General features: G+C 32.2%; 7 protein-coding genes and 1 long non-coding RNA gene across 9 annotated transcripts in view; 2 read left to right on the top strand and 6 right to left on the bottom strand.

Annotated features, from left to right (window-relative positions):
* The window catches only part of LOC148198758 (uncharacterized), a 2,379-nt gene extending 1,072 nt beyond the window's left edge, over positions 1-1,307 (bottom strand). Inside the window, exon 1 of the long non-coding RNA XR_015786570.1 lies at positions 1,220-1,307. This is a non-coding gene — a long non-coding RNA (uncharacterized LOC148198758). The remainder of the gene's footprint in view (positions 1-1,219) is intronic.
* An 8,619-nt stretch (positions 1,308-9,926) lies between these two features.
* On the bottom strand, positions 9,927-12,607 carry IAA16 (indoleacetic acid-induced protein 16). The gene is made up of 4 exons (XM_047291516.2): positions 12,084-12,607; positions 10,575-10,970; positions 10,417-10,478; positions 9,927-10,322 (listed from the first exon to the last, which is right to left on the bottom strand). The coding sequence occupies exons 1-4, from the start codon at positions 12,413-12,415 to the stop codon at positions 10,285-10,287; spliced, it is 828 nt and encodes a 275-aa protein (XP_047147472.2). The 5' UTR covers positions 12,416-12,607; the 3' UTR covers positions 9,927-10,284.
* A 13,283-nt stretch (positions 12,608-25,890) lies between these two features.
* Positions 25,891-35,582, top strand: SWP (RNA polymerase II transcription mediator). The gene is made up of 8 exons (XM_047291412.2): positions 25,891-26,557; positions 26,679-27,746; positions 28,364-28,461; positions 28,542-28,716; positions 28,824-29,823; positions 29,934-30,952; positions 31,520-32,580; positions 34,292-35,582. The coding sequence occupies exons 1-8, from the start codon at positions 26,345-26,347 to the stop codon at positions 35,091-35,093; spliced, it is 5,436 nt and encodes a 1,811-aa protein (XP_047147368.1). The 5' UTR covers positions 25,891-26,344; the 3' UTR covers positions 35,094-35,582.
* A 1,072-nt stretch (positions 35,583-36,654) lies between these two features.
* Positions 36,655-37,896, bottom strand: LOC124819712 (Bacterial sec-independent translocation protein mttA/Hcf106). The gene is made up of 2 exons (XM_047291310.2): positions 37,529-37,896; positions 36,655-37,113 (listed from the first exon to the last, which is right to left on the bottom strand). The coding sequence occupies exons 1-2, from the start codon at positions 37,835-37,837 to the stop codon at positions 36,979-36,981; spliced, it is 444 nt and encodes a 147-aa protein (XP_047147266.1). The 5' UTR covers positions 37,838-37,896; the 3' UTR covers positions 36,655-36,978.
* Positions 37,897-39,756: 1,860 nt separating this feature from the next.
* On the bottom strand, positions 39,757-42,107 carry BZO2H3 (bZIP transcription factor family protein). The gene is made up of 6 exons (XM_047291135.2): positions 41,719-42,107; positions 41,104-41,191; positions 40,819-40,996; positions 40,581-40,656; positions 40,388-40,513; positions 39,757-40,305 (listed from the first exon to the last, which is right to left on the bottom strand). The coding sequence occupies exons 1-6, from the start codon at positions 42,010-42,012 to the stop codon at positions 39,967-39,969; spliced, it is 1,101 nt and encodes a 366-aa protein (XP_047147091.1). The 5' UTR covers positions 42,013-42,107; the 3' UTR covers positions 39,757-39,966.
* Positions 42,108-48,755: 6,648 nt separating this feature from the next.
* Positions 48,756-52,024, top strand: GME (GDP-D-mannose 3',5'-epimerase). 2 transcript variants are annotated; one of them, XM_047291024.2, is made up of 7 exons: positions 48,756-48,913; positions 49,308-49,718; positions 49,823-49,916; positions 50,016-50,145; positions 50,473-50,605; positions 51,172-51,379; positions 51,559-52,024. In XM_047291024.2, exons 2-7 carry the CDS (start codon positions 49,309-49,311, stop codon positions 51,712-51,714), a joined length of 1,131 nt encoding a protein of 376 aa, XP_047146980.2. In that variant the 5' UTR covers positions 48,756-48,913; position 49,308; the 3' UTR covers positions 51,715-52,024. The 2 variants fall into 2 exon arrangements, with proteins under 2 accessions (XP_047146980.2, XP_087972918.1); XM_088116792.1 differs by lacking the exon at positions 48,756-48,913 and adding an exon at positions 49,007-49,190.
* Positions 52,025-54,946: 2,922 nt separating this feature from the next.
* Positions 54,947-58,238, bottom strand: LOC124823282 (calcium-binding EF hand family protein). The gene is made up of 4 exons (XM_088115182.1): positions 57,884-58,238; positions 57,085-57,279; positions 55,703-55,884; positions 54,947-55,479 (listed from the first exon to the last, which is right to left on the bottom strand). The coding sequence occupies exons 1-4, from the start codon at positions 58,164-58,166 to the stop codon at positions 55,147-55,149; spliced, it is 993 nt and encodes a 330-aa protein (XP_087971308.1). The 5' UTR covers positions 58,167-58,238; the 3' UTR covers positions 54,947-55,146.
* A 3,874-nt stretch (positions 58,239-62,112) lies between these two features.
* On the bottom strand, positions 62,113-63,751 carry LOC124823283 (ammonium transporter 2 member 4-like). Its single transcript, XM_047295470.1, has 3 exons — positions 63,164-63,751; positions 62,752-63,037; positions 62,113-62,675 (listed from the first exon to the last, which is right to left on the bottom strand). The coding sequence occupies exons 1-3, from the start codon at positions 63,749-63,751 to the stop codon at positions 62,113-62,115; spliced, it is 1,437 nt and encodes a 478-aa protein (XP_047151426.1).
* Positions 63,752-71,125: the final 7,374 nt, after the last annotated feature.

Genomic DNA, 71,125 nt, shown 5'->3' with positions numbered 1-71,125 from the left:
AATTAACTTATTTTATTTTAATTTCATCCTATTAGAGATCTTTCTTTACCCCAATTGGTCACCGGAGAGGACCCAGATGTCTGAACGCATCAAACTCACCTTCGACGCCAACACATATGACTAGTCACAACTGACTGGACCAGGCCAGGGCTGCTCTATGATCAGGGATGTGCCAACTCAGGTTTTTAAGGTTCCTCTATCCTACCAACAAAGGGAGGCCTTCAATAATTAACAATTTATTTATTTAAATTATCTACCTTGTTCGCTTATGCTCTAAATCTAAAATGCCTAATTTTAATATTTTTACTTCCTCTTACAACAACCTCAAATAGTATCACTACATCTATTTAATACTCATATACAAGTTATTACAGAATCCTTACTCCAGACCTTCCAACAAGATCAATTTCAGCCAAGAAACTCATTCATGATAGAATTCATACAAGATAATTATAAACAATTACCCATAATAAGATATTACTATAAATGGTCATAGAAGAATACAATATTTGACAATCATAAGAATAATCTTAATATAAAAATTCATGGGAAACAAGAAGTTGAATCTGGCAGAGCCGGTTAGACAACTTCTAATCCATCCCAAAATACAATATAATTAAATAACAAGAACAATACATGTCTGGGGAAATAAGAAGTTGAATCTGGCAGAGCCGGTTAGACAACTTCTAATCCTTCCAAAAATGCAATAAAATAAATAAGTAAAGCAATAAATAGTTTGGGGAAACAAGAAGTTGAATCTGGCAGAGCCGGTTAGACAACTTCTAATCCTTCCAAAAGTGCAATAAAATAAATAACTGAAGCAATAGAAAGTTTGGGGAAACAAGAAATTGAATCTGGCAGAGCCGGTTAGACAATTTCTAATCCTTCCAAAATACAATAAAATTAAATAAGGAAAACAATAGAATGTTTGGGGAAACAAGAAATTGAATCTGGCAGAGCCGGTTAGACAATTTCTAATCCTTCCAAAATACAAAAAAATAAACAACTGATAACATACAAGTGGCATAACATAATCAACATTACATTTTACAACTATCACACTTGGATATCAACACAAAGTATACTCTCATTTAAAATTTAAGATCATACAGAAACAAAATACTCCATATTCAAGATATAAGATCAGAAAAAACAAAATATAGCATATCCAAGACTCAAGATAATACAAAAGGAAATACTCAAAGTTAGCTCCCCTTACCTCTATTACAGACTTAATCCCCTCGTCCTCTGAAAACTTCCAGAATATCCCCTTTGAAATTCTTCCCACTCTCTTCTCTCAAAAATTTTCTAAGTTCTTTGGTGTAAATTTTCAGCCTCCCCCCCTTGGCTATTTATAGGAAAAAAAATTTACTATTCATTTTTACTATTCATTTTAACTATTCATTTTTTTATTCATTTTACTATTACAAAAATAATTTTTTATTTGCAATTTGATAAATTCTGATCTCAAAGCTACGTGGAACACTTATCCTTTCCAAAAATATTTTTTTTTTTTTTTTACTATTCACTTTTTACTATTCACCTTTTACTATTCACAGTTTACTATTCACTTTTTTTTTTTTATCTAGTATTTAACTTACAAATATTTTTCAAGGATCTTACACTCAATATGCAAATAAAGACAGATACATTAGACTATACAAAATTGACTTGTTGTACTTAAACTTAACTCGTCCGGACTTAGAATGATTGCCGAGCTATGGCGGGTCGTGCACTCGTGGTGGCCTCTACTGCTTTGCAAAGCCATTGTCAATGGGTTTCACCCTACCACGCTCACGAGGTTAGTCTGTTATCAATCACCTTGGGCCATACTGGAAGCACCCAAGACCAGGACCTCCTGCTACTACTCACGACATGAGTCAATCCTCTCTACTTGAGAATGATTGACCATTGTAGTTTCAAGATAACTCCCAAGACTGAGCTACCATGCAAATCATTCTAAACACTAAGGGCACCACCATGAATCTTCTCCTTGAAGATCATGGAATTACGTCCAATAATAGAAGGCACCACCATGTAACCTCCCTTTGAGATCCATGGAATTACGTCCATAGAATAGGACACCACCATGTAACCTCCTTTGAGATCCATGGAATTACGTCTATCAACCATACTTTTTAAAACCACATACTTTCAATCACCAAACATATCTCATACATCCACATACTATTAGTTCAATAATATTACTACCATCATCATATGCATCTCAATCATTCCACACACTTAATTCAACTAAAACAAGAGCAAAAGAGAAAATTGGACTCAAGGATTCGTAGAGCGCATCCTACTCGCAAGGCGAGACAAAAAGGGTCTCGCACAGCGCACCCCTTAATTCGTTATGTGAATTAACTCGTAGCATGCATCAAACGTTCAACCTCTCGCATACCGCACCCAGGACGCTATGCGAGAGTCTAGACAGAGACCACACCCCCAAACCCTCTCGCTTTGCGCCCATCTCGCTCTTCGAATTAAAAGGGCAGTGATTCCATACCACCACCAATCGCATAGCGACAGGCGAATCCACAAACAGAGAGAAGCACCCTCTGGTCATTTGCATAGCGCACCAGCTCGCACAGCGAATGACTAAGACAGTGAGCACCCTCTACAGGGTCTCGCTATGCGAGACAGCTCGCATAGCGACTTTGCATCATCTGCAGAACGCAAATCTGCAGAATCACATACTCACACCAGCTCTTACCATTTCTAATAATCTTCCCCAACTTCTAAGACTTCTAATGGGTGATATAAACCTAATTAAACTTATCTAATTGACTTTACTCATTCCTATAGTGATTATTAAGTGATTAAGACTCAAATTCCTTCTTAAAACACTAATTTCCTCAACTTAGGGGCTCAATTCTAATTCTACCATTTTTAGCCTGTTCTAAACCAGTTTCATGATCCTAACAAGTCATAAATGACTTGCCTAAGATGTCCCAACAGCCCAATTGTGCCCAGAACCCCTACTTCCAAAAATCACTACCTCACTTCCTCTCAAGTGACCCAAAACCCTTACAGAATACCAATTTTTCCATCCATTCACTGTTACAACATATCTCTCAGCCCCAACACATCAACATAGACATTATAGAAATTAAATACATCCCACAACAGTGTACATACATTACAATCCAATTTCACAGTCATTCAATCCAACACAATGCAACTAAGTCTTTCCAAATCAAAAACACAATATCAACAGTACAGCAGTGCAAAACTCAGCATACAGTTCATGCAACCAATTAAAAAAACATATCCTAGCTCCCCTTACCTTAGAGTAAATTCACTGAACAGCTCACAAGAACCCTTCAACCGAACCTTGAGTTGTAAGAACTCAAAAAAACCCTACAGGACACCACATTGGTGACAAAAACAACTCTTAGAGCTAGAATGGAGTAGAAATGGAAGAAGGAAAAACAAAAAGGCACATGCAACTAACAAGAATATACGTCTTCGTTCAAGAACAGTAAAGAGGTTTCATGGAGGGACTTACCAGCTTAGAACCCAAAACTATTCGGATGGTTTTGAAGCCCTCTACGTCGCGAACGTTTGAGCATCACCTAAACAGAAATCTACTGGTTCAATGAAAAGAGATTGAAGAGAGAAGGAGGAGATGTTGTAAAGAGAAGGCAGAGGAAATCTGAAAGTGAGTTTTAGAGAGAGAGCAGTGTGCTTGAGCTAATGGACCAGAATGTTTGAAAAGCCCATTTAAAGCCTGGTCCTATTAACTTAAGGCACCCTTTTGCTCTTTTTTAACTCCATTTTTCAGGTTCTTACAAGTATTTATTTATTTTATTAAAAAGTCGTTTTCTACCTAAAGTAACTTATTTGTTGGATTTTTATTGATGTTTTTCTTTTAAAAATATAGGGAACTTGTTTTCTAAAATGAAAATAATTTCTTTCTTTCACCACAGGAATTAATATTTTATTTATAAATAAATTACTTACACAATGTTTTTATTTATCAACAACAAAAATATTTCAATTACAAAGGATATAACAAAATATAAAAATTACAAAGATAATAACAACATATCAAAATTTTCCTATACAATGATATCTAATAATAAAATTTAAACTAATCCTAACTCGTATGGATCTCAACCCAATTTCTGGCTCATTTTTCGCGTCAATAATTGTTATAACTTAGACACATAAAATATCACGGATCAACCCAAACAATACATATTTTCTCCCTTTTGTCCTTATACGTGAACTAATAGATTAATTTGTATGGTACGTGTTTTATCAGGCAAGAGATCAAGCATCAATAATGTCTAGGGTGTTGCTCCCTCCACCCCCACACATCTCTTCCTCCACCTCCCCTTTACTATTTTGCCCCTTCCTCCACCTTTCCTTTACTATTTTGCCCCTCAGTAAAATTTTATTTTTAAAATTGTTGTTTTTTAATTTTATTCATTTATAACATATTTCACTGTTAACCTACGTAGTTTCTTGTATGAGTAAAATATTTTTCTACAAAGCTTGGTGATCGTGAAAAGAATTATCAAACAATCTTCTTCTTGTTCTCGGTGCAGTACGTGGTGCAGTGCGTTTATGGTGTAGTGTCCTTGTCGTGGTTCCTCTCCAGGTACGTAGTCATAATCTTTCCAATAATCCTAAACCCTAAATCCTTCTCATACTTCCAATAATCCTTTTAATATCCAAGCCTATAATCCTTGCATGAGCCGCAAAACGTAGTAAAATAAAAACGAAACGTAAAAGGAACACTGCCTATGGACGGATGACATCCTTCAACGGATGTCAACATCCGTTGAAGGCAAAACGGATGCCGACATCCGTTTTGCCTTCAACGGATGTTGACATCCGTTGAAGGATGTCATCCGTCCAGAGGCAGTGTTCCTTTTACGTTTCGTTTTTATTTTATTTGTTTATTTTATTTACAGTAATTTATATTTAAATTTATAATTTTAAATGTTATATATGGTTAGTTTTTAAACGTAATAATTTTGTTAAAATATGAATTTGTTATAGGTGGAGAAGAAGTTTAACGGGAAGAGAGAAAGGTAAACGAAAATGGAAGAGAGGAAGAGGTGCAGAGGGAAGTAAATCAGAAGTTTTAAATAAATTAAAATATTAAAATAATAAAAATAAAAAATTTTAACTTTTGAGGATATAATTGTCATTATTTGTAAGATATCTGTTTAAAAAAATTATATATTTTTTAAAATGTATTAATATTCATAGATACTCATGCATATTTAAACAAAATAATTTATAAACTTTTAAAATAAAATTAAATATATATATATATATATATATATATAGTATAATATAAATTTTTATCATTATTAAGTGTGATTTTTTTATATATTGTTAGTTAAAACTCAAACTCACAATAATCAACCTAATAATTTTTCATTTACCATTGATAATGACATATTTTACCATGATTCCATTAATGAATTAAGAGAAAATGTCAACCATTTCTTAACTTTTTGCCTTGTAAAACCTAGTTTTCTTTTAATTTGTTAAGTGGTTGCACCTTAAGCTTTAATGAGATATTTTGATAACTAATTCCTGCTTTCATGTGCTTAAAGTAGTTGGAAGAAGTTTATGCATCAAATGAAGACACTAAAAAGCCAGGAAAGCAAGAAAAACAACAAAAATGAAGAACCAAAATTCTGCTGAAGTTAGCTCGGACGCCCCTGGCTTAATGGCGCTTGAGCACTAGTGCACCATGACTGACGTGCGCCTGAGCGCCCCTCCTTCTGGGTGCTTGAGCGCCAACTTTTCTAACATGACAGATTTGCCCTATTTAACTCAGAGGCGCAAAGAGCTTGACATCTTTTATCGATTGCTAGTATTTTGTTCCTTCTCTTAAAGCTTGTTGTGACATTGTTATCCATGACATGATTTTAGGGTTTTGCTTGATGTTGGAAAATATTGTGTGAACCTAGAACTGGAACAAACTACCCAAAGGGAATTGTATCTAGGGATAAAACTTGAACTTTTGGTTGTCTTAGGTCTCAAGTCTTATAGCGGATTAACTTGTTAGGTTTTCCAAGGAATTGGAGCTTAATAAGGAAGTCTAGGCTCTCTCTATCAAGGGATTGAGTTTGAGTAAATTAGAAGATTGACATAAGTAAGTAAACGAAGAAGGTGTAAATTTACATGCATAAGAGTGAAGTAGGTGAAATCATACCCCAACAATATCAATTCATATCACTTCTAATCTTATATGTTTCCAATTATTTGAGTCATCAAAGATCACTTTTACTATTTATGTTTCATCTTTACTTTAATTGCATAAAAATCCAAATTATGGAATCATTCTTTAGTCTAAGTTAGTTCGAAATTATACAATTGTTTGGTAACACGAATCTCTTGAGAAATGGTATTCGGTCTTACCGATTTATTATTTGAATGATTTGGTACATTTGTCGAAGTTTCAACAACCATCTTAGAGGTTTTAGTATAAACTAAAATAAAATTGAACTAAATCACTATAAAAAAAAATCATGTAAACATAACTCGCTAATAATAACAAAAAAATTTATCGATATATTGATATATAGTTGGTCACAAAAAAAACTCATCAATAAAATAATCCACAATAATATTAATTAATCATGAAATTCATCAATAATTTATTTCAATATAGATAGTAAAATTCATAAATAAATATCTATTAATAATTACTCACATATGTTTATCTCAAAGAGCTTTTTCTAAAACAAGGTTGTGAAAAGTTTTAAAAAATTCATCATTTTTCTATCATAAGAGTTAGCAATTTTAATTTGAAAGGAATCCGCCCCAGGTAAGAGTGGGAGAAAAAAAACTGCTCTAATTTTGCTGAACTCTGATCCATTAAAGATCCATTTTCTTAAATTTACTTTTTATTTTGATTAATATCTTAATCCATTTTCTATATCAGATTTCTACTTTAAAATTGAAAATTTGAAAAATGAATATTTCCAATCTTAAGTCGGAGCGGGCTCTGCTTTGCTTTCGGATTTTATTTTTTCGGAATGAATGGAACTTCAAAGTGATAGTAAAAGGTGCAAATGGATCCCTCCAAATTCCATATATTTGGAAGCTTTATTGAAATTTGATAGCCATAATTTAAGACGGAAGGTATGATTCTATATATTTGTGAACATTTAAATTGTTTTAATTTTTTGTTTAAATATTATATTGACTTTTAGATGATTCTAATTAGAGCTGTCAAATGAGCCCCTTTAATAAGATTTGGCCCTAACCCATGTGGGTTGGGGCCAAAAAAGCCCACAGAGCCAAAAATACTCTTTATTAAAAAAGCCCACAGGGCTAAAAACCCCTAAAACCCTATAGGCCAGGGCCAGCCCATGGGCTTTCCTTTTTACAAAATTTAACGTCTAGAAACATAATATCATCATACAAGTAATCACAAATCATATGTATTTTTTATCCAGCTTTCATTTTATCTTTGTTAGTAATAACTTATAACCATAATTGATTCATGTATAATTATATTTTTTTACCAATAAAATTAATTTTCTACTTCATAACTGTTTCTATATTAATTAGTTTAATAATAATGCTTTTATACAATTATTTCTTAATTTTCAAATTTTATTTTGATAATTTTTTCATCTTAATTTTGGTTTGTAAATTTGACGATTCAGAGATATCCACATAAAATAGGTTTAAAAGTTAAAAAATTTAATTTAATATGTAAAATTTTGATGGACTAACGAATTTATTTATTGATGATAATCTATTTTGTCACTAGTTTAAATCAATATCATTCGATTAAGATTTGTGATCAAAATTACATTATTTTTAATTGGTGTGAACATGTTAAAATTTTGACTTAATAACTTTTTTAATTTTCCAAATTTAATAAAATTAATATTTATTATTTACAAAGTTATATAATTCTTTTAAAAAAAAATTTATGAAACGTATTATTTAGTCATTTACATCAATTTATATATTTTTATGTCTTTTTCATATATTTTATATTATATTTATTTGTCTTTTTTATTAGTTTCTTATTAAGAGACATTGATGTAATTTATTTATTATTATAATTATTATAATTTTTATTTATTTTATATGTTAATAATTAAATACAATAATAATTTGAATTTTAGTATTATAAATTATAACATTATATTTATTTAAAAATATTGTATCTATTATTTAATTATTTTTTATTACAATCGGCTCAATTATGATAAATAATTTAATAAAAATGATCTTTGTTGGATAAAGATAAGCATGATTTTAAAATAGTAATTTAATCTAAAAGGTTAGAAAAAAATATGATTTTATAACCACTAGGATTACATCTAGATCTTGTATACAGACATATATGATATTTATAAGAATTTTGCCTAACAAGAATTTTCACTAAAAAGTTAGTTCTTTTATTACGTGAAATTAATTTTAAACTTTACAAAGTTTGTGGTTTAATTTTTTAATGTATATATATATATATATATATATATATATATATATATATATATATATATATATATATATACAAAACATTCAACAAAAGAATTTTATATGACAAACTATACAAAATAAAAATTTTACACCGATATTAAAAATTTATCCAATCAGTAGATTTAAATTTAAAATCTATCCATAATTAATATTTCAAATATTTATATAGATATCAGAATTCGATTATTGAAAAATCGAATTTTCAACTGTGTTACTTTTATAATTTTTTTTTTGAATTTTTTTTTTCTTTTAAATAAAAATAATAATAAAAATTTTCTTTTTTAACTTTCCAAAATAATAAAATTATATATTTAAAATATACTTATAATTAAAAAATTATTTTAAATAAGTTTTTATAAAATCAATATTTATACATTTATATTTAATTAAAAAGATATTAAATATCATGTAAATTTTGAAAGTTATTGAACTTGTAAAGTAAATAAAAGAAATAACTAAAAAAATATTAAAAGTGAATTAATTTAGTTTGGGGGCTAGCCCCATCCTAACCCTACTCCAGCCCACTTTACGTGGGGCTTTAGGGGTTGGGGCTTTTAAAAAGCCCCCTATTAAGGGGGCTAGAAAATTGGGGCTTAATTTTAAAAGGGGTTAGGGTCAACCCATGGGCCAGGGGTTGAAATGACACCTCTAATTCTAATTATCTCTAATGTTAAAAATTTATATAATATCTTAATCTTTAGTCTTTGATATTATTAAATTATAATATCATTATATTATTTTAATAATTTATATATTATTTAATTTCTTTTATATATTTACATATTACACAAAATAGTTATTTTATTTATAAAGAATATATATTTAAATTTAAAAGTAGATTTAGAAAAAAAATTATTAAAAAATATGGATCTAAAAATTCAATTTAAATTGTTTTTATGAGAAAAAAAAAGTGGATTTGGATTTAAAATTTAATCCAAATATTTAGATTTGAATTTAAAACTTGATCAAATAGATTTAGATTAAAGTCTTCATTCCTTAATACTATTTCATGAAAATGACACGGAAAACGGGTTGGCGGTCGCATTCAATTTGATTCGCGGGTCAACCCAGCTGGAACTTCAACATGACACTGTTCCTGCACTTTCCTACGCTTTGAATTTTATTTCTACTCATACCTACACTAACTTCAATTTTCTATATCATTTTAACTACTTTAGAAATTATAAACTTTCAAATGAAATTACTAAATTTATGGCTTTGGAATTGAAGAGACGTCGAGACAGATATGAGACAGTGAAGCAAGGCCACAGGAACATGTGAAATAAATACTGAAGCCCTTAAGCACATGATCCAATCTGCCCCACTTTATCACCTTCTCCACAAATAAATAAATTAATTAATAAAGTGTATATATATATATATATATATATATATATATATATATATATATATATATATACGTGTGTGTGTGTGTGTAACTACGTATGTACAACTGTAAACGTAGAGACACTGATCTTATTATATTAGACAGGCACACCAAGGTAGACATTGTTATGTTTTGTACGTAGAAACAAAACGGGCCCATATAGACATATTCCATTATTTCTTGTCCCTGAGTTCCAACTATTTTTCTCATATATATATAAAATACACAATACATATACAAGAAAATTATTTCTAAAAAATGGTACCGACACATTATACATAACAACAACTTGCCTCCTATATTAATTAGACAACTCCTTGCTCCACAAATTAATTATAATCAGCATCGATGCTTCCCATGGATACCAACCAAAAACAGCACATTGTTCTGGAACATGGAGTTAATGTACACATTCAACTCTAGCTTCTGTTCCTGCACTTTTCCACTGCTCTCGGTGCTGTCAATTCGACAAGTAATTAAACAATTAATGAAGATAAGATAAGATTTTCTGTGGTGGTTTTAAAACTTGACTAATAAGATCACTGACTAACCTAGCCCGATTGCCTCAGATCCTTTCATTATACGCAGACGCTTGCAGGATTCCACGAACATTCTGTGAGATAATAATGTTTGGTTAGACAAACATAGACATGTACAAAGTACAAAATACAATCATGGTAAATAAAATAATGAGAATGGAAAAACTCACTCCCAGGGTACGTCACCGACGAGCATCCAGTCTCCATCTTTGTCTTCGTAGGTGGGAACGTAATCAGAGCCGTTGAGAAAATCAATCAATTTGGTCTCGTTCATGAAGTCTTTCATGCCTTGGGATCCACACTTGTCAATGGTGAATGAACTGAACATTTTTGCAAGGGAATCCGACAGCTCTTGGTAGCTCTTGTACACCTTCAAATCTACCTTACGTAGATAAGGAGCACCGTCCATGCTCACCTTAACAAAAGCTGCTCCTGTGTTCCCACTGCTGCTGCTACTTGCGCCACCTTTTACCCCCTCTTTGTTGCTGCTGTTGTTGCCCTTTTGAACATTGTTCACGATGTTCTTTCTGAATGATCTCACAGGAGGCCAACCTACCACTTGTGCCCTGAAAATTAACCACAGTTAAACCGTATTATTATAACTCCGCAAGCTGCATAATTTGACGGTCAAGGCACGGAAACAGTTGTTGAGAGGCGTGTGGGTTGAAACTTTGAATTGAATAATATGGTTTTAATTTAATAATAATAATAAAAAGTATGATGATGGGTAAGTTGGGAGGGTATAATAATTGATTGTGTTGGGCACATGCTTTTGGAATTAATATTAATGTTAGGCGATGGGACAGGGGCGTGGACTATCCTTTTCCTTTTTGGCCTTTGCTGGTTTGAGTGAGAAATTGTTGGGTGGTTGAGAAAAGGTAAGATTCCATGTGTCCTGTCTTTTTCCTCTGTCTACCCGACAACGAACCATGCCATCCGCAAAAGCAATCCACCCAAACTTCGGCCTCCTCTTCTCCTCCATCACCCTTTACTTTTTCTTGCTTAACATCTCCACGACACTTTCCCTTTCCTCCAACCCATATCACTAACCTAATTAATTGCATATACACTTCCCTTTTTACTTTCACTCCAACTACCAAAACCCAAACTGCAAACAACACCCTAATTCATCATAACCTAATTTCTAATCTCTATATCATTATCAATTACCTTCTACACAATTTCACAATCAACACTTTCATTTCATCACATAAACCAAAAGGGATGTTAAACCAAAAAAAATTCCTTGGAAAATTCTAAACAAGGCATAAGTTACCTTCTCTATTCTTTATCTCAGATTAACGGAACAAAATCTCAGACTTTCCGTAGCGAGTTCCATCACAGAGTTAGGCAATAATTAAGCACAGGCATACAATAATCATTATCTGTCTTACCATTATTGAGAACCACCACTGCCAAACGAAATACCTTTTGTTATTATCTTCCACATGCATTAATTAAGCACAAGCATACAATAATCAAAGCAGTAACAAAAAGGGCAAAAAAAAAAACTGTTATGTAGCGCGAGAAATCATTCCCAGTAGCATGCAGTAAAAGAAATAACAGCATGTTACATAAAAACTGTGATTCGTTCAATTCAGTTCATGTTATTCCATACCGTACAATAATTTTGCATGATTCGGATCGGTGATTGAAAAGGAAGGAGAGGAGAAGCTTACTTTGCAGGTGGCTTTGCTGGGTCCTTGACAGGAGCAGGAGAAGGAGGTGTGGTGATGTTAGCAGCTGCAGAAGCGTTGTTCTCTTTGGCCATGTCAGAAGAGGAAGAGGCGGAGACATTGTTTGAGGTTGAGGAAAGGTTAAGCTTCAAATCCACGCTACCGCTGCTTGTATCGGAAAACCCTCTCTTCCCGGTAAAGGAACAACCGGAAGTGTTTCTGATGAGCGTGGAATCGCTGTCGTTTGAACTCAGCGGCAACCCGAGTCGCAACTCGGTTTCTTCGAAATCGATCATCTTGTACTTGTCACGCTCTACCTCCATAGCAGTGGTCATCAATTAACTAATTAATTAGTTAATTAATTAATTAATTCGGAATTAACGACGACACGAAGAAGTTGGGAGTTCAGAGTTAGTTGATGTCGGAACAGAGTGCGTTTGATTGGGTGCAGAAACCTAAATACTATGTTTGATGTGTGGGGAGGAGAATTGAATTGAATTGAAGGAAAGAGGGAGTGTCTGGAATAAGGTTTTGGTGATATATGATGAGAGTGTGGTGTCTTGCAGGGACATCGGGCGGTGGATATGATCCCACGTGTGAGAGATTCTGATGGTTGGATTTTCGCTGGTTGTCGGGTGGTGACGTCATGGATGGTGTCATAAAAATGGGAATAATTGAGTTTGGTTATGCCTGCCTTTCATTTGTTTGCAAGGCTCCACACACAGACACCTTAATTATTAATTCTATTTTGCTAAACATGGTAAAAGAAGAAAATTATGTGCTAAACACAATCATTCATAATTGTCCTTTTGATCAGTAATATGTTTTTAAACTCTGTATAAGTAAAAGAAGAAAAACATAAGGTAGATATATAATTGTATTATCCTATCGGTTTTTAAACAAAAATGTTGTATTTTTATTATTTCCTCGTTCAACTAATTCTGTTTTGTTATTTAAGTTTGATGTTTGATGTAATCTTCTTAATTAAATTTATTAACATTTCTATCACACTTAACAATGTCGTATTATTTAAAAATTAAGATTTAAGATAATTTAAAACTTTTTTTGAAAATATTTTTTAAAAATAAAACTGTGGTAGATAAAGTTTCAAAATATTGAAAGTAACAATTATACTTTTCCAGATTTAGGATCAAAACCACTGCATTTTGTTTTTACTCAATAGCAAAAACAACTTTTGTTTATTTTTCAGATTTAAAAAATGTAAAGAAAGTAAGAGACAAATAGTCACTTATTACAACAATATAAGGTCTATATTGAGTTTTACTCCCTCCACTACCACATACTATTCTTTACACTTCTTCATTCTTCTTTTACTTCTGTAAAATATTTAATTCGTGGTGGTTAAAACGTATTTACCTTCACCAACATCCACCTACTGGATAAATGCATCCTCACATCCAAGTACTCCCACAAAAATCAGATTTCGCTTGCTTCTTGTCCTTTCTAATTGTGCTATTGTGGTGGTCGAAGGTGGTCTAGCGGCGGTGCCAAGCATAAGGTTCCCGGGCGTGAATGCAGAGTTCGGTACCCTGAAACAAATATGGGATATCCGTAGAACACTTAAACGAATCTCGAAATTTGTCGATAGATATCGACATCCGTTGAAGGGTAAACGGATGTCAATCTCCGTGAACGAATTTCAAGATTCATTTAAGTACTTTTATGGATACCTCATATCCATTGCCTGATTTCGCGTTTCTCTTCTTTTTCATTTAACACAAAACATAGGCACACAGCAGCACCCAACACACACACAACACCCAACACATAGAGAACACATGTTCACAAAGAACCTTGACGAAAATGGGAAATTGGAGAAAGAGGAAGATAGGAAATTGGGAAAAAAGGAAGAGGATAATAAGAGAGGAAGAGAGAAAGTAAGAGTATGGTGGGTGGGTGGGGTATGTGGCTAAGTGAATAAGAGAGTAAAAAATTATGGTTTTAAGAAAAATTTAGAAAAGATAAAGAATAAAAATAAAAATGGTATTTTTGAAATTAAAAAAAATGGAAAGGTGTAGGGAGGAGTGTGGTGGTGGAGGGAGTAACTATGGTCTATCTCTATTGCTTGTTGTTCATTTATTCTATTTTGTAATTTATTTTAACTTATATAGAAGTTTTGGATTTTAATTGTATTTATGTCAATATTTCGAAAAACAAAATTTCTACTCTTAATATTATGTGCTCTATAGAAAATACTCTAAGGGTGTGTTCACTTGGAGGAGAGGATTTGGGGAAGAGTGAGTGGATGGATTTGAGAGGATTTGAGGGTGAATTTTTTGTTGTTTGTTTGAGTGGATTTGGAGGTAATTGAGAGTGGATTTGGAAGTAAGGTTTATGAGAATTAGTGTAGGATTTGATTGATGTTATAAATAAAAAAAAATTGTTTAATAAATAGAAATGAAAGATTACCAAAATACCCCTAATTATTAAAGTAATATAAAATGATAATTATTAATATTATAATTAGTAAAAAATAAAGATTTTAATTAATAAAAATTGAAGATTATTAAAATATATTTAATAGTAAAAATAATATAAAATTATAATTATTAATATTATATATAATTCTAAAAATTATTATAAAAAAAGAAAAAAATAAAAATTAATTTTTAATATAAAAAAATTTATTATTATTATTACTATTTATTATTATTATTGTAATTATTATTATTTTATTATTATTATTATTATTATTATTATTAAAGCCATAAGGTAATATAATAAAATTACACCAAATCCCTTCAAATCTCTCCTAACATGAGACATGGGAGTTGGTAAACAATTCCGCATTTCCATCCGCAGTATTACTCTCATTTCTTTTTAAGCGAAAAAAAAAATCCCGCATTTCCATCTTCTTAAATCCCATCTACAGGGAAATCCGCTCAAACGAACAGAGGGTAAATCTTGACATGGTTTTATAGAACTAAAATCTTAGTTGAAACAATTTGTAATATACATATGAATATATGTAATTTGTTCAAATGAATTGGACAGGATAAGAAGTATAATGTAATAAAAATATGTAATAAATTTCATTTTTTATAATAATATTGTACCAATTTCTTTTATATTTTTTATTGTTTTAGTCGAAAGATGATGACTTTCTTAGCATTTCGTGTTTGTTTTTCTTTTTCACATGGTTATTCTATCCTTTTAAAGTCGAGTACCCTTTTGCGTTAATAATTTGTAATCTTTATAATGAAATTAATATTTATGTTCTTAATTTTTTTGTCTCGTATTTATAGTTTATTTTTTTATTTGCTGTTTATTTGTGCTAGTTGAACGTATTAGGCTTTGATATATTATTCAATATATTTGTTTCAAATATTCATGTTTAATTATGATACAATGTTTTTTATATTTATATAACGTATGTGTATTCTCATTTTTTTATTAATATTCATATTGTTATATTTATATTTTTAGTTAGTATTATGTAATAAGTTTTATTCTAAAAATGGAATAATCTTACCTGTCATTACATATTTTTTCAGGTCTAAGTAGCAAGACTTATTTTAAAATAATTTGAGATTCAATTTCTCACTACACAACATCCAAGTCTTTAGAAGACAATACTTATTTTAATGTTAGAATCCTAATTATGATTGCACTATCCAAAATCCTAACAACTTACTTTAGATTAGCTAAAATCCTACCCGTCACTACATTTTAATATCTTTTAGAAAGTATGTCATGTGTTTAATATCATAGGATTTATACCATATTGTAGAATCTTCACAACTCAAAATTAAGAACTTTTACTTTTTTTTGCATACGTACTAATCTTGATTCATTATTAACTACGTAATGAATCCATAGATAATTAACCCACTAGTAAAAAAAAGGAGATTTAAACTCGCACATTACGCTTCGGTTTTATCAAAATCAAAGCGTATAAAAATGTGGTGGCATTCCTTTAATTCTCAACACACTATATGTCTCGGTTCTCAATCACCCGAGGCCTAAAAGTCATACTGCTTCGGTTCGTAGAGGTATCTGAAGCATATAAGTTTTAAAAAATTACAAAACTCTGACTCTTAGAAGTCGAAAGACCACTTACGACCTCGATTATGGTCACACCCGAAGCAGAATGTGTTGAGTATGAGAACAAAAAAAAATAAGAGTCTGATGCCTCGGTTCAGGCTACAACCGAGGCATAAAGTCCTACGAAAAAAAATTTTAAAAAAAACTTTACTGCTTCGGTTAGAGAAAACCAAGGCAAAATCCTCTCTTTTTATGTATCGGTTCTCAACCGAGGTCAAAAATATTAGACTTTTTGCCTCGCCTGAATATACCTCGATTCGAAAACCGCTGCCTATAGTAACTGTACTAGTGACCATTATATACGAATGTTAAAAATAACTCTCAAAAATAAAAAAAAAATATGACCATAACATGTATAATAGATGGTTATAACTACATAAAAAAATAGTGAAGTAAAACAATAAATTATTTAACTGTAAGAATTCAAACAGAGTTTGAAATAGTTAAATAATATATAATGAAAAAAATTATAAATTTATTATTTTATAATTTTTTATTAGAGGTATTGTTATTTTTTTGAGAGTTTGGCTAAACGTCACAAATGCTGAAGTTTTCCAATAAATTCTTCTTCGAAAACATGATCCTAGTATCAAAAGGAGTATCATATAGATGAAGAATCTAGTTATGAAAATTCTTTATATTTTGTGGTAAAAACAAGACAAAAGTACATTTCACAATTGCTGTATTAATGTGAATTTAAATCTCACATTATTGGAAGTTTGATTAGACATTATTAATATTAAATATCAGTGATAAATTCTCCGTAAAAAAATCTATCAAGAACACATAGTAAATGTTGTTACTAGGTACGAGAAATCCTGTAGATAAAATTTAACTGGAAAGTCGTGAAAATGGTGCGAATTTTGTAATGGAAGATTCCGTAGTAGAAGAAAAAAAGGGAGAGATAAGGGTTAACCAAATATAATACATATTGTGATGTTTGTTTGGCATTAAATCTTTTTCAATCTTTTATCATACTTATCCTTTCTCCACTTTGCGTGGCCGCCATCTAAAGCGGTCCCCTACGGAGGGTCCAACCACTGTTCTTCTCAAAAGCTTCACTGTTCTCAACCATGCCTCCAAACATTCATTACTTTAATTCCAATTCTCCAACTCAATAATCACTACTCTTCACCTTCAACAAAATCCTTACTTTTCATTTTGTTGGAAGTCCTCGTTTCTCACTAGAGACATTTTCTTCAATGAAGAAAATTTGTTAACTGTGACTGTAAATTTTGTTTTATAAATCGATTTCGTAAGATTAAATTAGTTAAAGTATTTCTACTTCAAAATTTATTCTAACAATATTTATTGTTTATTAAATATATTATTTTATATATTATTAGACTGTCATAGAATTAATGTCTAGTCTTAAATTTAAAATATATATATATATATTTCAATTTGATACGAGAAAGTTAATTTAAAAATTTTATATCAACTAAAAAAATAAGACTAAATTAATATATATAAGTGGTCTGTTTCATTCTAATACTATAACAACTTCAAAAAGTTGATGGCCACCGTAGTGTCACTTTATCTATATCTTCTTTCTCTGCATAATTATTCATGCCCAGATCATAATTAATTAGCTCAAATCCTTTCTAAGATAACGATAATCACTTTATCTTTCTAAGATAAAACCCATAGATCCTTTTTTCACGAGTTACACAAAATCCATGAGCTTTACCCTATCAAACAGATAACTGATAAGACTTGAGTTCCAGCTGACAGTGACTGCTGACACGACATGGTTCACAAGTTCACAATTGGAACCAGACCATACCTTGCTGTCCAACGTTCTACATATTAAACATTTTCAATAACCTATTTTTGTTCGATAAAACCTACATATTAATTGCTCGTGTTTTAAGAATGGTAGATCTGAAAGGTTTGGGGTCAAAACACAATGCTCTTATTACAGTGACGTTGTTTTCGATCCTTTTCTTGTTTGTCTTTTTTTTTCCCATAGCTTTCTCTTGCATGCATTTGGAAAAGATAACCTAAAAAAGGTGAAAATACTCATTTTTTTTTTGGAAAATGACAAATTATGAAAAGGGACGAATTGCCTAAAATCTTCGGACATGGTGGTATCGTATGAGGTTTTGCATCGATAAAGGTATGTAAAATGTCTGTGTTACTACAGCTGGGTGTAGTTATATAGAGGGCCATGGAATATAAATGCTACAAATTACCAAATCCAATGCAAATGCATGCATTGCACCAAACGAAACCCTAAGGGGCCAATAGAGTTAATGTGAGGGTGGAAAAGTTAAGGTGCGAAGAACAGCAACAAAGAACAAGAAGAAGGTAGAAAATGACACGAACGATGATGAGGTGACGATTATGAAGTTACTGGGAGCGGAAGCAGGTACGAGAGAGGCCCAAACCCAATGGGCTGTCAAGCCCCCTCGTGTGTCCATGGGCCCATCTACTACATTCCTAACTGTCTTCTCAACATCCCAGGGCCCACACCTCTGCATTCAATTCAATTTTTAAACACTTTTATCCCACCACACGTGTGCCATTTATGATCTGATGTTGATTTTGTTTTTGGTATTTTGTTCCTCTCTTTTCCTTTTATTTTCCTTCTTCTGATTGATTTCCTTATCCACACCTTCCAACTAATTTATTTAAATTTCTCCTTTTTTTTTAATACATTTAATATCAACTTGACGTATAATTATCAATGTCAAACAAAATATACGAAACAAAATCGTACCATAACTACACTTCGAAAGTACAAAGGTGTTGTTTTTTTTTACCTTTTTCTTCTATTATCTTGTACAAATAAACATATATTGAAAACAGTGTTTACTGTATAAAATAATGGAACAATGTTTTGAAAATGTTTAAAATTACGCGTGGATGAACTTTCTTTAAATTGAGCATATTTACCGATTTAAGCAACTAATATAAGTTGCTAATATACAAATTAACTTGATGTTCTATTATTTTTTTATGTACTCGTAGTTGTGATTCAAACTGTATATAATTTTTTAGTATAAATATTAAGATAATGATTATCTTTAAAATTTTAAACCATGTCAAATTCATTATTTAAACCATGTAATTTCTCTAATTTTTTTTTTTAAACTTTAAGTTTTTTCATACTTCGTACATTTGTTTAAAGATCTGAGATCACAAAGGTAATCATTTAAACAAATTCTTCACTTCTGTCTCACTAGTTTCTTAGATAAGATAAATTGATTTTTTGTGCTCTTTTTCTTGGTCTGTTTGATCTTTCTATGCATATGAACTACCTTGGATTGTATCTAACGTTTAAGTCTTCTATAAGAGTATATGTTGATCAATGGTCCTAATTGTGTGCTTTGATCATGTTTATGTTGTTCATATGAGCATATAAAGTTTCTTGTGTGTTTCCTGTGGGTTGAAAAAAAAATTAAATTTCAATACGGGTCGATTTTGAATTCATAGTTAGTCGAGTTGGCTCACAAATCCACCTAATTATTATTTTTGTGTTTTAATATCATTAGTTAACTCTTTTTTATTGTATTATATATGAGGATAAATAAGAAAATGCTTCAAGAGAACAAAATATAATTGATTTATCCATTCAAGACTATAATTTTATAGATGAATTAGTGACACAAAAATTACCAATGTTAGGTATTTATTTATTTTTGCTTTTTGTGTTTGATTTTGGATTGTATTTGAAATTTAAGATGATTTTGAATTGTATTATATATATTTTTCAATTTTCTCTAAAGTTCAATACCATTTTGGACTTGAATTTATTTAGATTTTAATTAGAAAAAAGAATTCCTTTTTTTAATTAAAAGAAAAACTTATAATTAAGTGAGTTACTGAACCAACTTATTTAACCCACCAACCTATGATGGGTGGGTTGAGTTTGAATTTTTTTTAGCTCGCTAATAAGTGAATCGGGTTGTGTTGACTCATTAAATGGTCAACTTGTGGTGGACTAGGTCAGGTCGTGTCGGGTGACCCATTTTAACAAAACTAATTTTAGGTCCAAACCGTTAAGCGTTGACCACGAAAAAATGCAAATGTTTTGGCGTTAAGCGATGACAAAACACCATTAAGCTCCACTTTTCACTATAGGTCTGGAACAATTTAATTATAGGTCATTTAGCAGCAAAATGGTGTCATTGAGCACTCTCTTTTGCGAAAGGTCTGACACTAAACATCACTTCTGATATGTTTCAAATGTATTATAGATTGATAACATGGTTGTGAGTATATATGGTGAGTGTGTTGAAAGGAATTTCAATGAGAAGCTTCTTGTAGTAATTTCAATAATGTATTTATTGATGTATAGATTGTGTATTGAGAGTTATCATGTCACTTTAACAACTACCCAATCTCAAATAGAAAAGGGTAGAATATGTGGTGAGAGGAGCACGAGATCTTACTCTAAGGGCTTTACTTTGGCCAAAGGCGTTAATGAACTAAAATTGTGTATGATAGGGTGAAACCCATTAGAAATAACTCTACAGAGCAATATAAGTCATCGCAAGTGTATAACTCATTAGAGTCTAATATCAATACATGTATCCAGATGTAAATGTTAATGTGTTAGGAGTTGTTAATGTAAATGTGTATTTGTGTTAAGATCTATGAATGATTATTATGATTTTTCTTTTTGCTACATTACTTTCTCTATCTCTTTTCATGTTTGTTTTTCTTGTTTAAAATAATCATTTTAATATTGTGCGTATACGAAGATGTTTAAGTAAATCTAGTCTATGACAGATGATGAAATATATAATAGACTACTTTATTCCTTTTATATTAGTTTTTTTAAAAACGTTATTATATTTACTATAGTTGTATACAATGAGATGGTACGTTTTATATTAATAATAGTGTTATCGTATTACAAATATATTTGACAAGATTATTGAAAAATTGATATTTTAATAATTTCACATACTTTAGAAATTAAAGTAAAGATAACGTAAATATACATTTTTTTAATAATTTCAAAACTTATAATAAATAATATCACATATATAATATTAGCTTTATCAATGAACATAATTAATGCTTTTTAAAAAAGTAGACACAAAAAAATACTAAATAAACAAAACATTTACTAAAACAGATGAAAAAAAGCGCAAAATATGTTATTTAAAAACTTAAAAACTTAAAAAAAAAAAAAAAAAAAAAGAGGCTAGCGTGATTTAGAAAGAAATACAATGAACCTAAAATCATGCTTCAACACAAAAATTCATATTAAAAATAAAAGAATGAAAGTGGGGCACAATTTAAAAATAATAAAATTGTGCTTCTAGACACTATTTATTTAGGGAAAAAAATGTTTAACAGTACGATTAGATTTTGGAAAAGTTCGTTAAAGTTAAAGTCATCCCTGGAAACATTAATTTTAGTTATACTTCTAAATACAGTTTATCTATATCCATAAATTATTTAAAATTTACCAACTTCGCTCAAATCACACAAATTTTTTACACCATTTTAATATATTCCTCGTGTATTTCCCTCTTAAACTATCATTTATAAAATTATTAGGACAAACTACTTATATAAGTATTCAATGATTTATAATTGTTAACATTTGTTGTGTGTTTTTTAAATTCAATTGAAATATTGTGATGTATTTAGTCATACATTCTCGTTTATTTAGATGGTTAAAACCTGGTATTTTACTTTAATTTTTGGTATTACAAAACTATAATATAATATTAGTTTACGTATTATTTAATTATTATAACTATTTTGTTAATACCAATTTCATCATTGATTATAATTGCTAGTCAACTTAAAATTGCTGACTTATCTAGTTGAATGAGTTTGAAAACATTGAGATATATAAAGGTGAAAATCTTCTAAACTTGTGTTTTTGTTTGTTTTGGTGAAAACCTTGAACTGTTCAATAGCTTTTATCAAGCCCATCCCAAAAGGGTTTTACTCCCTACACCACCCCACTTTACTTCCTGCACCACCACATTTTTTTAAAATGCCAAAACTATCCTTTATATTTTAAAATATCCCACACCCCACCCCTTTTCTTCAACGGATGTCAACATCCGTTGAAGAAAAAATTCTTCCACGGACATGCTACATCCGTTAACGGATGTGGCGACATCCGTTGCCTTTTTTTGTTTTTTAGTTTTTAGTTTTTTTATTTTTTTTGTTTTAAATTAATATATAAATATTATTTAATTATTTTAAGATTATTACTTAATTATTTATAAATTAATTTTATTTTATTTAATAAAATAATTATTATTAATTTTAATTTATGTACTATTATTTAAATAATAATTAAAAAATTTATTATAAATATATTAAAACGGATGTGGCGACATCCGTTACTTTTTTTGTTTTCTACTTTAGTTTTTTTTTTTTTTTTTTTAAATTAATATATAAATATAATTTAATTATTTTAAAATTATTACTTAATTATTTATAAATTAATTTTATTTTATTTAATAAAATAATTATTATTACTTTTAATTTATGTATTATTATTTAAATAATAATTAAAAAATTTGTTATAAATATATTAAAACGGACGTCGCCACATCCGTTAACGGATGTGGCGACATCCGTTTCCTTTTTTTGTTTTTTAATTTTTAGTTTTTTAATTTTTTATATTTTAAATTAATATATAAATATTATTTAATTTTTTTAAAATTATTATTTAATTATTTATAAATTTATTTTATTTTATTTAATAAAATAATAATTATTATTTTAATTTATATATTATTATTTAAATAATAAATTAAAAACTTTTTAAAAATCTATTAAACGGATGTGGCCACATCCGTTGAAGTTTTTTTCTTTTAAATAAAAATAATAAACTAAAATATGAAATATGTAAATGGATGTTACGGATGTCAACATCCGTTAAAGGTGAAACGGATGTTGACATCCGTTTTATAGAAGGGCAAATAAGGTATGGGGAGGTGCAGGGAGCGGTTGGTGGTGGTGGAGGGAGCAACTATTATCCCAAAATCGCACTGAAAAAGAGTATACAATAACATGGTCCAGTTGGAGGCCCAACATTTTGTTTAAGAGTTTCTTTTTCATCACCCCAATATTTCTATCTACACCACTATGATAATTAAGATGTACAAATTTTACCTTTTCCTTCCTAAAGGTGACTTTCGGTTACCTGCTCTATAAAATTTCTTTATTTTTCAGTAAAATATTTTCGAACGAAAATACTAAAATAAAATTTTTTAAACAAAATTTTCAAAACAATTTTTTTTAAACACATGAAATATATTATAGAGTTTTTTTTCAAAACAAAAATTATGGAATAAACTTTCCAATAAATATATATATATATATATATATATATATATATATATATATATATATATATATATATATATATTGCAAAGTGATTTTTTCTTCTAAAACACATTAAATATGTTCTAAAATAAACTTTTCAAAATGAAAGTTTTTCACCTGTTCTCTCTTCTGATGGCACAGTAAAGGTAGAAGTGTATTTAGCAACATTGGGATGCATAAGAAACAATTTTAGATTTGACTATATATGGCCTAACATTAAATGAGAGAGCCCAATGAGTAACCAAAACTAAAGTGTTATTTTCTCCACCTCCCACTTTTCTCTATGCTATGCATGTTTACATTCCAAAAATATACTGATGAGTGTATATCTATGTCTATATTTATGTTTTAAAATTCAAATTTTTTATGAGATTATTGTGCTTAAATGATTGATTTAAAATAAAATTTGTGATGATTAGCTTTATCGAGTTTGGAAATTAAAGAGGCTTAAAATGTGATTTTAATTGCATAAATTATTTTGGATAGTCTAATATTTGTTGATGTAGCTGGAATTAAAGTTTGAATTACAATTCTGAAAAGAAAGAAAAGGATTAAGTGCAATTATAGGGAAAGTTATGGACTTCTGTGCACTTTTGAATAAATTAAAAATGGTTGAAATGTAATTTTGGGCAAGTTTATTTTAAAAGATAATTTGGAGAAAATATATCTTAAGATATTTTATTTGATATTGTTAAATAATTACTTTATTTAACTATATCAATAAAAATCAAAAGATAATATTTGCCAAATCTTTTTGTATTTAGCAAAGATATTATCAAATATTCTAAAAAACCGATCAAATCTGTTGAATATTTTGAAGATATTAAATATAAGATAAAAGATCTTATCAACTAAATATTCAGAGTCTAAGTCCAATCAAGCCCTATATACTACGGAAGACAGAAAACACAACTCATTCATTCTCAAACTACTTCACACTGGAAGCAAGCATCTACCATTCTTCTCACTTTTATTTCATCATGTGTTTCACTCCATTCATGGAGGGCTAAGCTTCTAGAGCTATTCCACTGTAATTTCATTATGGATTTTGAGGTTAAGTTGAATTAATGCAATTGTTTCTTTTGATTATCGATTTGAGTTGCTATCTTTTTATGTTTTTCATCTCTCAATCATGTTAAAAGCAATGATTTTTGCATCAAAAGGTGTTTGAATTTACATGCATATTAATCATATGGGTTGAGGGGTTTCTAGGTTTGATTGAGAAGCTACTTTGATTAAATTTAAAAACTTTCATACGTTTAAATGAGTTTTTACTATCAATTGAGAATATACTTTTATTGGTGATAATAATTTCAACTATAATTAATTGAAAACTTACTTTGATTAATTAGCTTTTATTTTGGTCGGGAGATTTAAGAATAGTCATGATTAAACACATTAGAATTTGATTGAGATTAAAAATGTAATTTGATTGAATTCATTTTGATTAATCTATAAATGTTTTCTATTTGATTGAGAATCTACTTTGGTTAACTGCATGATGATCGCTCTCAAATTAATTAAGAATGTGTTTTGATTATTTTGAAACTTGAACAATAATCAATTGAACAATTATATGTGGATAACAAATGATGAATCTATATTGGAAAAACAGTGAAATTAGCCTATTTGATCATCATTTTTTTTAAGTTTCCTATTTATTCTTCAAACATTCTTCAAATATTAATTCTATTAGTATAATTTCTTACTTTTATTCTTGAGCATTACATATCATTCATAAGATTCAAATATTGAAATGCAATTCTGTATTTGTTAGGAGACAACTCATGGTTACTTAAACCGTATCTACCTTAGTTGACTTGAAAAGTAATATTAATTTGATAGTTTTAATGCCAACGTATCAAATACCTTTTTTCAACAAATTTTGAAATTCGTTAACACTTTTGAAAAATCCGTTTAAGAAAAAAAATCTTCAACCTACATCGAAATTTATTGACGAAAAAAAAGAGGGGTGTGAGTTTTTTTTTTAAATACACGGACAATTTTGGAATTTTTTTGAAAAGACTTTCATGATTTTTTTTATTAATTGAAAATAATGTAGATTAGTTTTGATTTAACAATTTAGAAAAAACAAATATATCAGACAAACAAATTATAGGAAATATATAAAAAAAAATCTAAAGATTAAAAACATAAAATTCCATAAAAGACATAAACGAGAAAAACAAAAAGAAATCAATATTGGAAAAACAAACCAACAAGACAATAAATTTAAAGTGAAAGAAAATTCAAATTTAGAAGTTGAATAATATATATTTTCTAATTTTTTTTCGAAGCACATTATTATATCTTTTAACATAAAAATGTATATTGATTTATTATTAATAAATTATAGATATTTTTTTTAATTTCCAGCTAAATAAATAATCTGAAAAGTATATTTTGTCAAAGAAATGATTCCCCGAATGATTTATGATTTGGAGAAAGACGAAGAGCGAGAGAAATATAATTGGAAGGAAAGACAAGTGCAATATTTCCTCATTCATTCATTGTTAGTTTGCATATAAAATGGATCCCAAATTGGTAGGCGCTTTGAGATTGAGGAGTCAAGGGCTTCTTTAGAAGAAAAAGAAAGAAAGAAAGAAAGAAAGAAAGAAAGAAAGAATAACGCATTTTTGTGTGAGAGAGAGAACCAAACGAACCTTAGCCCTGACCCTGACTGAGACCACTGAAAAGAGTGTGCGCGCGATAGAGAGAGGAATTGGGGACGGGCTTCGTCGTTTTCGTTCTATTTCTTAGTCTTCTTCTTTTTCTTCTTCTTCTCCTTGTCCGTATAACAATTTTCCTCTTTCTCGTAAAACCCTAGTTTCGATGCTGCTCTGCCAAAACAAATAGATCGGAAGAACCCTAACCAACCACAACTTCCAATGGCTGCGGAGTTAGGGCAACAGACGGTCGAGCTTTCCACGCTCGTCACACGCGCCGCTCACGATTCATACGCTTCTCTCAAAGAACTCGTCGATAAATGCAGGTCCTCCGAATTATCCGACACCGACAAGAAAATTAGCATCCTCAAATTCCTGAGCAAGACTCAGCAGCGAATGATCCGTCTCAATGTCCTCTCCAAGTGGTGCCAGCAGGTGATTCAATTTCTCGCTCACTTTCGTGCCTCAGTTCCATTTTCATCTCATTATTCCGTTGTTGTTATGGAATTTGCTGTATTTGTTTAATTTATTGGTTTATTTGTTTTTTTTTTTGTAGGTTCCTTTGATACAGCACTGTCAGCAACTGGCTTCCACTGTTTCCAATCACGACATGTGTTTCACGCAAGCTGCAGACTCGTTATTCTTCATGCACGAGGGGCTTCAACAGGCGCGTGCACCCGTTTATGATGTTCCTTCCGCAATTGATATTCTTCTCACTGGAAGTTACCAGCGTCTGCCGAAATGTGTAGAGGATGTGGGGACTCAGTATGCTTTGACCGAGGATCAGCAGAAACCTGCTTTGAAGAAATTGGACACGCTTGTTCGCTCCAAATTGCTTCAGGTTTCGATTCCCAAAGAGTTTTCTGATATTAACGTTTCTGATGGTACCGCACTGCTTAGGGTGGATGGGGAGTTCAAGGTTTTGATAACGCTTGGGTATAGAGGACACTTGTCATTGTGGAGGATATTGCATTTGGAGCTGCTTGTCGGGGAGAAAAATAAGCCTGTGAAGTTGGAGGAAATGCGGCGGCACGTGCTTGGAGATGATTTGGAGAGGCGAATGGCGGCGGCAGAAAATCCATTTTCGGTTATGTACTCGGTTCTTCATGAGCTGTGTGTTGCACTTGTCATGGACACGGTGATAAGGCAAGTTCAGGTTCTTCGACAGGGGAGGTGGAAGGATGCAATTCGGTTTGAGCTCATATCCGAGGGTCATGGAGCGAGTTCTAGCTCGGTTCAGAACCCTGATTCAGAATCTGATTCGTCTGCCCTGCGAACTCCTGGCTTGAAAATTGTGTACTGGTTGGATTTTGATAAGAATGCTAATGCGCCTGAATCGGGTACATGCCCATTTATTAAAATTGAACCTGGGTCAGATCTTCAGATAAAGTGTCTCCACAGCAGCTTTGTCATAGACCCCTTGACAGGCAAGGAGGCAGAGTTTGTTTTGGACCAGAGTTGTATTGATGTTGAGAGGTTGCTGTTAAGAGCTATTTGTTGCAACAGATATACTCGGCTGCTCGAAATTAAAAGAGAACTGGGAAAAAACGTTCAGGTCTGTCGAACTGCAGACGATGTTGTGCTCCAGTCCCGGATGGGTGAACCTGATATTGAATATAAGCAGGTTGGTTTACATTTATTTGGAAACGTTTTCTCTTTTGGGGAGTTTGGAGGTGTCAATTTGCTGTGTTGCATTGGAGTTTAGTAGGTTCGGTAAGGATTAGATTTGGATAATTATTTTGGGGTTTTGTTTTATTTGCATGTCTGATGTCAGTCATTTCGAGGTTTGACTTTGTTAACATCGTTTAAGTTTCGAAAGATAGATAGATTCTCAGATCCTTGATATTCAATATTTTTACGGTTTTGTTTTATGTGTTTGTGTGGTGTCAGTTCTTTGTGGTAAAAATCATTTCATCGTTAGATGTTGCAAATGTAGTCCTTATAAGGCTTGAGTAGTCCTCAACTCCCGAAAATTGGCCTGTAAGGACAGAACTGCCAAAGCCTTCTGAGGACTACATTGGCCTCAACTATAGTAAATTTTTTATCTCAAGACATGCTGATACGTACATGTTTTCCTGTGAAAGACTATTCACCTTTGCGATATGCAAACTATTGTTTAAATTTATAGATTCATTTCTGAATCTCTATGCCTTCCCATTGATCTCATTTATGTAATCTTATGCCATACCTTCCATTCGTTCTAGCACGTGGTTTTGATCCGAGTTCTGTTTCTGTCTGTAGAAGGATGAAAAGTGTTGCAGCAAGGACTCTGAGGGCCATGAGGTGTTGTGTGTGCGTGCCTATGGCTCTTCCTTTTTTACTCTTGGAATTAATATCAGGTACCCAATTTACATTTTTCTAATCTATTGCATTTTAATTGGGGGGATTTTCTCAAATCCGTTCCTGTGTTGCTATTCAGGAATGGCCGTTTTCTTCTTCAATCTTCACAAAACATAGTGGTTTCTTCAGCCTTAATAGAATGTGAAGAAGCTTTGAATCAGAGATCTATGACTGCAGCTGAGGTTTTCATAAGCCTGAGAAGCAAAAGTATATTACACCTATTTGCTTCAATCGGAAGGGTTTTAGGACTTGAGGTATATTTACCTGTTTTCTCTCCTTTGGACTGTCTTCAAGCATATTATTTGGGTTTCAGGATTCCCTTTAAAGTCTAAGACCTATGGATCATTGGGGATTCTTGCAGGTATATGAGCATGGATTCAATATAGTTAAAATACCCAAGGATGTTTCAAATGGTTCAGCTATGCTATTGATGGGATTTCCAGACTGTGGAAGCTCATACTTTCTGCTGATGCAGCTTGATAAGGATTTTAAACCCTTGTTTAAGTTGTTAGAGACTCAGCCTGACCCATCTGGAACAGATAATTTATGTGGCGGTGACCTTAATCAGGTGTTGCGGATAAAAAAAATTGATATAGGGCAAATGCAGGTTCATGAGGATGAAATGAATTTAAGCCTGGTTGACTGGGGAAAATTACGTTCTGCTCTGCCCAATGCCATTGGCCCAAATCAAACATCTGGACATGAGTTCTTTTCTGATATTCGCCTTGAGAATTCCATACAGATTGCAAGAGGTCATCCATCAGGTTTTTCATCACTTGTTGACGAAGTGTTTGGACTTGAGAAAGGATCTTCAGCAGCTCCATTATCTGTTCAAAATATTTCTTCAACTGGGAATACATCACTTCCATCTCAATATGGATCTGTCCCCATGAATATACATAGTTTAAAGGCTGGAAGCCCTTCACCAAAGTGGGAAGGAGGAATGCAGATAGCACAGGTTAATAATGTAACAAAAGCTTCAGGGGCTACTAGTCTCTATAGTGGTTCATTGTTCTCATCTGGTAGTGTGAAGGGCCCAGTTCAGTCCAGTTCTGTCGGCTCCATACCAACAGGACAAGTAAGGAGCACTGCCGGGAAAAAGTTGTCTGCTTCCAAGTCTGAACAGGATTTGACCTCACCAAAGTCTCCGCATTCAGTTGACATTAGTTCCTCTGCTGCAATTGATGAAGAACAACTAAGAGTGTTGAATGACACTTCTAATGAGGCTTTGTCTGGAAGTCGATCATCTCGATTGTTGTCTCCTCCACGACCAACAGGCTCTCGAATGCCTAATTCCAGACCTAATGGATCTCAAGTTGATTCATTTAAGGCTGCTGGTTCATGTGCTACAACTCCCGTATGTAAGATACTTCCTTTCCATCTTAATCTTTTTCATGTAGAGTTTAGTCATACTGTTCTTTATTTTATTTTTCACTAAGCAATATGTGACTGGACAAATGAACGCTTGCAGCCCAAGCACTAGAATCCACAGTTAGTTATAGCACAGGAGAAGATGTCACCTCCAAAAATGATAAGAAATCCAGAAAGCGAACAGCTTCAGATATGTTGGCCTTGATTCCAACTCTTCAAGGTGTTGAAAACAACCCAGGAATCTGCAAGAGAAGAAAACTTTCAGATTCATCTGGTTGTCAACTGTCTTTGGCACAGGGTGCCATGTCTTCTGAGATGATACCCAAAACGGAAGGGTACAGTTATGGAAGTTTAATAGCTGAAGTGAATAAAGGGACTGTTCCGTCCAGCATTTACATTGTAGCTCTTCTTCATGTGGTCAGGCATTGTTCACTTTGCATTAAGCACGCTAGACTAACCAGTCAGATGGATGCATTAGACATCTCATATGTTGAAGAAGTTGGCTTGAGAAGTGGATCATCTAACATTTGGTTTCGACTTCCTCTTGCTAGAGGGGACTCATGGCAGCATATATGTTTGCGACTTGGAAGACCTGGTTGCATGTATTGGGATGTTAAAATAAATGATCAACACTTCAGGGATTTATGGGAGCTGCAGAAAGGGAGCAATAATACACCATGGGGTTCAGGTGTTCGAATTGCTAATACATCTGACATAGATTCACATATACATTATGATCCAGATGGTGTTGTTTTGAGTTATCAATCTGTCGAGGTAGATAGTATAAAGAAATTAGTGGCTGATATTCAAAGGCTTGCCAATGCAAGAACATTTGCTCTTGGCATGAGGAAATTACTTGGCGTAAGAGCAGAGGAGAAGTCAGATGACCTTGTTACTAGTACTGACAGCAAAACACCAAGTTCCAAGGTTTCTTCAGATACTGCTGACAAACTATCTGAGCAGATGAGAAGGGCGTTTAGAATTGAGGCAGTTGGATTGATGAGCTTGTGGTTTAGCTTTGGTTCAAGTGTCCTTGCTCGTTTTGTTGTTGAATGGGAATCTGGTAAAGAGGGTTGCACAATGCATGTATCTCCAGATCAACTTTGGCCTCATACCAAGGTTTGCTAGTTTCTCTTCAACTGATTGCTGCTATCCATTTCTTATTTTTTTTCTTTCATTGTTTTCATTCTGGCATCAGTGATAGACTTCTATTTCCCTGTTGCTTTTAAAAATTTTGATGAAACATTATATGCATGCCACATTATTATTCGGTCATGATTTTTGGCTTTGATCTGTTTTCACCATTTTTCTTTTTACTTAATTGTTCTTGGACTTTCTCTCCTATCATGAAAATTAACATACATGATCCCGCCGAAGTATTGTTTCCCATTTCATATTTGTTCTGATTCTTTATAGTACCTTTTGGGTGAAATTTGTGTGGGACATTTTTTTTTCTTTTTCAGCTGGCTATGCAATATAAACATGAAATCCGATGCATTAATTTTATTGTTATGGTTATTTCTGCCGATTGGTGCCATTTTTTCCTTTTGATATTTCAGTGGTGATAAGAAACCCGTTTCTTAATGTTGTCTTCTGTATAGATGTTCTAATATTTTTCCCTTGCTATGTTCCCAATATTTCTTGCCCTGTATATTTACTATACCAAATGCTTGTATTTCTGCGCAGTTTCTGGAAGACTTCATAAATGGAGCTGAAGTTTCATCACTTTTGGATTGCATTAGGCTGACTGCAGGGCCATTGCATGCCTTGGCAGCTGCAACCAGGCCAGCTAGAGCTGGTCCTGTTCCAGGGGTTGCAGCTGCTCTATCTTCTATTCCTAAACAGTCTGGTGGTTATATATCGTCACAGGGACTTCTGCTTGGGAATTCAACCACTAATGTTGGTCAGCCTACATCTGGTCCTGGGGCAAACACCGTCATGCCTACTGCAAGTGGTCTCACTAACCAGACCCTTTCAATGTTAGCTGCTGCTGGACGTGGTGGTCCGGGCATTGTTCCTAGTTCACTTTTGCCCATTGATGTCTCTGTTGTGCTGCGGGGTCCATATTGGATAAGAATCATGTACAGGAAACAGTTTGCAGTTGACATGCGCTGCTTTGCAGGAGATCAGGTGTGGTTGCAGCCTGCAACACCTCCTAAAGAGGGTCGTCTTTCAGGAGGGTCATTGCCGTGCCCCCAGTTTCGGCCTTTTATCATGGAACATGTTGCCCAGGAATTGAATGGATTGGATCCCAGTTTCACTGGACAACAGGCAGGTGGACTGTCAAATTCAAATAATCCAAACCCTGGTTCAGGATCCCAGATGATGGCTGCAAATGGAAACAGAATAAACCTGCCAATTTCTGCTGCAATGTCTAGAACAGGAAATCAAGTAGCTAGTTTAAACCGTGTGGGAAATGCTTTAGCAGGCTCTTCAAACTTGGCTTTGATGACATCACCTGTCTCTCTACGGAGGCCCCCTGGAGCAGTTGTCCCAGCACATGTCAGAGGCGAGCTTAACACAGCCATTATTGGCCTTGGTGACGATGGAGGATATGGAGGTGGTTGGGTTCCTCTCGTTGCTCTTAAGAAGGTTTTGAGAGGCATTCTCAAGTATCTTGGAGTGTTGTGGCTTTTTGCCCAATTACCTGATCTTTTGAAAGAGATACTGGGATCTATTTTGAAGGAAAATGAAGGCGCCCTTTTGAATTTGGACCCTGAGCAACCCGCCTTGCGTTTTTTTGTTGGGTAAGTATCTAGAATCCTTCTTCTGTTACCCCAGTTCTTATGTCTAGATTTTTTTTTTTATTATTTGCACACTTCTCTGTCGTAATTTTTCATTTCTTCTTGATATATGGACTTTTGCTATATATTTACGAACTTGTCTGTTATATAATGTTTCAGTCCTGCTTAAAGGGACATAGTTGCAGTTGTCATATTACGGGATTGGTTCTTGATTTTATTCCTCCTTTTATTTTTCAACATGTTCCTTGCTTCTGTTTGGTTTGTGGCTTTGTTACCTTGCGTGATTTAGCCTGATTAGGCACAATACATTCTTGGATTTTGGATTAGGATTTAATATAAGATGCCTTGATGCATTTTTTATTTCTTAATCTGAGCATGATACACGAAGTTGATTATTCCATGTTAGTTAATATTACGCATATTTATATTTGATGATTTATTATCTATACTTTGCAAAAAAGGGGAAAAGTTAACTACATTTTTGTTCATTTCAGTATTATGAGAGTTCAAATTTAACCCCCTTAATTTCTGTATGCATAATATCCCATGGTTTAATGAGTTGATGCAAAATATTCCCCCTGCCGATAAGCAGTTGGAAGTGGCTATTTTTTGCTATAGGGCATTTTGTCCCATGAAGCACCTAAACAAACACAGATACCGAGACATAATTAATGTCCAACTTATAGGACAGATGACACCACTTTTATGTGTGATTATATGTGTAACATGACAAAAATCTCAAACGAGAATTAAGATTTATAAAATTCATTCTGTAAAAATGAATTTGCTAGTTTTCAGGTTCTCTATAGCAACAGCTCAATAGAATTCGAAGAAACTACACCCTCTTTTAACTATTATATTTTTTGAAGGATTTTTATTTTTATTTAATTGTCATTTTCAAAATTTAAGACAACATTAATTACTCCTTGTTATCTATTCTTATTCTTTAATTCGTTTATTTATCGTGGTGTACTAATGAAATGGGTAAAATAGAAATCTCACATATACCTTATTAAAATCAGGAAAGTGTTTTGTATTTCTTGGTTTCTCCAAAATAACAGGAGTATCTCTTAGTAGTTAAAATAACTAGTTAAGTCTTAGGGAAAGAAACCACAAAAAGGTGTATGGGCCTTACATTATTTATATTTTGTTTCCTTTTTTTTTTACTTTATTATTATAGTAGTATCCAGTAAGTGTTTAGTCAATAATAGGTGTCGGCTTACTTTACTCAAGTTCAAGCTGCTTCCCAGATGTGTCTGGGCTCAAAAAAGGATGACCCAGTTGAAGGTGTGGATGACGTGTTGTGTCCAAAAAGTATTGGACAAGTCTACACACTACAGAGATGTTGGTGTCAAAGTAGAATATATATAAGTGGGATGTTAACCTCATTTTACAAGTTAGTTTTATAGGTTCAAGTTAATACTAATCTGTATTTTGAAAAATAACTAAGGTGCTACTCGTTCAATATTTCCAAGAGCGAGAAATCAAATCTAAAGCCATGTGCATGAAAGCCAGTGTGATAGGGTCTTATTTGCTTATACGCTACAAATTACAGGGTAACGTATGAACAAGTAATATATGCATCTAAGACTAAAATTTTGACCAATCCTGAAAGGGAAAACAGTTTGAGTCTTTTCAGGTTCTTACATTTTTGGTATTCTTATTCTAGTTATTATGCACTAAACTGAAATGCTTTCTTTTCATCTTTCTGCAGAGGATATGTATTTGCGGTAAGTGTCCACAGAGTTCAGCTGCTACTGCAGGTATTAAGTGTAAAACGATTTCACCAGCAGCAGCAACAACAACAGCAAAATTCAAATCCTGCACCAGAGGAATTAAGTCAATCTGAGATAAGTGAAATATGTGACTACTTCAGCCGTCGTGTGGCATCAGAACCCTATGATGCATCTCGTGTTGCTTCATTCATTACTATGCTCACTTTACCTGTATCAGTACTGAGAGAATTCTTGAAATTAATTGCTTGGAAAAAAGGATTATCGCATACACAAGTTGGAGATGTTGTTTCTGCTCAAAAACCAAGAATTGAGTTGTGTCTTGAAAATCATTCTGGTTTAAACGCGGATGAGAACTCCGAGAGCTCATCTGCATTCAGGAGCAACATCCATTATGATCGTTTTCATAATTCTGTTGATTTTGCGCTTACAGTTGTTCTTGATTCTTCTCACGTCCCTCATGTTAATGCTGCTGGTGGTGCTGCATGGTTGCCGTACTGTGTTTCAGTAAGATTGAGATATTCATTTGGTGAAAGTTCTAATGTATCATTTGTTGCCATGAATGGTAGCCATGGTGGTAGGGCCTGTTGGTTGCGTGTTGATGATTGGGAGAAATGCAAACAGAGGGTGGCACGAGCGGTGGAGGTTAATGGGAGCTCAGCAGCAGATATAAGTCAAGGTAGGTTGAAATTAGTTGCGGACAGTGTACAAAGAAATCTGCATGTGTGCATTCAAGGGCTGAGAGATGGTAATGGGGTTACAGCCAGCTCTGGAGCAACGTGATTGTTTCGTTAGTATTAATAGCAGTCATATCTACTCTGCATATATGTGTTGGGTTAGTGCTGTCAATAATGCATTTTGGTTTATATTGGTGCCATGCTGAGTTTAAGTATGCCCCACCATCCTAGCACGTTTCTTCTGCTCCGTAGGTTATGCAGTTCTATTGGAGATGAGCTTTGCTGTAATGGAGAATGTGCACAGGTGATTTTGATAAAATGAATTTTGATAGTCAAGCTTAGATTTGCGGGCACCAATTTTAGATTACTAACCAAATATATATAACGAGTATTCCAAGTTTCTCAGATAATCTAGGTTGTACAATATCTTTGCTGATAGTGTAATATCATGGCATAACTTTTTGGCTGGGGCGCTATTGTACAGATGACATCAAATGAATTAGTAAAGGAATTTTTTTACGCTTCCTCTCTATGACAATCAACACTTGCATGTTATTAGAACTTGCAGTCTATTTAATTTTGAGTTGATCTTGTCCTTGATGCTCTCATTCTCAACCGAAGTTTGCTTTAGTGTAATTTGCAATAACCTCATTTGCCAGGTTCCTAATTTTGTAATGTGTATCCTTGTGACCATTGAAATAGCTCAGGGACACTTGAATTTGTATAGGTTATTTGGAAAATACTAGTTTTAATTTGGAAAAAAAAGTTGTATTTTTTTTCTGTATTTAGAAATATTAAAAGTCTCGTGAAGAGAAGTTAGTTAAGATTCTACCCAAAATTTGATTGAGGATTCAGTAATATATGTATTGTTTCACTACAATATAGGAAGATATTTATTTTTTTGTTTGGGTGAGGAAGAATAACAGTGACAAGATAATTTTTTTTAAGTGTTGCAAGGAATGAGAAAAAAAGTAATCATATTAGAAGAAATGAAGATAATATTCATTGACATTTTTTAATGCCCTTTTATTTCTTACTGAAATTTCTGAAGTCCTAACTTTATATGAACGAAATTTTCAAAATTCAACTTATATATGGTGTATTTGTAAATTTGCATGGCTCAACCCATTTGGTCTATGTACCACTGTTTGAAAACATTAAAGTATTTAAATATCCAGAAAGTATAACTATTAAATGACAAAGTGTAATAGTGCCAAAGCATTTCTGATTGATTGTTACGTTAAATTGCCTAGAATTTCAACTCATACACGGGAAAGTGTTGTCACAATGGAATAAGGGATGAACAGTGTGATGCATTAAATCGAAAAATTCTTCAATTGAATCGTAACACAACCACTTAGCTATGTAATAATCCGCACTTCTGTCATTTCATGCACCGTGAGTTTGACATTAAGCGCATCAAGCACAAGCGAAAATTAGTTCATGATTTTGACGATGGAGATGAATCTAGTAATCGAGTTTTCATGTTAGTTAAGATTCCACCATGATCTTTAACTCGTCATGTCATGCATGTTCTTCGTTAGCATAAAGAAACGTTCAACGTGTTTTTCGTTAACATTTAAAATCCCAAGTTATCATGAAAACGAATGTGACCTATAGAATTATTTTCATGAATCAAAATGACATTTTACTTGTATAGACAACAATTGAAACAAATGAAAGATTTGATCCCATTCCTCTAAACTGAACGTGGGGGAAGTAAAAGTACATTGACAGTGCGAATAATGTTACTCTAAAGGACACGGATTACAAAAGGAAAGTGGAGTGAACAAATTTGAGCAATACCAACCAAAACTAGTACCCCTCTCATGATATCTTTTATTTGAAAGTTTGGTTGATGATTTAAACAACGAAACTCAAAATCCCAGAAATACTAAACTAACAGATCGTAAAGAAGAATAGTTTCTTTAAAGGCATAGTAATGTCATGGTGATGATTTGGTACCTACTTATCATATCTAATCTACAATCTTATGCTGTCTCCTTAGAACTAGACAACTCATTGTCCAGCTTCTCCTGTTCACCAATGGCAATAGGTTTCTCAGAAGAGTCCTCTTCTGTGGAATCAGGTTCCTTCTTAAGCTCCGACTCAAATTCCTTTGCCGCCTATGATATTCACAAAAACACCATAACCAGCAATAAAATAAATGTACACAACACTTCACAAACATATCTTTAACCATTAAGTCAAACCCAGAATCCAAATAATTTTTCCTCTGTCCTCTTTCTTCATCACATTGTAATTTCCCCTTTCAAGTTCATTGAATTTGAGTTTCGCTTTAACAAGATCCAAAAATTAGCTAGCTAAAGAGTGATTGTTGTTTGCCTTATACACACACACCAAGTCATGAGACCAGAATATCAAGTGTAAAAAATTAACAGATTTGAATATTCCAGATTAACAACACAACTACTAAGATAGTATAATTTGAATTAAGTCTAATCAATCCCAAAATCTAATATAAGAATGCTACAATGTGAAATGATTGATTGTGAAAGAGAAGAAGGGGAAAACAATTACCTGCTGGAAGCTCTTCACAGTTTTGCCGATGCTTCGACCCACTTCCGGCAATTTCTTGGGCCCAAAAACCAGCGCTGCCACGCCGGCAATAACGACGAGTTCTGGCACGCCCAATCCGAAAAGAGCGTTGCAAGTTAAGCCTCTGTTTCTTCTTCTCCCACCATTAACGCTCACTATACTAACCCTTCCACCTCCTGAATTCAACAATTTCGGGTTTCCCAAACACAAAGATGAAGACGAACCCAACCCAATTGCGGCTTTTGGGATTGAACTCGAAAACCCAACGCAGCTCGTCATCCTCATCTCCATTTCTCTCTCTCTCTCTCTCCTCCTCTGTGGCTACGATTTTTGTTTATATTTTCCAAATTAGATAATAACCTAAAACCCTAATCAAGAAAAAAAAAAACATTGACCACATGGTAATGCAAACAAACAAAACAACCTCTTCTTTACTTTCTTGTGTTGTGTCTATCCATCACGTGTTAAATTTTATTCACTGCAATGATCAATAAATTAAGTGAGCAGTCTCAACTACAAATTTTGGGGGCTGCTCTATAAAAAAAATGGAGAAAATATTTGAGAGAGAATTAGAAATTTCTTTTCTGTGTTTTCATGGAGTTTTAAAAGCTGGCTGACGTACATTTCAGTTTCCACTCAAATCTAATTTTATTTTTTATTTTTTTACCAAATTTTGTTTTTTCTTATATTCATTTCAGTCTTCCGTTTTCTAAACTGGCATTATTAACGCGATTTTCAAATAATCATTGTTTTTTAAATTTTATGACACGATTTTGAATATTGTTTGTATTGATTTAATATGTTAAATTTGTTTCATTATATTCACGTTCGTACAAATTATAAAGGCCATACACACGTTGAAAATGGCATGAAAAATAAATTACTCAATAGAAAATTTAAGATAGAAACACTAAAGTTATATATAAAAAACAAATGTTGAAATGAATTCCAAATTCAAAATAATTTAAGGAGTTTTATTTTCGTTTGAATTGGCTGAAAATATATACATTATTTGTAGATAGTTAAGTTTCTCATTCCTTTATCATGTGTGTAGGAGGAAATTATTACACCAAGGATAAATAAAATTAGTAATTTATCTTGTATTTTGGACTATATTGAATAAAGTGATGATATAATATATTTTATATTATCTATATAATTATGGTCTTTATTAATTTCTATGTAATACAATTCATTCTTTTTTTCTTGTAAATTATAAATAATTCCATGTTGAGTTAATTAGTTTATATTATAAGAGGTTGAAATGATTTCATAAGTACAACCTAACCCTATAAGAACAAATTTTGAGAAACAAAATATAATAGAATAAAAATAAAAAGAAATTAATTGGGAAAAATAAAATAAATAGGAAATAAAACTTAACATTAGATGTTTGATAAAATAAAAATAAGTAAGAAGATAATCGAAAGTTATGTAACTATAGTGTTTCAATGAAAAATAAATTATTTAGATAATATAAAATCTATTATATCATCACTTTATTCAATATAGTCCAAAATACAAGATAAATTACTAATTTTATTTAGGATAATAATACTTTGACAATATTTTTTTAACAATATTTTAACACCAGTTTGTGGTGTTTATGATTATTATTATTGATTGTATAGTAATTTTAGATCAATCACAAAAATCATACGTTAAAATATTATAAAAAAATGTTGTGAAATTATGTTATCCTTTTATTCATCCTCTTTCGTTTAAAGAACAACTATGCTCCGTCCATCTTTCTCCCTCTCTCCACCAAACACTCGTTAAAGATTTAGTAACAGATTCAGAACCTTACAGCCTCAAAAGTAGATACTATGTAATGATTGCATGTTTCACGAGTGGAATATATATATATATTGAACACATCGATAACACAATTTAGAGACGGCACAAAAAGGGTGCATAACTAACAAGTTTCAAAGTGACGTCTTTTAGATTCTAACTAATAACACACAAACTGAATTCCCTTTAGATTTGCTATCATTTTCGATGAAAAATTTTAAAAATGTAGATTTTCTTTATATATAATGTTCAATTTTTTAATATTTATTCAATATAAGATTTAAATTCAAAATTTAAATTTTTAATACAAATAAGATTAGATGATTGATTATATTTGGCATATTTCATGCTAGCAAGATAACTGCAAAGGATAAACACTAATTTGGATAAGGCAACCTCTACCAAACACTTGAGACTCTTGTGACCATGATGTCTTTAAGTAATATATGTTACACATTAGGCATGTATTAAGATTTGAAGGGGTCCACATAAAATAGGAAAATAACAGTATTCAATATCCTTCACATGCATCCAATTGATTTACAAGAATTTACTGTTACTTACAACTAGCAGAAACAAGAGCCTAGAATAGTTTCCTCATGAAACCATAATGTAATTTGGCTATGTTATTGCTCTCCACGTGAATCTTCATCACCACGAATCCGCTTCTGAAGATGTTCCAAGCTAGCAACTCTATGCAGGGAATTTCCTCCCCCACTTTTGTTCCAACCTACCACTTTCTGCTGCACACTTTTCACTGAAGAAATGCCTCCGAATCCATTCTTCGAACTCGCTTCACTAAGTTTATGATTTGTGTCTTCTTGCACAGGAACAGCACCACCACCTGATGTCTCAGAACGACTTTCATCAAACATTGCTATTTCCATTGATGACATCTCAGTCATTGCATGAAACATTGGATTCAACCCAGAAATTCTTTTCACTGTCTCTTCAGCCATCTTCACCTACAAAGCAAATCATCACCCTTAAACTCTATTTTTTAAATCATATAAAAGTGATTTGAAAATCATTGCAGCAAGGATTTACCTTAGCTCTTAACGTTTCAACATCAGCTTTCAATACTCTGTTGTCAACTGCAGCACTGTTGTATCTGTGGTTCACGTCAGTTAAGCGCTTTAACAAGGAAGAATTTTCACCTCTTAATTGGGAGACCTGAGATACAATATAAGGTCAGAATGTACATAACTCTTTGAGGAAATTATTACAGAAACATGCACACCTGTGTCTCCAGCTCACTTAAATGAGCCTGCTTTCTTCTCCTTGAGCGTCTGGCAGACTCCCTATTGGAAAGCATCCTAAAACACGATTTTGTTAGAGTTTAAATCAAACAAGGTACAATAAATTCCATATTCAATAAGTACATTTTTCCCTTTGAAGAAACTAACATTTCAGACCTGAAGCATTAACGTTTTCTATGCTAAACATATATAGTCAATTACGAGACTGTTGTCTGTTACCTCCTTACTCGTTTTGCATCAGTTGTATTCATTTTTCCAGTCATGTTAATCTCTTCCTCCGCTTCCTCATCATCTGATTGCTCTCTTGATGATGCACTTAATGTTGGCCTCACTGCAACAGCAGGTTTCTTTTGCAGGGAAGGTGATGAGAATGAAATCCCAGTTGCTGCTTCCACATCTGTATTTTGTGATTTAGAACGATCATTTCCCAAAGGACCTTCCATGCTCTCATTCACACGTGCAAAAAAATCATAAATGCATCCAAAATTATACATTAATTCAAACCTTTCAAGGTTCCAACTTCAGAAGGAACAGCTGCCTGTGATCCACTGTCAGGGAAAGTGGTCGGATTTTGAGATTTGACCAAAGATCCCTATTGCAAGCAGCAGAAGAAAAAAACATGAGATACCGATTCAATTTCCAACGACAAAGAGGTGACAGAAATAGATGATTAATACGGAATTACTCTGAGAAACAGAAAAACAGTACAAAATATAAGGTTGCTAGAGTGAAGGCATTACATAAATGAAACCACAACATTTAAGACCATACGAAAAGCATGGAATTGATGCAACAATTCAATTTGGGAGAAAGAATGGTTAATTAATCAATGAAGTTAACCACAGGTTCAAAGTTTGATTTGTAAAAGTTACATCCCGTGAGTACATATCGATTTTGGAATACCATGCTATCATATCCATGAAAAAAAGCTAGCTTTAAAAGATTGAACACAGATAAACATTAACAGCAGACGAAAATTTAGCAAAACTAATTCAACACTGATGTTTTACATGGTAAGAACACGAAGCTATCCGACAAAACATTTACTGTTATTGGTAATCTGCGGATGAAATTGTGAAAAATAGAAAACATTGAAGAAAGCAAAAAAAGGTAAGATACCCGAGTCAAAGCGACAGCAGCACAAGCGAGGTTAAGCTTGGTTTTAAGAATGGTTTGGTAATCGTGGGAATCGACATTTAGAGTTACAGGGATGTTCATGTTGATGTCGGGATCCTTTTTGGGTTTAACGTCGGAGGAAGAAGATGAAGAAGGAGAAACTGCTTCCTGAAGAAACTGCTGAAAGGCCCATTCCGATTCACTACGGTTCATCTTTGACTTTGACTTGCATGATTCCTTCTTCGCCGCCACCCAATATTGCTCCGATATTTCATCCACTGACAACACCCTTTCCATTCTCTCAAACTTTCAATTCCAGTAATCACATCATTCTACCAATGGACCTATCATAACACAAAATGCTTCTCATCCACACGAATAACCTCACGTTTTCTTGTTATTTAATATCCATGTCTGTTGGAATTCAATAACAATAATAATAATTATTATAATAATAATAGAAAAAAAAAATGAATTTGTGAGGTGGCATGGCACCCTCATCCATTAGGGTTGGTTGCTCTTCATTTCAGCATCATAATCCAATACATATCTTCTTCCTTTTCAACGCCCACCAACTTGTTCCTAGTTTCTACTTTTGGCACCAATCCATAATCTCGTCGTTAACTTTTCTTATTTTTAAAACTAAAATTCTTGCTGTTTTCTTGTTTTTCTTCTTCTAACAATCCTCGTAATAAAATAACTGGAATGATTGTGACGTTATCAACCAGACCCAGTAAATTTTTACACGTATTTTATATCTATTTTTTTATCAATACAAAATTAGCCTTTTTTTAATGATTAAAATATTCCTAAAAATGAATTTTCTTAAATGAAATAAATTGTGATAAAATAAATAAATAAAAAGATATTTTTATGTTGCTAAAGCGTGTTTAAAATATTAGAGTTTTGAAAGAAGGAATATTTATTGACATAAGATGAGGTGTGAGTGAGTCACTGCGGATAGACACGACACAACTGTCTGTCTCTTTCGGGTAATCTTAGGTTGGATTTCCACTTTCTTCTTTCTTCTATGACACTTTTCTTCTCGGTAATAAAAAATATTAACTGAATAAAATTTCAATTGATATGGTATTTATATTTTTCAATTTTATTGTTTTAGTGTTTTAACAATTTTCCTCTATCTTTAGGTACCACGTTACGTTATATCAATATACATTATGTTATCATTTGCATTTTAATCCGTATCATTAATTTATAGTAAATCAGATAAAGTAAACCACATAATAATATTACTTAAGAGTTTAATTCACTGAGTTGAACTTTGGATAGTTAGAATAGCAAGACTTCTTTACTTTGAATACATTAAGTGTTATTATCTCTCAATACGTTTTTCTTATGATGGTGGGCATAAGTTAAAATGTTCTGTTTTTTTTCCTATCTTGTAGTTCAATTTTTATTAATATCCTGTAATTATTTTTTGAAATAAAAAAAAATATTTGGTGCTAATTAGTCCTAAATAACTTTGGTTAATTGTTAAAAGTAGATTTCTGTCAGACAGAAAGAGAAATTTATTTACTTTTCATTGACAAAATCCTTTTTGAATGTTTAGGAATATGGAAATGATTGGGCACGAAATCAGATCCACTTTTCTGGGTCTTGTTTGGGCCGGGCTTTAAATAATACACCAACCCAAATTGCTAAGCATACCACCTTCTGCTTATTTCAAATTCCGAATTGAAATGTGTATAAAAAGGTAATCCCAAGACTATGCAACTAAAGGTAAGATAGTAATGTAAGCAATTTTTTTTAATAGTCTTCTTCTTATTAACTAGGTGGATTTTACATGTAAGTTATTTTCAAAAAATTAAGATTCAAAATATGAATTGAGTATTAATTTTTATAGTAAAAATAATATAATTTAATTTAAGTATTAAGTCCTTCTAAAATTTAGATATTTTTAATTATATTTTTACTAAATTTTTTAGTCTATTGATTTGTATTTTTTTTTACTTGAGTCTTTATTGTTTAATTATTTTTAATTAAGTATTTGTCATTTAATCTTTATAATGTGATTCTCATCTTGAAGTGTTAATGTAAAACTATAAATGACTTTTGTTGTTTTAATTTAAAATCTAATAAGATAATCATATCATTCAATCATGTAATCATATGCATAATCTAAATTATTAATATCATTACTACTGTTGATATAGAGGAGAGTGGCTATCTTTGTTATTCAATACATTCTCAAACAATAAATTAAATTAACTAGAGACATCCAAAAGAAAAATATAACAATTTTAAGTACTTGTATTAAAAAGTAATAAAATTTTAGTTAAAAATACTAAAATTTATAAAAAGTTTAAAACTTAAATAAGTCAAATAATAATATTTACGTATATATAATTTTATTTTTAATTGCATTGATGAACTAATTTATATATTAATTTATTACCGGTGTATCATACCTAATTGCACACTCAAATTTATTTAATAGACTACATTTAAATATACTAATGAAAAATAAAATTGTCTACTAAATATTCCCTGGTAAAATGTTGTAATAAATTAGCTATTATGAAAAGTATTAATTATTAATTGTACTACCAAATAAACTTAACTAATTTTCAATAGTATTATAATTCATCTTTTATTATATTAATAATAATTTTTAAAAAGCTTATATAATATTAATATTTTTTTAGAAAGGTATAATCTATACATGTTCTTTCCTTTATTTATTTTCTAATTCGAATTCACAGCTTAGTTTCCAAAACTTAAAGATTTTATCTCCTAAAGAGTTAAGTCAAGATATTCCATTTTTTAATAAAAAATTATTTAAATAATGATAAAATAAAATTCATTTGTATTTAGTTGACACGTATTACAGGAATAAAATAATTATAAAATAATAATTTTTTGTATTTTTTTTAAGAATGAAATAAATTTTTTAAAAATAATATAAAGTAAATATAAAAAATTTGTGTATTAAAACATTTAGAATCGAAAAAAAGTATGATTGACATAAACTATAAAAAAGTGGAAGCAGTTATTGTTTGTTTGTTTAATATTTTTAAATAAGAGAAAAAGGAATGAAGGAAGGTGCACCATACATTCATACATACATGCATTAATTTATATTCAATTCACAATCATAAACATTTTTTGTATTGTATTGCTTGGTTTTGCAATGATGATAAATGATTCTGTGTGAACAGTAACTACAGCAAAGAATAAAAACAGAAAGAGGAACTTGCATCGCACAATTCCAAACAACGAAAAGCGCGATTCCAACGTAGATTTGCTTTTTTCCGCTTTCGCGTTCTGTTTTTTCTTCTTAGTGACGTCGTAAGTACTTCCAACAATCATTTTGCGATCTCCTTCTATTCCAACCCAAACAAATCCTTTTCAAATTTCCAATTTCATCATAGTAATACTTACATACCCCATATTTGAATAAACCTTTTATTATAAATATTTATAAAATTTTAAAATGTTTTTTCTAAAACTTATTTTTATCCTAAGTTTAAATTAGTTTTAATTTATAACAATTTATTTATTTATTTTACCTTTTATGTATATTTATAAATATTTCATTTTAAATTAGATATCTTTTTAATCTTTAAATTTAGCTATAAAATTATAATTTATCGTTTTCAAATTTTAATATATTTTAATTGCTAAACAATAGATTTAGCTTTTTAACTTAACGTTTATTTATTTTTAAAGTTTAAAGAATAAAACATGAAATAAAATTAACTTCAGTTTCTTGTTAGAAATTAAAAATATATTTAATAATATTTAAATATTTATTTTAGTTTTGTAATTTTGAGTAAAATAAAACAGAAGGGTGAAATATCTTACAAAGAGTTTCCTATGACTGTGATTATTACTTTTTCTTCTTTAAATTATAAAACAATTAGTCTAAAATTAACGTTGATTGTTTCAATTTTTGACATTAATAATCCTTCCACAAATTCAGTTACAAACGTTATTATTATTATTATTTTATTCTAATATTGAAAAAACTAAATGCTTTATTTGTTCAAAAAGAAAATTAGTTGGAAGTTTTCGTAACGAGATTTTAAATTTGTTTTGATTACTAAAACAAAATTTATTCTGATAGTAAGACTCATTTATTTATTATCATTTAAATTCGTATCAATTAATTTAATCTATAATTTATTGTATATAATGAATAATGTGGTTTCCAAAATCAAGAACATCAAATTGATTGGCGAATAATTCAACAAAAAATATAAGGGACTATGTACTTTTACGAGAATTGACTAATAACTATTTATTGACTAATTAACTTATTGATTTTTTTCACCTGAAACCTTTTAAGGTATAAACTTAAATTTAGTAATTGAGAAAAACAAAATACACACAAGTTACAGCACACACAAATAATATTATTATGGACTAAAAATTACAAGAGATATTTGTAGAAGATTAAATATGTTTTTTTCTTTAATATTTAACATGAAATTCTGAAATTTTGATACATTTTAATTTTAAATATATATATATATATATATATAATTATTTTTATTGAATTATATTAATTTTTTTATGTGTTAAATCGTTTTATATTAATATTTAAGTTATTTATACTATTTTACATATTTTTAACGTATTAGCACTTTTTTAGTTATTTACTCTGTTTTATATGATTCTAACATTTTGATATTTCAGTTGTTGTTTATACTGTTTTCATGTTTTAGTTTTAATGTAATATTTACATGATTTTACGTATTTCTAACATATTTTTGAATTGTTTACACTATTTCATATCATTTCATTTCATTGTTATTGAGAAAATGTGTTTGATATTTGAAAATAATTTAACATTAGATGAAAATGATTTCATGCATTTATTTATAAAATTTAAGAATCAAAATGTATTAGAATTTAACAAAAAAAATCGTCAAAATTATAGAAATAAAAAACATTCTTAACTACTTGTAAATCATTGTTTAATTACATATATTTCCAATAAAGACTACATGTTTTACTCTCGCTAAGGAGAATATATATTTTAACATATACAATATTAAATACTATCTACTAGTTTACTCAAGATTGAGCATAAATTATGTCTTTAAAAAACTTTTGTCTGCAAATAAAATTTAACATAGTTTCATCTTAAAAAATAATAAGTTGTCTAAAATTATGTCACTGTATGTTAAAAATATTAATATTTTCTAAATATTCATAGACAATAATAAATTATTTGAAATAATTTTCTCAATTTATTTATAGTGAAAGTTGGCATATTTATGTAAGACGTAGATAGAGTATTAGTCGTTATCGTTTAATAATTTAGTTTTGTTTTTAACATTTTAGCAAGAAAAAAACTTCTACATGTACAAACAATTTAGACATTATTATTAGCAATTTTTTTTAAATAGTACTTATAAATCAAGAAAAATGACATGAGAGATATAACGTACTAAAATTTATAATTTTTAATAAATTTTGGTCAGTAGTGGAAAAAAAATGTCAAAATATGATGTTTTGTCACTTCTATTATAGAAAATATAAATCTTTATTATGATCATAGTGATTCAAACACAATTTATTATTTTATTGAAATGAAAGTGTTTTTTCTTAAAATATAATATTACATTATTTTATTTATATTATTATAGCATTATTTAAAAATATAACACTGAATGTCAGTAATACAATAGTAGGACTAAGTTAAAATTAACAATTATTATTTGTTTATCCTTTAATTATGTTATTTAATATACAATCTCTTTTAAATTACTTTCTATGTTTTTTTAGCTGTCAATTATTTTAAAAAATTATTCTACATAACCGGGTTTAAAGTTTAAGATGACATTAATTACACAATGTTACTTTAATTTAAGTTTTGATTAATTTATACATGTGTATTTATTATGATAAGGGATATAATAAATGTTCTCGAATAACAATTTTGTTTTGATTAAGAAAACTTTTTCTATTTTTTTTGGCAAAATAATATTAAACAACACCTAAAAAGGAATGGAAGAATGTCTCTTAGTCTTTATAATAAATATTAAAAATATATTAATATGCTTTTAATATTAAAAATCAAGAAACATTCGTCAAACTTAAATGCATGGAACTACTAAAAGCATATTTTATCGATAAGAATGCTATTCTTTAATATTAATCAGGCATTCAATACTTTCCATAAATGTTTTTTGTTTTACTTATTCTTTAACCGATGCATTAATTTTTATTAAAAAAGACTTACATGTTTTTACTAAACAAATATTCGTTTTTCCTACAAGTACTTTTTGAAGGCAATCATATAAAAGCATAATCAATATATATATATATATATATATATATATATATATATATATATATATATATATATATATATATATATATATATATATATTTAAAAAAAAGAACTTTGAATTTGAATTTTGCGTTGAAGGAGAATATTTTTCTACTAATTGAAAATCTGTTGATGCTAAGTCTGTTTTTTTTAATTTATTTATTTTTAATAAATTTTTATATAATAACAAATAAATAAATGAAGAATAGATTTTAAGATATTAACATATTTAATTAAAGATTATATCATGGAAATTTAAAATTATAAGTATATAAGAATTTTTAAAAATAAAATAAAATATTTGTACAATGGTTGGAGCTTGAATGATATATTGTAAAATTATTAAATAAGTGAATAATTTTGAAAAATTGTTAGAATATTTTAATAGTATAAGAGTATAATACCTTTTCATGTATGATAAATTTATTGATTTTATAATAACTATTTTAAAATATTGGTATGCTGAGAGTGTTATCCGTGTAAAAATAATTATATTATTTTTCATTTAAATACGATGCTTAAAGATAATGATTACAAAACTCAACAAACTCATCATAAACTTAGTATGGTTGTAATATAAGTGGATTATTTGTTCATAACTATTGGTATATCTATTTATAAATATTAACTATAACTATATTAAATAAAAAATATATATTTAGTATTTAAAAAACAAGTAATAGATAAATAATTTATGAAAAATTAATTGTCTTTCCATAGCCTCCAATGGATCTAATAGATAGGAAGCAGTGATACATGAGTGGCTCTGCCTTCACACAGTGGCACTCTCTTCTATATATAGCATTCACACCCACCACACACAGCACATGTACTTCAAACCCATAACCATTCCTCTCTTCTTCTTCTTCTCTCAATCCTTTTCACTTTCATTATCAGGTATTCTTCCTCTCAAATTCTTCAACCTTTAGCTTTTAATAATGGCTTATCACTCTCTTATATCTTTCATGTTATCCTTCTCTGCTTTTCTTTAATCTCATTACTTGCCACCTATTTTGTTACTAATATTTTCCACAAGTTTTGTATCGGCGAGTTGATTTTTTTGCATGCACCCTTTAATTATTTTATTGTTTGTCATAATGCTGTTTCATTCCATGTGCCCTTGTGTGGGGTATGTGCTCTTTTAATATCTGTTGGTTGGTTTTCATCTCCCAAGGTTGTGTACCTGTTTCTCTGTCTGGTTCTTCCTTAAAAAAAGCAACTTGAATGATGAAATTGTTGTTTCTGGTAACGTTTTATGCGTTTCTGACTAATTCGTTCGTGTGGGGTGCAGCATGGGAAGTTCCGGAACCACCGACTATGGAGCATACACTTACCAAAACCTTGAGAGGGAACCTTACTGGCCCACTGAAAAGCTCAGAATTTCCATCACCGGGGCCGGTGGTTTCATTGCCTCACACATTGCACGCCGCCTCAAGACTGAGGGGCATTACATCATTGCTTCTGATTGGAAGAAAAATGAGCACATGACTGAAGACATGTTCTGCCATGAGTTCCACCTTGTTGATCTTAGGGTCATGGATAACTGTTTGACAGTTACCAAGGGTGTGGATCATGTTTTCAATCTTGCTGCTGATATGGGTGGAATGGGTTTCATCCAGTCAAATCACTCGGTCATTATGTACAACAACACCATGATCAGTTTCAACATGATTGAAGCTGCTAGGATCAATGGTGTTAAGAGGTCAGTGAATTTGAACAAACATGAGTTGTGCTGCTACTCTCCATTGCATAATAGTCTTTATCTGTGTCATGATTGAAGGTCTTTTGTTTTTGCTTTTCTTTTAGGTTTTTTTATGCTTCTAGTGCTTGTATCTACCCTGAATTTAAACAGTTGGAAACAAATGTGAGTTTGAAGGAGGCTGATGCCTGGCCTGCTGAGGTTTGTTGCTGACCCTTTAATTAGTTGTTCAAGTTATGCTGGTTATTCACTTGTATACTTAGGTCATCAAGGGCGTGTTTAATTTGTGACTTTTTTCAGCCACAAGATGCATATGGGCTAGAGAAGCTTGCAACTGAAGAGTTATGCAAACATTATAACAAGGACTTTGGAATTGAGTGCCGCATTGGAAGATTCCATAACATATATGGTCCTTATGGGACTTGGAAAGGTATGTTTCTGTTAACAAATCCAAGTGCGAGTGTAAGTCTTGTATTGGATAAAAATGATAAAATTGAACAATATATAAGGTAGAAGATCCATAAGTCCATTATCTTAAGGTTTTTGGTTGAAGTAATGTCGTTCTCCTATGTGGTTTGGCTCAATACTTAGTGATGTTGTGTTTCTTGAGTGAACCTAGACCCATTAGTTCTTGATTGAATTGATAGTTTTTGAAGTTGTTGTCATGTCATATCTATAAGTCGACAAAGTAGTGTTTGACATTTTTGTATAGCTCTTTTGGATTTGAAAGTTTGTTGCTTTTTTGTTTGTAATCCAGGGGGAAGGGAGAAGGCTCCTGCAGCATTTTGTCGGAAGACTCTTACTTCCAAAGACCAATTTGAGATGTGGGGAGATGGATTGCAAACAAGATCCTTCACCTTTATTGATGAGTGTGTTGAAGGTGTACTCAGGTATGCCTTTGCTGATCTCACGGCTAATGACTGTTACATCTAAAATTATGTCTTCCAGGGTTTCTCATATTTTAAAATTTGAATTATGAGTACATCTTTTTGTTTTTATTGAATGGTGAGAAGGAATCCAGTAGTGTGCATTTGCCATTAATTACAAAATGTAAACAATTGTAAAATTTGTATGTTTATCCTGAAATTGCTAGTTCTGAAGATGTTTAAGATTTGCATAGACTGGGAAGAAATGTTAATGTCTCAATCAACAACATCTGCTGAATTGTAAATTTTCTATGTTTATCCTGAAATTGCTAGTTCTAAAGATGTTTAAGATTTGCATAGACTGGGAAGAAATGTTACTGTCTCAGTCAACAACATCTGCTGAATTTAATGGAAGCAATAGTGTTTGAAGTGACTTTACAAGAATTAAGATTTGCCTATTTGGTTGTACAGTGCTTGATTAAATCAAGCCCATATTACCTTCTTTTATGTCTTCTGCTGGCTAGTTCTAATTACTTGGTAAGATGGTTTAAATTACAATGCTGGTTCTTTGTTTTTTTGTTTGTGCTTAGATTGACAAAATCAGATTTCCGGGAGCCAGTGAATATTGGAAGTGATGAAATGGTGAGCATGAATGAGATGGCTGAGATTGTTCTTAGCTTTGAGAATAAGACTATACCAATACACCACATTCCTGGCCCAGAAGGTGTTAGAGGACGTAATTCAGACAACACATTAATTAAAGAAAAACTTGGTTGGGCTCCAACTATGAAATTGAAGGTATTATTGTCATTTTCCTTTCTTTGTATGTGGCTGTAAAATTATCTTATATCTTATAAATTTCCTACCAATTGTGAACATTATATCACATTTTAGTTCACATTCCAGTGTCTGATTAGTATGGAATTTGATGAGTAAGAATGTATGTTTTACTCAAAGTACCTGAATTCTGAATGCAGGATGGGCTGAGAATCACATACTTTTGGATCAAAGAGCAACTAGAGAAAGAGAAGGCATCTGGTGTTGATTTATCAGTGTATGGATCATCCAAAGTGGTGCAAACTCAGGCTCCTGTTCAACTGGGTTCTCTGAGGGCTGCAGATGGAAAAGAATAAAGCCACTGATGTATGAATTTCAGAATAAAATAATATCTGGTGTTGGAAGTGAAGGGTTAGTTTGTGTTACTGTTTTACAGATATCTCTCAGATCAGCAGATCACATATAGTAGAGTGACTAAAACATTACTTAAATTTTTCAAGTGAGATCATGTTGGTATTAAGTAGAAATCTTTGGTCACATATTAGCTATTGTTGAAGTTAGTTTCATGTACTTGAGACAGATGCTGTTATGTAGCTAGCTTCTGTGATGTTAATAACTGCTGTTTAAGGTGTTGTTGTTCTATTGGAAATTTTAGTTTGTGTTAAAGTCTAAATTATATGATTTATAATCATGCATTTAATTGTATTCAATGTTTTTCTCTGATCAAGATATGAATTTAGTTTTATAATTTGTGCAGTCAGAGTTATTAATAATTCCTCTCATCTCAGAATAATAATAAATAATGATAAAAAATAAAATATTAAAACTAATTTTATCATCATTTGTTTGTTTATATTGTCTAAAAGAATATACACTGGAAAAAACAATCAATACCCGCTTATTATACAAATATGTTAATATATAGAAGTAATTATTTTACTCATTTGTATGATTAAAAGCGTGATTTAATCAGTTAAACTTTATAAAATATTTAATGAAGTTTATATCTAAAAATATTACTTAATTATACAACATTCATATAATTATCTGTTTTCTTATTATATATATATATATATATATATATATATATATATATATATATATATATATATATATATATGGGGTTTGCTAACGCGCGTACGCCTGTTTTTCAGTTGGTACATTTTAGCAATGTGTACCGGATTTTAGTAGACAAAAATATCCTTATATATCATGGATTCTAAGTTTTAAGGTTAAGGATATTTTAATAATTTTCATTCTCAAAACTTAAAAAAAAAAAAAAAGAAACCCCCCAAACCCTTACTCACCTCTCTCATTCCTTTCAATCCTTTCTCTTTCATCTCGATTGGAGTGAGAAAGGGGGAAGAGAAAGAGTTGAGAGGAATGAGAGAGGTGAGTAAGGGTTTGGAGATTTCTTTTTTTCCTTTTTTAGTTTTGAGAATGAAAATTATTAAAATACCCTTAACCTTAAAACTTAGAATCCATGATATATAAGGATATTTTTGTCTACTAAAACCCGGTACACATTACTAAAATGTACCAACTGAACAACAGGCGTACGCGCGTTAGCAAATCCCTATATATATATATTAATATTGGAGTGACTCTTGTGGTTTGGTTTTTTACGGCTTTAGAAAAAAATTTGGTTATTGTATAGTTTACTTAAATATATTCATATTATTATAATTAGTAAAAACATGTGTGTCTGTTCAATTTTTTTATGTAATTAAAAATAATAAAATTATAATTATTAAAATGAATATAAATTTATAATTTTATTATAAATAGTTTTTATTTATTTTATGAATAATGCTTTATTAAAAGTGGTTAAATTTAAAAAAAAAATCAAACTAAACAAAACGGTTAAATTTAAAGAAAAAACCATCACTTAAAGATAAAAATAAAAACAGTTATTTATTAAAGGATAAAATTAAAAAAAAATGTATACCAATTCAATCTTCTTTATAAATAGATAATGAACAGTTAAATTTTTTACATCTTGTTAATACTGAAAGTTAATTTGTTTATTTAGTAAAAAAAAAATTATTATTCTTTCTTACTAATTTATTTTTGTTTGATAATATACAAAAATCAATACATGGGAAGAAACTAACTAATATAAAAGTGTATATTAAAAAAATAAAAAAAACATTTTTCCTTATTTGGTAATTAGTATGAAATAAAGAATGTATTATTTTAATTATCTTTTTATAATAGCCATGAGTTATTTCTTTTCTACTATTCTCTCTTAATCATTTATTCTTGCGTGATAAAATAAAAATCTGATAAATGGAAAAAACTAATTAATATAAAACTACTATAAAATATTTTTTATGGAATATACATCTTTTGGTAATAGTGTGAAATTTAAAATATTAATTATATGTTGCAATTTTTAAGTTAAAACATCATAAATATGATGGTGAAATTTAAGATCTGACAGACAAGATTTAGAAAACACTTTGACTTTAATTTTTTTATGGTAAGAATTTGAATTGATGTTTTGTGTGGTGAAATACGGAATTTTGAATCATTGGAACATGAGTATTAGCTGAAAAGGATACAAAGGAAGACTGGGTCATTCTCGATGTGGGCTTTGTATCGTTATTACTATGTTTAGTGGTTGTGAAACTTTGTAACTAAAAACTAACCCTTATGCTTTGAAATGTAAGAAAACCAAAAGTAGTCAACATTTTGTGATGTTGGAAATGACTAATATGTGAGAGGCAACATCAGTCGGTAACGTGAAACACAAGAACCCTAAAATTACTTTTTAGTTTTCATTTTGTCTGTAGCTATAAATTTGTATGTACTAACCCCTCTTTTTCTTGTCACTCCTCTTCCTCTTTCTTCCATGACTTAGCCAGACCCAATTCATTGGATTTTATTTTAAATATCTTCTTTCATATTTTATTTACTTTAATTAAGTTTAACCTCTTTTATTAATATTATATTTCTTATTTTTATTTTGATAAGGATATGATTCCCAAAAATTCTGTTCATACAATGTAAAGTTAGACATTCAAACAATTTTAAAACATTAACTTTTCTATTTTTAATTAAATTGAGAAGAATAACTTATAAATGATGACATTTTTTAAATAATTAAAGACACTTTTATAAAATATACAATTTATTCAAGAGATTGATTTTTACACAAAAGATTTAAGCGAAACTTTTAACTTTGATTTAGACAAAATTTAGATTGAATATGATGTGTTATCGATGTTTTTCATTTCTAATAAGAATGACAGTTTCATTTTAATAATTCTGCACGATAAAATAGTTCGTTAAATATTAACGTATGATAAATTAGTAAAGTGAGATTTCGCATTTAATTGGAGAACAAATCTAAGTATTGTTTTTTTTTTTGTGAAAAAGTTGTAGGTTGTATCTTATATATACAAGTATAATACTTTATTTTTCTCTCTCCATTTACAGACTAAAAAAAGTATCCTCCCCTTCAAACCAAAGAAGAAAATCGATCCTCCCATTCTCTCTCTGAACTAAGTAATGTTTTAATATTGACTTACCTAAATTTAAAATCATACACCAATGGAAAAATTTGGAAAGAAAATTACCCGGATCGGTTAAAAGGGCCATGAGCATGCTATTAAGGCAACCCCACAATTCACATTAAGTATAATTCAGTATACAGTATACATATATATATATTATATATAGCTGAAGTTTGGGTGCCATAGGGGAGAAGGAGAAGGGGTGCGAATCCCAAATGTTCTGTAATGAAGCAAAGTTTCAAATATAACATGAAATGTGGTCCATTAACTCTACTCTTCTTCAATATATGACAAGTCCTGTTGCACAGGGTTAGCCTCAAGTTTCTCTGCGAATTTTTGGAGTATATCCTTCACAAGTTCTCCCAACTCTTCTTTATCTAATTCGGTACCATCTTTTTCTTTTGTTACTATATCATCAAAGACAGCGTCATAAAGAAGAACAGCTGCCACCTCAGCTTGAACTAGCGGTAGACCCAATTCCTTTGCGTTTTTCTCTAGGTAGCTCCTTATTATTTCTGTGCTCCTTAAGCCATCCCTTCCATCCACTCTTTCCCGAAATACCTTCTCCACTACGGTGTTCAATTCCTGTTCATTGGCTAATAGCTGCAGCATTGGCCACAATAAAAGTTGATAAATAAGACTGTGCTAGTGGGGAAACAGGTACACGCTTTAATGTGCTTTTATGTATTTCAATGATGATGATTTCTTTTTTATAAACTAAAAGGATGATCACCCTTCAATTTGAAAAATGTACAAAGCATGGTGAAGAATATATACATAAAAAAAAAATTAAAACATGGGATTTTGAAATAATATATGAAAGTACCTTTCTTAGCTTAGAGCCATTAACTACTTGAATATTCCGGATAACAACAACATTCTCTTTCGAAAGTTCCTCCTCTAGATCTTGCATTACAGACTGCAGAAGCTGTGCAAACTGTGCCTGACCCAATTTTTCTTCTCCATCCGCCCCATGCTTTCTCAATAAATCATTTAGCTTTGGAAATTCTGCTCATTTATGCTCAAAAGGTCAGTTTTGTTCCACACCATGTATATATGTGCTGACAAACGTATTAAACAAATCCTAGATATCATAATAACAGCACATGTTATGCCCAGTTTCAAACAATGGAAAATATACTTCACAATTTTCTTTAAATGGATATAAATGTGTGCATTCCAACACTTTTTCTACGATAAATAGAACCATAATCTAAGAATTCTAAAGCCAAAGGACAGACATACCTACTACCAATCAAGCTAAATTCTACATTGGCAAATGGAAGATAAGACATTAACACAGATAACAATCATCTTCACAAGTACAAAATGTCAAAACCAAGTTGCATAACATGTGGTCTGTGAGGAAGTGCAAGCCTCCTTAATTGAGGCCAAAAAATAGAACTGCAGAAGTCAGTATCCGATTATAAAAATCCAAAGGATCAGTCTTTTTTTTATTTGGTCTAAAGAAATGAAATGCTATACACTTTCAGAATTCATCACATCAACCATTCTAAAAGTCTGTTACTGTGTGATGCAAACTCTGGAAACAATGAACTCGGCCAGTTCTAAGCAGAGGTAGAAGAAATATATACATGCCCAAGGGGACTAATCATGGCAAACTAAAATCTCTAAGCTTTTCCTAGACATTATATTTCGTAACCTTATGCCAGTTGGAGGATTTCCTTCTGAAAATTGCAACTTCAAGAAGAAAAATGTTCTCGCACTTCAAAAAAGAACCAGATTGACATGTATAATCATGATTCTTGCCTTTATCAATCTAACATAAAGCGGATCATAGTAATTCTTAGGAGCATAAGAAAAAAGTGCGGAACCCAGATAGAGCTGAAACTGATTGCTCATGCAAGGAAAAAAGTTCCATGAATAAAACATGTTACATCTTTGATTTCGATATGTCTAAATTAATAACCGGAATTTGATATATATCTTTCACTAAGAGGACAGGGCAAAAAGAGCATAATAATCAAGAGGAAAGAGGATTCAATGAAGTATCTTATACTTTACATCTCACAGTTAAGGGTAAAAAAAACAATCATATCATTGATAATAATGACAATTTGAGATGAACATACAAAATTACAATGCCAAATAGTTATAAGGTACTACAAGTATAGTTGATTCCCCGGAAGTCAAAAACCGAAGTAAAGAGCAAAACGAACAAAATCCAAACTAAAAAGTAATATTAACCTGAGAAAGGAGGAACACCCATCTCAGCTCCCATCTGGACAAGAGCGTTCCGAATTTCACTCTTGCTGATTTTCCCCTCATCTTCATCATCTAATTCGGTAAATAGACTTTCTGCTAACATGGCGAAGTCATCCTCATCCTTTAACAACAAACGTAGAGTACTTCCATCCAAGATTGACACAACAAGAGGATTTTCTGCAAGCAGACAAATGTAAAACAGAATTCGTTTTCATATAAGAATTTTCAGAACCGATTGTTTCTCGTAAAAAAACAACACGAAAACTAATCCACAAGTTCAGTGCAATAACAGTATTATCCAAGTCAAGTTTCAGTCAAATTCGATCAAACAGGGAACCCAATATTTTTCCTGCTTGGCGGCATTATTTTCTCTACACTCGACCTATTTCAGTCTTTCCAGCAAACAAAAACCAAAAAACACAATAACAACAGGGGGAGATCTACACAATCGCGCACGAGAATTAGTGAAGAAAATAAGAAGACTGTGATTTCAACCGAACAAAATAACAAAATCAATTCAGACATACTCCACAGAATGCAAAAAGAAAATAAGCATCAAAGCCACGGATCAGATTTCGAGATTAGAGAACTAATATCATAATACTAAAAATCACGCACTCAATCGATCATCAGCCAGTAAAGGAACCATTTAACGTCCAGAGAGAAAACGGTTAATCTTAACAATTAGTATTTTGTTTATTGTTTTTTCACTTTTCAGCGCGAGTAGGTCGATCGCACGCTCAATTTACCTACAGTGCGTGAGCAGAAGAAGATAACAAACCTTTTAGTTCATCGGCGACAGCGGTGATGTAGTCTCGGAGAACATCGGATGCCTTATCGGAGGCGTACACAGCGGAGCGGAAGGCGTCGGCGTCAGGTGTACGGAGGCGCGTGAGAGCAGAGGCTTTGAGAGAATCGGGTAATGAGAGACGAAAGAGGGAAGAAGAGGCGCGGGAATGAGCAATGTCGATTATCTGAGCGCCGGTGAATGAACCGTCGCCTAAGGACAGATCGAGACCTGTGAGTTGCGTTCCGTCCAGTACCTGCAACGTTGGGTCTGACATTTTCGACTCTTTGTTTGGAGTGAAGAATACTTCAACTGTTTGCTGCTACGCGTTATTGTGTCTTTCTCTCAAATCAAATAGTATCAACCCTTTTCCACCTAACTACACTTCAAAATCAAATTCTATACTTTTACATTTTCCTACCTTAGGAAAATTATGCCTTTTAATAAATAATCCATGCATCAGTAACGTTAAAGAGAGTTAAGAAAATAAATATTAAACGTAAAACTTACTTATTTAATATATATTATCATAATTAATATAAAAAATAAAAGCTAATTTTTGTTAAATAAGTTAGTTTTCTATATTTTCTTTAAAATTCCATCGATTTCTTGATATTATATTTTACATTTTTATAAAGTTTTCATAAAAGTTGTCAAATGCTTTTAGGACAATGACTATGCTTATTTTTCGTAAGACACTCGAATGAGTAAGGAAACAATATTAAATAAATTTTTAATCCATTCTATTTTTTTCTAGCATTTTTTTTTTCAATTTTAGTCCTAGTTTTACAAAGTATACAATTTTGATAAAATCTTTAACCTTTCATTTATCTATCTATTTATTTCACAATGACACTTTAAATAAAAATATTAAATGTAGAATCTAATTAAATTAAAATATAAGTAATAAGCGTGTATGAACTTAAGGATTGAACTAAAATTATAGATTTTTTTTTAAGATGTGAAGAGTAGAATAATTGAAGTCAAAATCGTGATTCAGAAATGAAAAGACAATAATATTAGTATTATTTAGTTCAAAAGGTTTTATTTTTTTTATAGAGTCAAAATAATATTATTCAATTTGATTATATATTCCAGTTATACGTGTTTCAACTGAACTAGAAAACAGGCATATATTTAATTTCTTAATTAAAACAGTGACATAAGAATCGTGTTTACTTGTCATAAGACGTTTTTCTATCTGTATCAACTCATCTCAATTTTTAAGTGTCCAATACTTGGAAGAAAAAAATATCTGAATCAACTCGTTACAAATGCGTAATGACTATAAAGTTAAAGAAAACGTTGAATATACATTTGCAATTAACTATCATAAATATTCCGTTTTCCGTGCAATAAAGGAGTTGTAAGTGTAACTCACCTTTCTAGATCAGACTATCCCAAAATGACATTTAAATTAGTGGTACTTTTTTTATATAAAACTTAAACAATGTTTTATGTTTGTTTTTTTTTTCTGTTGTTTTATTTTAAGTGATTTGTCGTAATTAGAAGTGGAGTTTTATTTTGAAATCCATATTAATATTTAAAGGAAATTTTAATTATGAATATTTTTGAAATAAAATTTTAATTCTATTAAGAAACTCCTATTAAACTACTTCTAATTTCTTTTCTCAAATAACACCTTAAAATATTATATATATATATATATATATATATATATATATATATATATATATATATATATATATATATATATATATATATATATATATATGTTCAACTTTGTCTACAATAATTATTTCTATAGGTAGCATCACTTGTTCTTGTAATAAATAGAATTAAGTCTAAGTATAACTGAGTCATAGATAAGATGAACCAACATATAATATATGCCCTTTAAATTGTCATCATTCTAATTCCACAATAACTTAACATATAAAAATCACATTTGATCTATTATGTAAAGCAATAAAAATTATCAACCGTATATTAAGATATTAGGACACTTTATTACTATAAAAGACATTTCACAACACTTAGTATTAGATATCTTTCAAAATACATCAATAGTTAATTCATCAAAAATATCACTAGTAAAATGAACTTGTATTACTTTATTATTAAAATATGATTTAGTGGACTTATTTTAAAGAGTTGAATATAAAATTATTATATTTTATACATTTGTCATATATTTCATATTTCACAACTTAATAACTTTATATATATATATATATATAATATCATTTATCACAATTTAATTACATTAACTTTTATATAAATATACACTCAAATAGTGAATTCGTTGTAACAATTTTAGAAAAGTGACAATTAGTTTGCTCCCTTCTTCACCTAAATTTTACATGAATATTCAATATTTAGTAGAAAGAGAATCAACTAAAGAGAATTATAAAGAAAATCATAACTAGTTATATTGCTTAAGCTATATCATTTCAATAAGTAGCTAAATTTAGAATCAAGCTTAAACCTAAAACCCTCTTTGTTGTTTGAGTAACAACTGTTTATTTGAACAGTGGGAGTTTCAAAAGAAAAATTATTTTGACATTTCTTTAGCTTAAACTTGAAGTGAAGTTTTTTTTATGAGTTTTATCACTTGAACAACCAATTAGACACTTTTATGCATGCAACAATTTCATCACTTAACAGTTACATCGACTTGTCGAGATGAGTATCAGAGTCAGACTAACTCAGTAGCCCAAAGTCAAGCTTGCCTAAGTCAACACATCTCAAAGTAAGGTTTGTCTAAGCCAACAACATGAAGCAAAAGCATGCCTAAGTCGACAATTCTCACATCACAAGGCATGCTCAAGCCTAAATTCATGACCAAAAGTTAAGAAACAACATTAAGCTCAACACGGTCAAAGACGACCACTCACAACTCGTCTAAACAATCAATTCACTTTCAAACAAAAAGTCAGTTACAACTCGATCAAAGGGTCAGTTACAAGCATTTCCTCATATACTAATCAAACTTTCGAGTTTATAAGACTTATGTATATACCCAACCGAAAAAATATGCTAAGTGACGTGGTCCAATAAGACTCATTTAGCTTTAGTGAGCTAAAATGGTTAAAGGATATTCTGAGATATATTCGTTATGCAAATATTCATATATTAATAGTATAAGTGACCAAATTTTAGTGTTTTGAATACTTCATGATATTACTTAATATCATATATTTACATAATATTTGATATATCAGGTAAGACTCACATTATTATTATTATTATTTTACTAATTATCATATATATGGTAAGTCATTATATTTATTCTTGTTATACGATATTTTTTCGATATTATCTCTTTTTACCACATAAACCATAAGTTTAAAAACCCTATAAATACACATGGTATTTGAGAAGAAATACACACTCTTAAATACTTATTCTCTCTTACTAAAAAGATCGAACTTTCATTATTGACTTGAACATCATAAAGTCTTTTGGAGGTGGATCTACTTCATGTGTTCCATTTCTCAAGACACGGATGAGAGGAGATTTACCTTAACAATGTCACTTGAAGGACTTAAGATTGAACATTGACGCCTTAAGCTGATAACGAGGTTCTAAGACGAACCATCAATATCTTAAGTCCTTCGTTATGGATAACATCATTCTCCTTGAATTTCAACTAAGGGTTTATGTTCTTATCATGTCTAATAGTTTTACGTCACTTATAAATCAATGTTCACAAGTTTAACTACTCATTTCTTATTTCATCCTCCAATATACTAAATTAAGTTGGGAACACATAAACCATAATTTTTATTTTCCCTTTATTTCTCTTAGTTTTTTTATCTATCTTCTTTTTGTCTTACGTTTTACCAAAAATATATTTGTCTAAACTAGAATCAACAAGTGGATAAAGATTACCGTTTTAAGTGGAGGAAAATCCGTTTTAAGCGGAAAATAAATGGAAATCATTCTCCATTTTAGAGTAGTAACACGTAGCAGTCCTTAAGTCTCAGCGTTAAAGTCCTTATCGTAATTAATTTCCTTCAGTATGAAATCAAAATCAGCTCAAAATCTTCTCTGCAACTACCAAGCCTCGTTCGATAACATTAAACGCAAATTTAAATAGGGAAACACGAATTTTAGTGAGCAGGAACATGAACCAAAACGCTAGGACTGACTTTCAATATTGCTGCAAAATTCAGGATGTAGAAAGATGATTGCGCCATCGAAGACAACGTATAGAAACAAAACATGCATGCTTTAACACTTTATTTTTGGTGACTTACTCATACCATTTGAAGTTGAGTCAATGGTTTTGGGTCTCTAACGAAGGAAAAGTCTTGAGTATCATAAACTTTGTTGTGGTTGAGATTCTCAAACTTGGCATTGTCAGCATTATTCAAAGCGAAAGCCTCTTCTCCATGCATTGCCTTGTCACCCATTTGCAGCGCATCGGTGTGAAGTCTGAGAGGTACCAAGACCCCCACCAGCAAGCAAATCAAGCTTGTAGTAACGAAGTTGAAGATGATGACGAAAACTATGGCTCCGATTTGGATGCCCATTTGTCTTAAACCCGCTCCAGTTGCACCGTTCTGGAGGCCATAGGCCAGGCCAATGTATTTTTCCCAATCGGGGACCATGTAGAAGAGACGGCAGAGTTTAGGGACGGCGAAGAGGCCGGTGAGGATTCCTCCGAGAGCACCGGCGACGGCGTGGGTGTGGAAAACCGCCATGGGGTCGTCGATTTGTTTCAAGAATGGTACCTTGTTATGGAGGATCATCATTGTGTACCAGGGAACGCTTCCTGAGATCAAACCCATCAAGATCGCTGCCCACCCCTGCACAACTCCTGTTGCATTTCACATATGTTGGTGGATGTTTGAAGAAAGAACAACATAGGAAAAAGGAAGCGTGTGTGCGTGTACCTGCAGCAGGTGTGATGCAAACAAGGCCGGTGATCATGCCTTGTATGGCGCCAAACACGGTGGGTTTACCAAAGTATAAAGTGTCAAGTAGAACCCACACCATGATGCTAGCGGCGGCACACACGTGTGTGTTAAGGACGGCCAGAGAAGCCACCGTGCTCACCACGAACGGACCACCACCGTTGAACCCACTCCAACCCATCCAAAGCAGGCCGGCGCCGGCGAGCCCTACAATCATGTTGTTTGATGGAAACCTTTCTCTGTCCTTCTCACATCTTGGACCCACCTATTCAACAACCCTAGAATACCTTAGTCTTAGTATCTTCCTCATAAAAAATGGAAATTTCAAAAAGTTATGATTTTTAAATAAACTGGGAGATGGAGAAAGATGAGTGAGGAAATGCAGACCCACCCAATAAGCTGCAGTATAACCGGCAACTCCGGCAGAGAGGTGAATGACATATCCACCGGAGAAATCAATAACTCCAAGCCTCGCCAACCATCCTTCGGGGCACCAGATGCTAAACGCAGTGACCGTGTACGAAAAAGTAACCCAAAGAGGAACAAACAGCATCCACGCAAGGATGTTCATTCTCCCGAGCAACGCCCCAGCTATGAGGATCAAAGTAATCGCCGCGAACACGCCCTGAAAAACCACCATGGTAGCGGTGGGAAAGAGCCCCAGAAACGCTTTCCCCAGAAGAAACTCCTGGTCCAGCGCCACCCCTGGTTTCCCCAAGAAGAACAGCATTTTCTCACCGAATGACATGCGGAAACCCCACGCAACCCAGCAGAGAAGAACCGCCGCGAAGGCGTAGAAGGCCATGAAAGCGGAGTTAATGGCCCATGTTTTTTTGACGAGGCTTCCGTAGAGAATAACCAGCCCTGGAATGCTTTGTAGACCCACCACCGTCGCTGCCATTAACTGCCACGCATTGTCTCCTTTGTTTAACCATTCTGGGCTCGCTTCGTCTGGCAAAAGGTTCGGAGGAAACTCCATGGATGACCCTCCGCCAAGGTTCTATGATACTCAAGTTATTTGTTGAAGGTTTTATAGAATGATCAATTTGTTTGGGAATGTATACTGTAAACAATAATCTCATTACTTTGTTCTTTTATTTACTTGGATCAGATGAGAGTATGAGACATCACAAAGCCGGCTTTTTTGGTTGACAAGGAAAAATATTTTTTCTTTATTCATTCTTTCATCTTATATACGTCGCGGCATGCAGATCACGACGACGTATGTCCATCAGAAACCGGTTGCAAACAATTATATTGTAAACTGCATTTTTAGAATCACATTTTTCTTCAGAGATTAGAAATAACTGATCATAATTTAACGGAGAAAACAAAAGAACAGACGAAAGAAAGAGGAAGAGGACAAATGGAATAAAGAGAGAGAACAAACACTGAGGAGTGCTCGTAGCAGGGTTTTGGTTCGATCTTATACTGAAAAATCATTTAAATCAAATATAAAAACCAAATATTTCGTTTCGATTTAATATAAAATTTAAATCAAATTAAATCAATAATGTTATGCAGTTTGGTTTATAATTTTTTCTTTTGTAAAATTGATAAATATTTTTTAATAGAAAAATATTAAATAAAAAAATGTTATTACTTTTTTCTATTTATTATGCTCATATTTTCAATTTTATTTCTCTTATCTACAAGACAAATTATATAATATTATAATTTCTTTTAAGGAACGCAATATCATAAATAAAAGCTACATTTTCGTGTTTTGCTACAGCTCAAACCCTTATAGCTGTAAAAGTCATACTTGTAAGTTTAATACACGAGAAACTCTAAATTTAGTTTAATTAAGTTTTAACTCTCTCCTAAATTTAAATATTTTTTAATTGAGACTTGTTTTTGTCAAATTTTGTTTAATTTTTCAGTTAAGTGGGTGACATAATGTTATTTTGTTTCGTTATCTTTTTTATTAATCTGTATATATTAAAAAATATGTAAGTTGATATTTATTAACTTATATAGACAAATAAATAAATAAGATGCGAAAATTGCCATACTATCCAATTAATAAAAAATTTAAATGAAAAATATAAAAATTGAGTACTTAATAAAATAAAAATAAAATAATGAAAATTGAATTTAAAATATCTAAATTTAGAAGGAAATTGAAATTTAATTAAGTTGTATAATGATCCAACTTATAATGTTAATACCTAGCAAGCCTCAACTCTTTAAAAATATAACCATGAATCTAAAATGGAAATTATTAGTTTGTAATAACTACCATACCCCAACTCCTCACTCAAGATCCTAACTTGTTAGTTTATTATCCAATAAAACCTTAACTATTTTTGTTCTCAAAACATTAAACTTACTTACATGTTTAAAACAAAATATTTTTCTCTTTAATTTTCAAAATATAGTTTAATACCAAAAAGAGCGAAAGAAATTGAAATTAAGGATACAGTGTGCAAGAGACATATAATAGAGAAGAATCGAAATACTTTAATGTAGGGTAAAAAATGACTAATGTTTTAGAAAACATAATGACCAATCACAATATATCACATCGTTGTAAAAAAGTTATAAAAAAATTTGTTAAAAAGACAAACATAAATTTAGCTTATCATGTTGTGATGCTATTAGTATCGACTTAATTGATTTTAATACAACGTGACACGCTATTCAATTACTGAATAAAAATCAAAGTCAATTGTTGGAATGTATCTGCATAATTATATTAATCAAAACCTATATCTAGCCTCATACTAAAATTGTTGAATTCAATAATTATTTTAATAAATAAATATCAAGTTAATAATATTTTATTTGTTTAAAATAACTAAAAAGAACACACACAGTTAATTAAGGACAAGCCTCTACATCAAAATTTGACATATTTTTAAAATATCCGTTCATTATTCAAATAATATGTTTATTAATTAAAAAAATCTATCTTTTTAATTACAATAAAACACATTACAATTTTCAAGTCTAGAACTTGCCTATTTTATTTTTATACACGATCAGTTTTTTCTTAAGACTTTATAAATTTTGTATAACCAAATTTAGAAATTGATATTTTTTTAACTTTTAAAATAATTTAAACTCATGTTTCGATAATATTTAATTTCTTATTTAACAACTAAAATGACAAAACCAATAATAAAAATTGAAAAAAGAAATAAATTTAAGTTTTTTTATGAGAGAAGGTCTAATAATAACCAAATTTTCGAAAAAATATTTAAAAAAGAAACAAAAATAGCATACAAAATCTATGATTTTTGTAGTTATAAACATGCCTCGAAGCACCCTGCCTCCCACATTCACTCTCCATATTCTTAATCAGAATCGAAATCTCAACTTTCCTTGTGCTCTGCTCGGTACTTTTCTCTTCTATCATTCGCCTTTATGCTTCTGTATCTTTACTCATTATTACCATATTCTTCTTTGTCTACACAGTGTGGTCGGAACGTTGAGAAGAGGGACGGGGCCGTCATTCAGGCAGATCATACCGACGCAGACAGCCGGGACCTTGGGAGAGTAGGTCATTGACAGTGAGGTCATGCCTTCTTCTCTCGTCGAAATTGCGTCCATTTTTGGTGTCGCTAAATAAGTTGAAAAGACTCATCCCAGGGTTGCATATCTCTGTATGTTTGTTTCTTCACTTTTCACTTCTCATTTTCATCTCTATTTCATCAATTTCATTTTAAGGATTTTTTGTATTGGAATTGAAATTATATTAACTTGGGTTTGTCAGGCTGCTATAGCCAGACAGAAACATGGTAAATTGTCTTTTTTCACAACTATGGTTTATGCTTCAAATTTGATTTTTTTATATACTTCTTTTGGAATTTACAATACATGCAAACAAAACTTAATAGTGCTAAATGATCTATAACATTATTTTCAAGCATCAAGAAAAGGATGGAGAAAGATATTGATGAAGTTGGAAAGATTGCTCATGGTGTCAAAACAAAGATTGAGGCTATAAACAGAAATGTATTGATCTATTGGCTGAATATTGTTTTATTGGATGTCAATTTGCTGTAAAATTTCAGACAAGTATGAAACTTATTTGATCATGAATTGTTTTATGCAGAACCTACAGAGTGGTCAAACTATTCCCGCAATAGAGATCAGAAAATCAGAAGCTGGGAAGACCTTAAAGTCAATGGTCACCAATTGAAGATCTTTTAGGAGAAACCGCCACTGGATCAGAAAATAGCACACTGATTTTCACTTAAGATTTCTTTTTCCTTATCTCTTTTTACTTTTTGTTTTTGTTTTTAATTTTTTTTGTACTTTTTGGGGAATAATTTTTTTGTTTTTAATTTTTTTTTAGCCCACTTCTCTCTTTCACTCTTTTTTTTTCTGTTTCCACTGTTGTGTTATGTGTTTTGTATGACAAAAATTTGGCAATTTTTTTTTCTATTTCTGTTTTTGGCTTCTGTTTCAGTTGTGAAAATTTGTATGTTTGAAAAATAGTTATGTCTTAGTATTTTGTTTAGTTTTTTTAGTAGTTCTAGGTAGTTTTGTTTCACTCTTTGCTTACTGTTTCTGTTGAATGGGACCGGGGAAAGTTCCTGCTACCTTCGTCCGGAAACATTCTTCCTTCTCTGATCGGTCCTTCTCCCTTCGCACTCCTCGCACCTCTTCGTCACACAAATGGGTTGACCTGCAGAAAACACTCCGACGCTCAAGTTAGAATGGACTTTTGCAAGTCTATATAATTATCAAAGAACAGAGAGTTTACCTTCCCCTTTGACTGCTATTTATATGATTTCAGAGAATATTACCCATTAATTACTCGACAATGACCGTTACCTCATTAACTACACATTCATGAGCATTCAACGGCTGTTTTCAGTCTTCAGTCTTATACATCTGCCCGATCGGACACTTTGTGCTAAAGAGTTCCGATCGGACATATCAGGCTGGAACACCCGATCGGACATGTCTAAACCTTCCCGGTCGGTTGTCCGCCCTCGGTAGTAACACAAGTCCCCCAAGCCCTAGCAAAAATACTTTTGAGTAGGGTTTTGAAGTGACCTCCGTTCGGCCTTTCTCTCTCTTTGTCTAACCAAGTCTTTAACACACTAACATTTGCTCTGGTGAGAAATGTAAAGTCACGACTGTAACTTTTTAGGCGGGAAATATGAAAAAACGAAACGTCTTACCACCTGAATCGTCAGATCTTGTTATCACCGAAACGTCACGTCTCTCAAACTGTCAGATCTCGTGACGTTTGACGCTTTGGATATACCATTTGAGTCGGTTGTAATCTTGGTATAAATACCCATACTTTTACCCTAATTTTTTACTTTAATCTCCTCGCCGTCGTCAGCCTCTCCTTCCTCTGAATCCTCCTCTGCTCCTTTCGTTCTCCACGCCTCAGGTAACCATGTCTTCTGATCTCTCCGGCAACGAGGGTAGGGGGTATGCTGACGATGACAACGCCAGTCCATCTTCATCCCTGGCTGCATTTACCGGTCCCGGCATTAGGGCCTCACCTTCAGGGAATTCCTCCGATCTCCTGGTTGATAGTGATGCTCCTGAGGAAGTTGCCATCCACGTGGACTCAACCGGCGCCTGGGATGGGAAACCCCGAGCTTGGCCACCTGTTCCTGGCTACGACTGGGTGCCTCATGAAGTTAGGCAACTTCCCTCTTCTTTTTACAATCGCCAAGCTTTCCGCAATCTAATTAACCACATCTGTCTGGTCAAGTCGGCTGCCGACGCCAGGCATTTCAAGCTAGCCATCTGTCAGATGACCGAGCGTGTCTGCCACGGTCGGGGCAACTACCCCACTGACTTCTTCTACGTTTATGCCACGATGTTCAAGGATTTGAAGGTTCTTCTGCCCTTCTCTAATTTCCATATGGGCGTACTGAGAACACTTAACTTGGCTCCCACCCAGCTTCATCCGAACGGTTGGGCCTTCATGCAAGCGTTCTCTGCCATCTGCTCCGGTTTAGCTCTCAAACCGACTCCTGCCGCTTTCCTCTATTTCTTTCACGTACAACCTCACCCGTCCAAACCTTGGGTTTCCCTTCAGACGGTCGGGAACAAACATCTGTTAACCCTTTACAACAGCTCCTATAAGGACTTTAAGAATCACTTCTTTAAAGTCGTTCCGACGGAAACCGGATACCAGAGCTTCTGCTCTTCGGCCCAAGAGGCCAAGTTTCCTTTTTACTGGACCCGAGATCCCCGGAAGGTCCTTTCCTGGCCTAAGCCCCAGATGGCTCCCGAGGACCTAGACTTGATCCACTAGCTTTGTCAGCTGCCCCCAAATCCTCGTGCCGGGTTCTAATCGGTTTCCTGGGCAACAAGAACCTGCCCTCTAATGTGTTTGGTAAGCTACTTTTGACCGCCTTCTATTGAGCAACCATTCGAACTTATCTGAATTTTCTTTTGTCTTGCAGATTATCTGTCCAAGATGGATCCCTCAAAGAACAGCACCTTCGCCCGCCTGTTCGCTCAGAGAAGGGGCGAAGTAAGGAAACCGGGCGGGAGCTCATCCCATGCCCCGTCCACCGTCACTCAGCCTGTCACTCCCCGTCCAGTGCAACAGGCTTCCATTCCTCCACCGTCGGTCGAGGTTGTTCCCGACCAGGCTCCCCCGGTCGAATCTAACCCCAAGAAGAAGGAGAAGGGGAAACGAAAAGCCGCTCGGGAGTCATCTGCTGAGTCCAAGCGCGCCAAGAGGAATCTGCCCGATGGGCCTCCTCTCCCCGGTCTGCTGAGTCCCAACTCTTGGGTGGCGAAGCGCCTCCACTTTGACCTTTTCGCTGAGGAGAAGGCCTTGGTCAGTGGGATGACCGAGGAAGAGGCCTCCAACATGGCCCTAGAATTGATGGCGCGGTCAGCTATGTGTTTGACCTATGTTGCCCAGAAAAAAGCTTCCGCTTCAGAAGAGTTTCAAGCGCTCCAAGCGAAGTTCGAATCCGCCTTCAAGGCCAACCAAGAACTCACCCTTCGGCTGGCCGAGACCGAGCGGATAGCGGAAGAAGATAAGAAGAAAGCGAGCACTCTACTGTCCGAGGCGCGTGCTACTCAGCGTTGTGTGCAACGGTCTCTGGATGATGCAAAGCTGGACCTCCAGAAGGCCACTTCTTCTAACACGACGTTGACGACCGAACGAGATTCTCTCCTCGATCGGGTAACCAAGTTGGAGGCAGAAGTCAAGCTGTTGGGCGATGAAGTAGTGAACGAGCACATGCTCAGATTCGACAAGGCCCTCGCCCAATGCAACCTCATCTTTCAAGTGCCTACCGACGATCCCCGCCTTGACGTGGGCATGATGGTGGTGGATAACAAGCTGGTTCCAATAAACATCCCCCATCTTCTCCTCCGGTCGGCCAAACTGTCGATGCTGCCGTCGAAGTGGTTGGAGAGACCGGCGAAGCTGAAGGCCAATCCTAAGTGTTTAGACTTAGGACTTTACTGCTTTCGAACTTTTATCTCTAACAAATTTCGGAAATTAATGAAAAATTCAAGTTCCTTCTGCCATTTTGCCTTTGTCCCTGTTTACTTGCGTTTTCCTGTTTTACTTGTCTTTTCGCGCACACCCTTTTCATTTCCTGCCTGGTTTGCCTCGTAAGAGTTCCGCTCGGTTTAGGTCTTAGGAACTTTCTAGAAGCGTGCCCTAAGACCGGGGTGAGAGTTCACCAGAGAAATCTGCCTCACCCGCTCGGTTTAGGTCTTAAGAGTTCTCTAGAAGCGTGCCCTAAGACCAAGGTGAGAGTTCACGAGAGAAATCTGCCTCACCCGCTCGATTTAGGTCTTAGGAGCTCTCTAGAAGCGTGCCCTAAGACCCAGGTGAGAGTTCACGAGAGAAATCTGCCTCACCCGCTCGGTTTAGGTCTTAGGAGCTCTATAGAAGCGTGTCCTAAGACAAAGGTGAGAGTTCACGAGAGAAATCTGCCTCACCCGCTCGGTTTAGGTCTTAGCAGCTCTCTAGAAGCCTGCCCTAAGACCAAGGTGAGAGTTCACGAGAGAAATCTGCCTCACCCGCTCGGTTTAGGTCTTAGGAGCTCTCTAGAAGCGTGGCCTAAGACCAAGGTGAGAGTTCACGAGAGAAATCTGCCTCACCCGCTAGGTTTAGGTCTTAGGAGCTCTCTAGAAGCGTGCCCTAAGACCAAGGTGAGAGTTCACGAGAGAAATCTGCCTCACCCGCTCGGTTTAGGTCTTAGGAGCTCTCTAGAAGCGTGCCCTACGACCAAGGTGAGAGTTCACGAGAGAAATCTGCCTCACCCGCTCGGTTTAGGTCTTAGGAGCTCTCTAGAAGCGTGCCATAAGACCAAGGTGAGAGTTCACGAGAGAAATCTGCCTCACCCGCTCGGTTTAGGTCTTAGGAGCTCTCTAGAAGCGTGCCCTAAGACCCAGGTGA

This window comes from Vigna umbellata, chromosome 5 (assembly GCF_029865625.1).
Source record: "Vigna umbellata cultivar VRB3 chromosome 5, Vumbellata_1.0, whole genome shotgun sequence".
Classification (NCBI taxonomy): Eukaryota; Viridiplantae; Streptophyta; class Magnoliopsida; order Fabales; family Fabaceae; genus Vigna; species Vigna umbellata.
This window is presented reverse-complemented; position numbering and strand designations above follow the sequence as displayed.

Excerpts from the sequence above, each read along its gene's own strand:
- LOC124819712 (XM_047291310.2), bottom strand. The coding sequence starts at position 37,837 with ATGGAGATGAGGATGACGAGCTGCGTTGGGTTTTCGAGTTCAATCCCA. Across the intron at positions 37,114-37,528 it reads CTGTGAAGAGCTTCCAGCAG|GCGGCAAAGGAATTTGAGTC; the intron begins GTAATTGTTTTC and ends TGAATATCATAG.
- IAA16 (XM_047291516.2), bottom strand. The coding sequence starts at position 12,415 with ATGACCACTGCTATGGAGGTAGAGCGTGACAAGTACAAGATGATCGAT. Across the intron at positions 10,479-10,574 it reads GTCGGTGACGTACCCTGGGA|AATGTTCGTGGAATCCTGCA; the intron begins GTGAGTTTTTCC and ends ATTATCTCACAG. Across the intron at positions 10,323-10,416 it reads ATCTGAGGCAATCGGGCTAG|CACCGAGAGCAGTGGAAAAG; the intron begins GTTAGTCAGTGA and ends TCGAATTGACAG.
- LOC124823283 (XM_047295470.1), bottom strand. The coding sequence starts at position 63,751 with ATGGAGTTTCCTCCGAACCTTTTGCCAGACGAAGCGAGCCCAGAATGG. Across the intron at positions 63,038-63,163 it reads GTTATACTGCAGCTTATTGG|GTGGGTCCAAGATGTGAGAA; the intron begins GTGGGTCTGCAT and ends GTTGTTGAATAG. Across the intron at positions 62,676-62,751 it reads TTGCATCACACCTGCTGCAG|GAGTTGTGCAGGGGTGGGCA; the intron begins GTACACGCACAC and ends GAAATGCAACAG.
- GME (XM_047291024.2), top strand. The coding sequence starts at position 49,309 with ATGGGAAGTTCCGGAACCACCGACTATGGAGCATACACTTACCAAAAC. Across the intron at positions 49,917-50,015 it reads CTGATGCCTGGCCTGCTGAG|CCACAAGATGCATATGGGCT; the intron begins GTTTGTTGCTGA and ends GACTTTTTTCAG. Across the intron at positions 50,146-50,472 it reads TCCTTATGGGACTTGGAAAG|GGGGAAGGGAGAAGGCTCCT; the intron begins GTATGTTTCTGT and ends TTTGTAATCCAG.
- LOC124823282 (XM_088115182.1), bottom strand. The coding sequence starts at position 58,166 with ATGTCAGACCCAACGTTGCAGGTACTGGACGGAACGCAACTCACAGGT. Across the intron at positions 55,885-57,084 it reads GGGTGTTCCTCCTTTCTCAG|AATTTCCAAAGCTAAATGAT; the intron begins GTTAATATTACT and ends ATAAATGAGCAG. Across the intron at positions 55,480-55,702 it reads ATGGCTCTAAGCTAAGAAAG|CTATTAGCCAATGAACAGGA; the intron begins GTACTTTCATAT and ends CCAATGCTGCAG.
- SWP (XM_047291412.2), top strand. The coding sequence starts at position 26,345 with ATGGCTGCGGAGTTAGGGCAACAGACGGTCGAGCTTTCCACGCTCGTC. Across the intron at positions 27,747-28,363 it reads CTGATATTGAATATAAGCAG|AAGGATGAAAAGTGTTGCAG; the intron begins GTTGGTTTACAT and ends TTCTGTCTGTAG. Across the intron at positions 30,953-31,519 it reads AACTTTGGCCTCATACCAAG|TTTCTGGAAGACTTCATAAA; the intron begins GTTTGCTAGTTT and ends ATTTCTGCGCAG.
- BZO2H3 (XM_047291135.2), bottom strand. The coding sequence starts at position 42,012 with ATGGAAAGGGTGTTGTCAGTGGATGAAATATCGGAGCAATATTGGGTG. Across the intron at positions 40,657-40,818 it reads GATGCAAAACGAGTAAGGAG|GATGCTTTCCAATAGGGAGT; the intron begins GTAACAGACAAC and ends ATCGTGTTTTAG. Across the intron at positions 40,514-40,580 it reads TAAGTGAGCTGGAGACACAG|GTCTCCCAATTAAGAGGTGA; the intron begins GTGTGCATGTTT and ends ATTGTATCTCAG.